A 66,225-nucleotide genomic window follows, 5' to 3' on the forward strand; every position below is an offset into this window, starting at 1 on the left:
ACATAAACTCTTTTTTTTATTATGGAACAGATGTAAGGAGATCATGTAAGAATACAAGGGGAATATCTAGATGTACATATACTATAGTATTCATTGAAAATAAATAAAGGTATCACGTAAGATGATAAGGGGATCACGTAGATGACAAGGGGATTCATGTAGATGTACATTTAATATAGTTTTAATTGAACAGAAAGAAATAAGGGGCTCACTTACGATGACCAGGAGATCATATAGATGTACATACTCTTTTTCATTTGGAACAGCTATGAGGGTATTTCGTAAAATGACAAGGGATCATGTAGATGTACATATGCTATAGTATTCATTGAGAAAAGAAATAAGGGATCACGTAAGATGACAATGGTATCATCTAGATGTTACATATACTATAGTATTCATTGAACAGAAATAAGGGGATCACGTAAGGTGACAAGGGGATCATCTAGATGTACATATACTACCAGGAGATCATATAGATGTACATACTCTTTTTCATTATGGAACATATATGAGGGGATCGCGTAAAATGACAAGGGGATCATGTAGATGTACATATACTATAGACTTCATTGAACAGAAATAAAGGGATCACGTAAGATGACAATGGTATCATGTAGATGTACATATACTATAGTATTCATTGAACAGAAATAAGGGGATCACGTAAGGTGACAAGGGGATCATCTAGATGTACATATACTTTAGTATTCATTAAAAGAAAAAGGGGATCACGTAAAACAAGGGGATCACTACATGTAAGTACAAGGGATCATCATTTATGAGGGGATGTACATATACTATAGTATTTCATTGAACAGAAATAAGGGATCACGTAAGATACAAGGGTATCATCTAGATGTACATATACTATGGTATTCATTGAACAGAAATAAAGGGGATCACGTAAGATGACAAGGGATCATCTAGATGTACATATACTATAAGATTCATTGAACAGAAATAAGGGGATCACGTAAGATGACAATGGTATCATCTAGATGTACATATACTATAGTATTCATTGAACAGAAATAAGGGGATCACGTAAGGTGACAAGGGGATCATCTAGATGTACATATACTATAGTATTCATTGAAAAGAAATAAGGGGACCACTTATGATGACCAGCGGATCATATAGATGAACACATACTTTAGTTTTCATTAAACAGAAAGAAATAAGGAGATCAGATAAGACGACAAGGGGATCATCTATGTGTACATACTCTTTTTCATTCTGAAACAGATATGAGGGGATCGCGTAAAGTGACAAGGAGATCATGTAGATGTACATATTCTATTTTTTATTATGGAACAGATACATTTAATAAAGGGATCACGTTAGATGACAATGGTATCATCTAGATGTACATATACTATAGTATTCATTGAACAGAAATAAGGGGATCACGTAAGGTGACAAGGAGATCATCTAGATATATATATACTATAGTATTCATTGAAAAGAAATAAGGGGATCACGTAAGGTGACAAGGGGATCATCTAGATGTACATATACTATAGTATTCATTGAACAGAAATAAGGGGATCACGTAAGATGACAATGGTATCATCTAGATGTACATATACTATAGTATTCATTGAAGAGAAATGAGGGGATCACGTAAGGTGACAATGGGATCATCTATATGTACATATACTATAGTATTCATTGAAAAGAAATAAGGGGATCACGTAAGGTGACAAAGGAATCATCTACATATACATATACTATAGTATTCATTGAACAGAAATAAGGGGATCACGTAAGATGACAATAGTATCATCTAAATGTACATATACTATGGTATTCATTGAACAGAAATAAGGGGATCACGTAAGGTGACAAGGGGAGCATCTAGATGTACATATACTATAGTATTCATTGAAAAGAAATAAGGGGATCACGTAAGGTGACAAGGGGATCATCTACATGTACATATACTACAAGGAGATCATATAGATGTACATACTCTTTTTCATTTTGGAACAGCTATGAGGGTATCGCGTAAAATGACAAGGGGATCATGTAGATGTACATATACTATAGATTCATTGAACAGAAATAAAGGGATCACGTAAGATGACAATGGTATCATCTAGATGTACATATACTATAGTATTCATTGAACAGAAATAAGGGGATCACGTAAGGTGACAAGGGGATCATCTACATGTACATATACTACCAGGAGATCATATAGATGTACATACTCTTTTTCATTTTGGAACATATATGAGGGGATCGCATAAAATGACAAGGGGATCATGTAGATGTACATATACTATAGACTTCATTGAACAGAAATAAAGGGATCACGTAAGATGACAATGGTATCATCTAGATGTACATATACTATATTATTCATTGAAAAGAAATTAAGGGATCACGTAAGATGACAATGGTATCATCTAGATGTACATATACTATAGTATTCATTGAACAGAAATAAGGGGATCACGTAAGGTGACAAGGGGATCATCTAGATGTATATATACTATAGTATACATTGAAAAGAAATAAGGGGATCACGTAAGGTGACAAGGGGATCATCTAGATGTACATATACTATAGTATTCATTGAAAAGAAATAAGGGAATCACTTATGATGACCAGCGGATCATATAGATGAACACATACTTTAGTTTTCATTAAACAGAAAGAAATAAGGAGATCAGATAAGACGACCAGGGGATCATCTATGTGTACATACTCTTTTTCATTCTGGAACAGATATGAGGGGATCGCGTAAAATGACAAGGGGATCATGTAGATGTACATATTCTATTTTTTATTATGGAACAGATACATTTAATAAAGGGATCACGTTAGATGACAAGGGTATCATCTTGATGTACATATGCTATAGTATTCATTAAGTTTTATTGACTGATATAAGTCATATTTGGTATTTAGATTTATGCAATGAGCGTTCCTGTATTTGTGGTGTTAAGACACTAATGAAAATGATATTTTAACTGTCCTTGTACAGCCTCCATTTGTTGGTAAATGTGTGGTGCAAATATGCAGCTTTTGGGAGCATAATTTGCCCTCAATGATATTTTTTGAAACTCATGTTAGTAAGAAATTATATCAAACTCATGATTAATATGTTGTATTTTACTTGTTTCTTAGGTGAGTGTACCAGGGCAACATGATGCTCTTGTTTAATCAGTACTCTCCTTTAATTCATAAGTCACATAAACTACGCATCTTCAGGCAACACTTCCAAAGTGTAAAGAATTGTCAACATTAAAATCTCTAATCTTTTTGATAGTGTTATAACAATGCTACTGAAAATTTGTTTTATAGTGGTGTAAACATTACTGTTGACATACTTGATATTGCAATCGGTTGTCGACCTAGCCAGTTTGATAATTTTAGACATTTTACTTTAAATAATTCTAACCAGAGATATTCATACTCGTAACAACTGTAATAACAAATCTTATTCCAAAAGTAAATAAGACTAATGATTTTGATAAATGTCTTGTCGCTGTTAGGAATTTATTTAATCTTCTTAGATTTGAGTTTCTGCTATATGCGTATAACCATGTTTCGTTAAGTTTAATGCATAATAATTCTGGCGTTAACGTGAATCGTAACTGAATGAAACGATTAAGACTGCTGGAAATGATTAACGTTGAAGTAAATATAATAATTATTTTAATGTTAAATCATGACAGGACCAAAAAAGATAGATGTTGTATCTGTAAACGTCTTCTAAGAACTTATTTCATATCAATTAAGTGCATTATTTAATTAAATCTACCTAACAACCATCCGCATAAATCTGTAAAAATACAATTTTACAAAATTCAGCAGCTTAACATGTAGATGCACAGTAATAACGGAAATGAAGCCATGAACATTAATTCGATGAACAAGAAAAATTTTCATCAATATTTTGCTATTTCCTATATACTTATGCCTACAAGTCTCGCTGGTCCATTCATACAGGATCTCGCTACTTTATTTTCTTCATTTAATAGTTCTGGTTAGTTTGTTTCAATTACTCAAACGCAACGTACTTCCTCATTCAACTTCTTTCAAATTAGACCCCCAGTGGTCTCGAACTGATCTATTCAGACATTCTCCAAACATCTCAGTCAAAGCTTTTATGAATAATTGATATTGTCACAAATGCAAGGATTCGCCAAAACATTAAAATCAAGGTTCCTTTGAATAACTGCTATTGTTCTCTTAAACCAACATGACCAACATAGATGCTGACTTTGCCAAAACTTTTAAATAGTTTATATATTATCCTACTTTCTTCCATGCGTTACCAATAGATTGAAATACCATTTTATCAAAACAATTATTTTTATTAACGCTTTGTAATATTATCAATTACTGTAATAACTTACTTTTTCTTTCTCTTATTTTATCTTTTTCAAGTATTTGTTTAAACATCTGGCTAGTATTCTATACCATTCCTTTAATATTGTTCAAATCTTTTCAAGTTATTGTGTTCGGTTCATGTTGTTTTGTTTAATCATGAAGTTTTAAAAGCTATACAGAGTGAAACTAGCCGTGAGGAACATTTTTTTAATCCTGAAATGTTTAGAATACATGATTTTGTGAAAACTTTTTTTAACTATATGCTTTGTTTTTCATATTTTTCCAGATGGATTCAAATTGTTTTTCTCCTTGCTTCAAAAATTAGGTGACCTTAAAAAAGTAAATAGTTGAAACTTTATTATAAAATTACTTTAATTACTATTTCTGCCAAATTTGGGATATATCATTTCAAACAAAAGTTGAAAAGAATACTTTTTAAGTGATTTGGATTAAAAAAGGACCATCAACTATTACTTCATTCGCAGCCATAATTACAACCTTTACAACATTGGTACGACTTCTTATCAAACTTACTAAATTCTTTCTTTGAATTTACTTCAACTTTTGCTATTGTTGTTTCACAAGAAAATGGGAAACTGTATTAAGCATTTGTTATTTTTAGAACACCTTTTGATGTTGCCAACGGAAAATTATTTAGCATACAGGGCTTTCGGGAAATTTGTCAAAATATAACAGACAGTGTTTAATCACATGTGTGACATATTGTAAAATTTCGAGATAATTTTGTGAGATTTACGGCCTTAGTACTTTTTACATTCTGCTTGGATAAATTATGTCTATTTTTATACTTAACATGCTCATGTCTTTATGCTGAATAAATATTGAATTTGAAATGAAATGAATTGTTGCTAATGATTTACTTCTAAACTAATCTCAGTCTATTCCTTGTCAAGCCATTTGATTCCCTGTTACATGCTTGATCCTATAATACATGTATATGTTTGGTAGAATATTATCTGTTTTACATCTCTATTATCCCCTAGTCAATCCATTTGTTCCTCTATCATATGTCTGAAGGTATATTTTTTGTTGTACGTCTGTACAATACCCTAGTCCATCCATTTGATCCCCTCTGATTTGTTTGCCCTTAGTCATTCAATTTTACCCCCTCTGATATGTTTGAAAAGGCATTCTCTGTTGTACATCTATACCATACCGTAGTACATCAAGTGGACACCCTTTACACGTTGACTAGTATGTTCTCTTTTATATATCCATTTGATTCCCTTTTAAATGTTTGAAGGTAAATTCTGTGTTGTACATCTGTATGATCCCCTCGTCCATCCTTTTGATCCCCTCTTATATTTTATAGTATATTCTCCTTTGTACATCTGTCTGATCCCCTCGTCCATCCATTCGATCCCCTTTTATATTTTTGATAGTATATTCTCAGTTGTACATCTATTTGATCCCCAAGTACATCAATTTTTATCCTCTCTTGTATGCTTTATATAATGTTTTCTGTTGTAAATTCATATGATCCCCTACTCCATCTAATTGATCTCCTCTTAAATTTTTGATAGAATATTCTCCGTTGTACATCTGTATGATCTCCTTGTACACCCATTTGATTCCCTGTTATATGTTTGATAGTATGTTCTCTGTTGTACATCTATTTGATCCCTTAGTCCTTCCATTTGATCCCCTATCATTTGCTTGAAGGTATATTATCCTCATCTATATCACACTTGGTCTTACGTGATCCCCTGATATCTGTTCAATGAAAACTAAAGAATATGTACATCTAAATGGCCCACTGGTCATCTTACGTGATCCCCTTATATCTTTTCAATGAATAGTATAGTTTATGTACATCAAGATGTTTCCCTGGTCAACTTACGTGATCACCTTATATCTGTTCAATGAATACTATAGAATGTGTACATCTAGATGATCCCCTGGTCAGCTTCCATTATCCCCATATATTTGTTCCAACATATGAAAGAATATATGTACAGGTAAATGACCCCCTTGTCATCTTCCGTGATCCCTTTATTTCTATTCAATGGATACTATAGTACATGTAAATATAGTTGATCCCTTTGTCATCTTTTCGTGATCTCCATGTATCCGTTTAATAATTAGAAAGAGTATATGTACATCTTGATGACCCACTTGCCATATTACGTGATCTCCTTTTATCTGTTCAATGAATACTATAGAATGTGTACATCTAAATGATCCCCTGGTCCGATTACATGGTACTCACATATCTGTTCCATAATAAGAAACAATAAATGTACATGTAGATGATCCCCTGCTCATCTCACGTGATCCCTTTATTTCTGTTCAATGAAAACTATAGTATATGTACATATAGACGATCCCTTTGTCATCTTACGTGATCTCCTTAGATCTGTTCAATGAATACTATAGTATATGTAAATCTGAATGATCCCCTGGTCAGCTTACATGATCCCCATTTATCTGCTCTAAAATATGAAAGCATATCAGTACATCTAAATGACCCCCTGGTCATCTAATGTGATCCCTTTATTTCTGTTCAATGGATACTTTAGTAAATGTAAATATAGTTGATCACCTTGTCATATTTCGTGATCTCCATATATCCGTTCCATAAATAAAAAGAGTATATGTACATTTAGATGATCCTCTGGTCATCTTATGTGATCCCCTTTTATCTGTTCAATGAATGTTATAGAATATGCACATCTAGATGACCCCCTTGTCATCTTACGAGATCCCCTGATATATGTTCAATGAATCTTATAGTGCACATCTAGACGATTTCCTGGTCATCTTACGTGATCCCCTGATATCTGTTCAATGAATATTATACTGTATGCACATCTAGACGATCCCCTGGTCATCTTACGTGATCCCCTGAATTATTTATGTTCAATAAAAACTATAACATATGTAAAATTAGATGATCCCCTGGTCATCATACGTTTTCCCCTTATATCCCTTCCATAATAAGAAAGTAGACATGTATATCTAGACGATCCCCTTGTCATCTAACGTGATCGGTATCCCTTTATTTCTGTTCAATGAATATTATAGTATGTGCACATCTAGATGATCCCCTGGTCTGCTTACATAATACCCATATATCTGTTCCATAATAAGAAAGAATAAATGTACATGTAGATGATCCCCTGCTCATCTCACGTGATCCCTTTATTTCTGTTCAATGAATGCTATAGAATATGTAATATAGACGATCCCTTTGTCATCTTACGTGATCTCCTTAGATCTTTTTAATGAATACTATAGTATATGTAAATCTGAATGATCCCCTGGTCAGCTAAAATTATCTCCATTTATCTGCTCCAAAATATGAAAGCATATAAGTACATCTAAATGACCCCCTGGTCATCTAACGTGATCCCTTTAGTTCTGTTCAATGGATACTATAGTAAATTTTGATATAGTTTAACCCGTTGTCATCTTTCGTGATTTCTATATATCCGTTCCATAATTAGAAAGAGTATATGTACATGTAGATGATCCCCTGGTCATCTTATGTGATCCCCTTATATCTGTTCAATGATTCTTACAGTATATGCACATCTAGATGATCCCCTTGTCATCTTACAAGATCCCCTTATTTCTATTCAATGAAAATATAGCATATGTAAAATTAGATGATCCCCTGGTCATCTTACGTTATCCCCTTATATCCCTTCCATAATAAGAAAGAGTTCATGTACATTTAGATGATCCCCTTGACAGCTTACATGATAACCATATATGTGTTCCATAATAAGAAAGAATAAATGTACATGTAGATGATCCCCTGCTCATTTTCGTTATCCCTTTATTTCTGTTCAATGGATACTATAGTAAATGTAAATATAGTTGATCCCCTTGTCATCTTTCGTGATCTCCATATATCCTTTCCATAATTAGAAAGAGTAGATACATGTAGATAATCCCCTGGTCATCTTACGTGATCCCCTGATATCTGTTCAATGAATCTTATACTATATGCACATATAGACGATCCCCTGGTCATCTTACGTGATCCCCTTATTTCTGTTCTGGTCAGCTAAAATTATCCCCATTTATCTGCTCCAAAATATGAAAGCATATAAGTACATCTAAATGACCCCCTGGTCATTATAGGTGCTCCCTTAAATTCTGTTCAATGGATACTATAGTAAATTTTGATATAGTTGAACCCGTTGTCATCTTTCGTGATCTCCATATATCCATTCCATAATTAGAAAGAGTATATGTACATGTAGATGATCCCCTGGTCATCTTATGTGATCCCTTATATCTGTTCAATTATTCTTACAGTATATGCACATCTAGATGATCCCATTGTCATCTTACAAGATCCCCTTATTTCTATTCAATGAAACTATAGCATATGTAAAATTAGATGATCCCCTGGTCATCTTACGTTATCCCCTTATATCCCTTTCATAATAAGAAAGAGTTCATGTACATTTAGATGATCCCCTTGACAGCTTACATGGTAACCATATATGTGTTCCATAATAAGAAAGAATAAATGTACATGTAGATGATCCCCTGCTCATTTTCGTGACCCCTTTATTTCTGTTCAATGGATACTATAGTAAATGTAAATATAGTTGATCCCCTTGTCATCTTTCGTGATCTCCATATATCCTTTCCATCATTAGAAAGAGTAGATACATGTAGATAATCCCCTGGTCATCTTACGTGATCCCCTGATATCTGATCAATGATTCTTATACTATATGCACATTTAGACGATCCCCTGGTCATCTTACGTGATCCCCTTATATCTGTTCAATGAAAAGTACGGTATATGTACATTAAGATGATTCCCTGGTCAACTTACGTGATCACCTGATATCTGTTCAATGAAAACTATAGTTTATGTAAATCTAGATGACCCACTTGTTATATTACGTTATCTCCTTATATCTGTTCAATGAATACCAAAGTATGTGTACATATAGATGATCCCCTGGTCAGCTTACATGATACCCATATATCTGTTCCGTAATAAGAAAGAATAAATTTACATGTAGATGATACCCTTGTCATCTAACGTGATCGGTATCCTTTTATTTCTGTTCAATGAATATTATAGTATGTGCACATCTAGATGATCCCCTTATCTGCTTACATGATACCCATTTATCTGTTCCATAATAAGAAAGAATAAATGTACATGTAGATGATCCCCTGCTCATCTCACGTGATCACTTTATTTCTGTTCAATGAATGCTATAGTATATGTACATATAGACGATCCCTTTGTCATTTTACGTGATCCCTTTATTTCTATTCAATGGATACTATAGTAAATGTAAATATGGTTGATCCCCTTGTCATCTTTCGTGATCTCCATATATCCGTTCCATAATTAGAAAGAGTATATGTACATGTAGATGATCCCCTGGTCATCTTATGTGATCCCCTTATATCTGCTCAATGAATACTATAGTATATGTACATCTAAATGATCCCCTGGTCATCTTACGTGATCCCCTGATATCTGTTCAATGAATCTTATACTGTATGCACATCTAGACGATCCCCTGGTCATCTTACGTGATCCCCTTATTTCTGATCAATAAAAACTATAGCATATGTAAAATTAGATGATCCCCTGGTCATCTTACGTTATCCCTTTATATCCCTTCCATAATAAGAAAGAGGACGTGTATATCTAGATGATCGCCTGGTCACCTACGTGATCCAATGATATCAGTTCAATGAAAATTATTTTATGTGTACAAGTAGATGATCCCCTGGTCATCAAGTACGTGACCCGCTGATATCTGTTCAATGAAAAGTATAGTATATGTACATGGTCATCTTACGTGATCGCGTTGTATCTGTTCAATGAAAACTATATAGTATAAACTTGGTCCTCTTATAATGTGATTCCTAATATATTTTTCATATGAACAAAACTATACATTGTATGTATATTCAGATGATCCTTTAGTCATCTACCTTGATATCCTCACATAGGTTCATATGCTGATTAAATCATTTGGCATATGAATGAAAGCACCATTATTGCACGACTTAACACTTTAAAGCCTTTTTCCATTTTTATAAGACATTCGTGTATATTTATTAGGGGGATTAAGCATATGCACTTACATACAGTAACACTGATCATTTCCACAGATTTATAGTCTATTTTAATCATGATGATAACGCTTTATAAGAAATTCGTGCTTTATTTATAGGCGGGGCTAAATATGCAAAGTGTACGCTTACTCGATCCCTTTTTCCGTTTACCAATATACCGTGACGAATAGCGATTAAAGGGAGACAACACTGAAAAGGACAGTACGGATGTCCGGTTAGACGGACATTTTTTTCCGTCAAATAATGTGTCTTTTTTCTTATACCATTTCTAAAGACACATAGAACCATTTTATACCTATTACAAATTGGGGTTATGTGGCTAGGCACATAAATCCAGAAAGTCACATAAAGCTGTCCTGTACTAGCATGTAGACACATAAACAGGAATTGTAAGAGCGGACGCCCGGACGGACGGACGCCGGACGAAAAGCGATCACAAAAGCTCACCCTGTCACTTTGTGACAGGTGAGCTAAAAAACAACAAAAAAATAGATAAAGAAATGAATTTTACCTGTACTCATCATATTTCCTTTCATAAGATATAGATATAAGGCCTTCTTCAGCAGAGATGTCATGCATCTTTCTCCATGCAGGCCCTGTAACCAGGTTATCCACAAGTTTTCCCCAGCCTTTAATATATGTATCAGTAACAACTGGTTAGTTGATTAGTAATACTGAAGTTAACCTTGCTTATTCAACAAAATTGAAATTTGTAATATTGTTAAATTCTCTAAACTGTAATACTATGTTATTTGAAAGGGTATTGAAAATCTAACTACTAATAGTAAAGTGAAAAAAATTATAATGAAATCAATTTATCTGGTAAAAGGTAAAGATAGCCTAGGTATAAATCTTTGAAGAATAATCTATGTTCTGCATTGAAGTCTGTTTTAAAATACTTCATGTAAAAACAGACATTTAACTTTTAAATTTTCTTTCAAATCAAACATTTGAAAAGAATACATTGTATAAGTTCATAACAATGTGCTTAAATTTATTTCGAACAAAAACTCATTTTATCATAAAAATATTCAAATGAGCTGTTCCTGTACGAAAATTCTGAGCCAATTCTGTACAGACTCTGTACCAACTCTGGTTGTTATAGAGGCAGATTTTCATTTTTCTGTACAGAGTTGACACCGACACAGAATTGGACACAGAATCGGCCTAAGAAATATGTGATTTTCTGTGCAGAATAAAACAGAATCAAAAATTTTTCTGTACAGAAAAATTTTCACACAGATATTTTGCTCTTAGTTATTTTTAAAAGACAGATTTTCAATACTTAGAAAAAAAATTGAGGCAGAATTTACATAGACACACAGAATTTTAACACTTAGATAAATCTTGAGACAGAATTTACTTTTCTAGCCAGAATTTCACTCTGAGTTAATCTCAGAGTAGTAGATAGATATTCTGTAATATCAGGTGTAACCCCCATGTAACCCCTGTTGGTCAATTCAAATCTCTCAGACTGCCACACGAGGTTTTATTACACAAAGTGTCTTCACATTGGCAAAGATTAAAACATTGGCAAAGATTAATATGTTTTGTTTAGTTTATTTTTCTAATGATAAGTAAACAAGTTAGTTGTTGTGAAGAGCAATCATGTAGAGACTTGAAAATCTCAGATTTAGGGGCCAAAGAGGAATTATGATGGAATTATAATCAAAACCAGAGGTAAGATTTTGCTATGTTTTCTTTGAATTTTTCTTTGAATTATTTGGTTATACCTTCCACTGTAAATAAAAGAAATTATTTATACATCTTTTAATAGTCTATGAATTATCTATATTAGTTAAATTTACTCTGATTTGAGACAGACCACTATGGTCTAATGAGTATAAAATTAATGCACTGAGGTCAAAGCTGGGCCAGTGAAATTATTAGTTCATAAATTGCTTTTTGATCAGTTGATAGCTCAAGATCTATTTTTTTTTTAATTTCTTGCTCTATTATGCAATAAATAGTTTAGCTTTTGGTTTTGCTATTCTATAATTCAATTCATTTAGTTTAAATTAATCAATTCAAAACTCCCGGAAATTGTGTAGAATGTATGACCAGCAACGGTTGCTATGGTCAGTGCTTATCAGCAATTCTATTTTTAGAATATTGGCCACTTGTAAATCTCTCCTATTTTAAGTTATGTTGCAATTTACATGACTGTGTAGATTTGTAACACAAGCTTTCAGGTCAGGGATGATATATGTAACCAGTTTTGCTAGTCAGTGACTTTGATGTTACTGGGTGCAAATAAACTTAGGTTAATAGGGATACAATTGTAACTGTTTTATATACACATTGAAATTTTTTACAAATTTTGCATATCATTTAATAATAGAATGAACATAATTCAAATTCCTTTTTTTTACTCTAGATTATGTCAGGATGTGTGTGTGGTGCAAAGACAGAGACAAGCCAATTCCTGATGACAGCGCCCTCAACAAGGCTATTACTCATTGGATAGACCTCTCAGGAAAGAAATGAATAAAAATTGTTAATTAAAATTAATAAATAAGAAATGTTCAAAAGGAAAATTGATTTTGTTTTTAGCCAAAAAAACGAAAATCTGTACAGAATATTTTCTGTACAGAATTTTTTCTGTGCAGAATTCCCTTTCAGATATTTCCTATGGACAGGGTTAATTCTGTACAGAATATGAAGAAGCCCAGATTTTTTTTCTGCCCAGATTTTTTTTTCTGCCCAGATTTTTTTTTCTGCCCAGATTTTTTTCTGCCCAGAAAATAATCGGCTTAATTTAAATATTTCAGAAAAAATCTGTACAGATTTCGTTCTTTATCCTTATTGCTAAAATCTATTAATAGAATTCTGGTTCAACTTTGTTTCATTTGACCAGATTTTTTTCTGTACAGACTCTGTACAGAGTTTTCTAAATAAAGTCTGTACAGATTCTGTCTGCATTCTGCCCAGACTTTTTCGTACAGGTTACTTTCTTACACTTAATTTCTGCATCAGACATCCTTAAATAAATAAATAATCTGTAAGATGCCATGCATTTATAAGACCATCAAGAAAATAAGGATAGAAAATTGGTACCTGTGAACTTTTCAACATACGGCTGTTCCTTTTCACATTGTAAACTGAGATTGTACATCTCCGTGGCAACTCTCTCACCAAATCTAACTAAATCTGGTTCTATATCTATCAATACCTACAAACAATGTGATGAAACAACGTCAAAATCTAGACAAGTGGAATTCTCTTAAACAAAAGCTTCTGTGGCTTTTGCTAAAATTTTATTTTAGTAGTACTAGGGTAGTATTTAAGTCAAATTTTCAAGGTCCTGTAGTGACTATGTATATTTTATAATGAAAGAGCAGATTTCTTACATGAAGTGTAACAATGCATTCCTATTTATATTTGATACAATGATTTTGATTAGATTCATTTTCCTAAAAAAGCTAAAATTACAATGAATCTTACAAATGTCTATTACGCAATATGCTGGGTCAAATCAGAGACATATACAATGTATGTAGATAACAGAGATAGGCAACTTCCTAGCCAGTTAAGATATCATGTGTGTTTGTTAAACTTAAAAATGTAAAAATTAAAACTCAACCGGATATGAATATCAGTAAATGAAGAATATTCTGAAAGCTTGTACATTTGTCTATGGCTGTAGGTAAAAACATTAACAAAATTATACCTCATTTCTTGAAGGGAACTACTTATTAACTTTTGTTACAAAACTATGCATATGATGAAAAACTTGTTCAGTGGGTATGTTCTGCTAGGTTATTTCAAGTAAAATCCTAGAAAGTGTTACCAATATTTTAACATGCAGCAGTAGATAAAAGATTTAACATTCAAATGGTGTATACTATATAAGGCTCAAATCTACATCCATTCAGTTTTAATTGCTGCAACATGTCTAACTTTTTACTTTTTGATAGGCATGAGTGATATTTCAATGAAGAATATAGGAGCTGCTTATCTCTGTTATCTATATCTCTGTTCTAGCAAAATATTTCTCATTTCAAAAATGTTAAGACATGAGATTTAAGATTTACAAACATACCTTTTGTGGCACATATCTCTTTAAATAGGACTGGAGTAAAGCATCTTCAAGGTACTGGTTTCCAAGTACAGGTGCCTCTTGCACAAAGGTTCCTAGCCTTGCTCTTGCAAATGGGAAATCAAACTCTCTAACAGCCCCTTCAAATGATGAAGCCTGCGTGTGCTGGTCTCTGGAAAAGCCATTATGAATTGTCCTACTATGATGGGCTATAAGTGCCAGTGGATTTGAGGTCTGATGCAGAGTGAATAATTTCCTAACACAAGCTTGTTTGATTCTGCTTACAATCATTTTGCTGTCACTATAATGATCTTGTCATTTACTCATAGTATTCAAAACTTGGCTGAAAGAAAAAAATCAGAGTTAGTTGCTAATTAAATTCTATACACATGTAAGTCTACAATAGACAATAGGTGGCGCGATAGCTCAGTTGGTTAGACCACTGATTATCACTCCTGAGGTCCCGGGTTCGATCCTGGGTTAAAACCTTGGGATTTTTCAAAGACACTTTCAGTGTTTCCCACCTAACTAGAGGTGAACTGGTAAGAAATCCAGGTAATCCTCGCATGTATCAGTGCTATACACTGGGCATGTAAAAGAACCAAGGGGTCTATTCAATAAGAGCTAGGGACTGGTTCCCGGATTCCCTTGTATCTCTTAGCTGTCTCTTAAAAATGTATACAATGTATACCTGCTTAGAGTGATCGTAAACGATTTTAAAGCAGTATGATGTAGAACTGATGTAGAACTAGACAATTATTGGCCTTTTTGGAAAAACATGCATAGTGGACCCTGGAAGATGTTAAAATTATATTAGCATACTTGCTTAGAAGGGACTGCTGCTCCCCATCCACCCAAAACCACTGCTTTTAAGTTTTTAACATATTTCTTTCTAGCAGTACAAAAAAATCAGAATAACACCTACTTACAGAATAAAAGCAAAGTTATGGAAGCGTATTCACCCTTGTTTTAGGGTCCAATATACTAGATTCTATCCAACCTGTTTTAATACTATGAAAAACAACATTCATTACTCAGTTCTGATACAGGTAAACAATAAACAGTACTTCAAGGCTGAACACCAAGTCAAGCCAGAACAACAGCATTTATATTAGAATGGTCCACATTACAAGATTTACTAAGAGTGATATTAAAAAACTAGATACTTAAACATAAAGGAAAGGTATGGTAATTATATTCAAAAAGATAACTGACATTAAAATAAAATGGATATCATTCATTAAAAATAAGTTATCTCTTTATCATTTATATTGTCACAGCTTGAATGCTATGATATCCTCTGTGCTTCTTCAGTGAAAGTCAAGTCAGTTTCACAACTTTCTTTGATAAATCGGATTAAAAAGCAGTGACTCTACCTTTATAAACATCAAAGATTGACAGATTCTTTTGGACAAACGGCTAGTCACCTGTTTGACGTTTATCGGAAAATGCGGATTTGATCCATGTAGAAATTAGAGTGGTTGGACCAATGCTCGGTGCATACCAATGCTCGGCGTAAAAAAAATTTTTTTACAATATCTGAAAATGTCTCGAGTTATCTCCGATTTAGGTCACTGGTGCTTTTATTTACATCTTTCACCATTTTATCCTGGTGTGGTTCACTGCTGGTAAAGTCACGTGACAATGCTAATAGCAGACGAACAACCGTATGTAATCCCCAACATATAAATTATTAAAATCTTTTAACACTAGAGTTCTGGGGCTGTAAAATTAAAACTAAAAGTTGGGTACTTGTAAATGTATGAACCTAATTTGGTTGTTACAATTTATTCAATATGTTTTCTTCATAAGATAAAAAAGAGATTTTATTCGAAAAACAATCCTGCATAATGTAGAATTGTACACCGAGCTATGGTACAATTTCACGCAAACCACTCTTGTTTATCCGGACTATCTATAGCTCCAGCCATGCACGTCATTATGTGATTAGCGAATTTTACACAATGGCTATTTAAAACAATATCATTGGTCTTGAAAATGGACATATAACATTGAGGGTTTGTTGACGTTGATTTGAATTTGCCATATCATATAGTATTTTTACGCCGAGCGTTGGTCCACCCACTCTAGCTTCAAATCCGCGGTTACGTCTAAATATTTGGACTAGCGTAAGATGTAACCTATCAAATGAGATTAGGTGTCAAAAATATGTTTACCTCGTGTGTGGTTTATCTAATCGTGTACTTTATTCAATCATATAATGACAAATTAATCACACGAGATTATTTTAAAAACAAAAATGGGACTCCAGTGCAAATGGCGTTTTAAATAATAAGGGAAGTAACTGCGATGAAGGAAATACCGGGATCCGGGATCGTATTAAATATTCGTCGTCCGGTTAGCTCAATCGGGTCAGATCGATACGCCCTTATAAACCCTTTATCAAAATATTTTAATATTTAAACACGAATGGGACATCTGTTACAACGATAAAACTGGTTTTCAAACAATTTCTACATATATATAGATCTACCACCAAGTCTCAATTTATTGAGCTAATTAAGTCACCTTGATGTGGGGTCTTTCAAACAGAATATTTGAAAGACCCTGGCTAAGTCACACAGCACACTCAAACTGGCAATTTAGTGGCCGCGTTAGATCCCCTTGCAGGTTCGGAGGAAAGTATTACATTTCTTGACGGGACAAGACCAGAATGTAAACTTCCGACATTTTGTATCCATCCATGCATGTATCCATCCTTTCATTTATTCTTCTACCATTTCACTGAGACATACGTCGTTATGGCACATGCAGATTCGCAAAGCATTTAAAAATGAAATAAGATAAATAAATACAGAAAAGAAAAAAAAATGAAATAAAGTAACAACACCAGAGACTGGTCTCATTTAACAGTAAGCCTAGATATGGTTGCACTGGATAGATGGAATTTTAAGGGCACCACTCGAGTTGACTGGATGGTTTTCGATTCAATATCATGAAACCCTATATGGAATTAATTAAGGAATCAAACTTACAAAAACAGTCTGAAGTTGTTGTAAATAACCTACAACTTAACAGTAGGGTTTTAAACATATTAAATCAAATATGACATATGAAAAAAATAGATAAAAAAATAAATAGAATAAACACGCACAATGAAAGCTGATTCAAATAGGACTGGTAAGAGAAACGAGACGGTTGACATTTCCATGACTCTAAAATTGATCGCTGAGAATCTTGTGCACAGAGACGAATATGAATATTGATCCAGCCTTCACAGTATATAGCTGTGATAAATAACGCTTTTATTTAAGGTACGTGTTGTAAAATATAAGTAGATAAACATAAGTCCCTAGATTTGATCGATCGCTTAAAAAAGGCCCATTATGTCTCAGAAATGCTTTTATTTTTATTTCTCAAAAGCTTTTTAAGTTTGGTGTACATTCATATCCAAATAATCCTCACTCGTTGGCCAATTATCTGAACCATCTTTTTCATTTGTTGCATTTTTGTCAATAAGTACATTTACAGTGAATTAGTATTATATATGGAAGAAAAAATAACACTTTGTTTACATTTTGCTACCTTTGGTGACAAAGTATTCCACAATTATCACTACCTTCTTCAGATAGCGAGCATTTATATCTTTTTCTAAAACCATTATTTAAACATTATAAAATTCATATTTTCCCTTTCTAAAGAAGTAAAAATTTACTTGTTTCTGAGGCATAATGTACTACGTACATGCCTTAATTGGTTACCTGGTTAAATAATCAAACTACTGCGAAAAAGACTATCAGAATTGTTTTTTTTTTATTCTCATTGGACTAAACTGAGCGTTGTTTAAAGCGTTTATATGTTCCTATAACTATTCGTCTATACCATGGTCACGATTCATTGGTTGCAGATAGATATTTTTAAATGCTCAAAAGTATGCCGATATGCCAATAAATCTACACTGTTATTTCATAATTTTATTTTTATATTGACGTTGCCCTACTCTGATGAACCTACATACGTGTTCAAATTTTCTAGTCAATCGGAACGGGATTTTTTTTAGTGACGTCATATCCATCAAGATGATTAAAGCATCTTCCACATACGCAATCTGCAAAGAGGAGATAATGTTAATGTCCTTCACAGAATTATAATAAGCTGGCATTTATGAAATTTAACTCAGAGTATTAATTTTTGTTGAATAAGATATTTCATACCCAGAAGATGATTTTCATAATGTTGTGTGGAAAAGATGTGGAATATGGAATATTGAAATATTCTTGCAGCCACCGTGATCCGGTTAGACGTGAAAAATTAAATCTTTAATAGTCTTTGTCGGGTTCAAAACTGTATGTACATAATATAAAATTACAAACCACACAATCACATTCATGAATGTAATTATTTTTAAAATATCTATTAAATTTAATGTCCATTTAAGAATTTATCATTGTCAGTAAGTTCAACAAACTGATAACAAAATATACTTGAGCATACATCTTATCTTTATTGGAGCTTCTTCAAAAACGCCAGAATGGTTCTCTTGACTTTTTCCGATATTGAAATAATTTTAACACAACTGAACAATATGCAATGTATGTCAGGAGTAAAATGTCACGGCAGACTAGAGCTATTGAACTGGAATGTAAAAACGTTTGTATCAAGTTTCATTAGCATACGAGTGCGTTCAGGGTATGACACTATTTGTATTTATAAATAGAATTTAAAGATGACTTAAGAAACATGTAACATTCATATGTTAGTAATAAAAAAGGCGATACAATCATGTCAATGGACGTTATAAAATTGTTATTTGGTTTTACTCTTTATCTATCAGGAATACATTTGGCTGCAGGTAAAAACTACATGTACATGTACTACAATTACGGTGTTTAAAAATGAAATTAAAGCTTAGATTTTAGATTACAGGATCTTCATATTTTTGTTTATTCTTATAAACTAACATTTATGATAATGTACAATACATGGATTGGCCTTATTTTCCATTACCTTGACATTTACCCGGCATTTCGTGAAGCGAATGTTAAAAAGTTTGATGTAATGTAATGCATAATGATATAATTTTTATACAAAAGTAACAAAACCCCAACATATTCTGAAAAAGTACTTATTTTGGTTTTAATATGAAATGAAGTAACTATTATAAAACATTAAAACATGATTAAAGAGAGTGAGAAAAAAGGACTTTTAATGATTTCCATTAAGTTTTCTTTGTGTTTTGCAGTACGACAGGCTGCGAGGCCTATCGTTATGTTGATATAATGTGAATTTGCATAAAATAATCATGCTAGAAATGGATTGTACTCTCATATATCATAAAAGACTTCTTGTATCAGGTGTAATCATATGCCATAAAATTTTAACGTTGTTTATTTGTTAATAATAAGCAGTGTCCTACTTTCCATGCGAGGTCAATAACCTAGCTATAAAAAAGGTATTTTTAGTTATTACAATACGAATGTGACTGAGCATAAAACTGCATTACTTAAGTTACTTAAATTAATTCATTGGAAGTCAAACATCGGATAACGAAATCGGCTTTCTAATTTTCAGATTTTCTTTGTTCTTTTCTGCTTCAACTATTTCCACATATTGCGCACATCAAATGATTTTTTACCTTCCTTTATTGTCAAACATATAAGTTTGTATATATGCTTTATACCATTTAATATGTGATGAAACTGTTTGATCATTTGGTAATTGCCTTGCTGGCATCATCATGTTCGGGTTTGACACACTGAAGTAGATCTATCATTAAATGACTAGCAGATTCTTTGTCTTTTGTCCCAAGTGAAATATAGAGGGTCGTAACTGTATTTTGTTTGTTTCCTTTCAAGTATTGTTCTTACAATGTACAAATGTATGTACAATTGTATGCAACAAATGATTTACCATTCTTATTATCCGCACATGGATTTTTAACCATTATAAGTACATATAACGTTATTACCGGAAATCCACATACCGAAAAAAAATCTGGTGAACCATATAAAAATCAGAATTGAAAACATTTTACCAAAATATCTTGTGCCAGATGTATTATTTTTCAAAAGACTTGTAGCACATTTATCTGACAGACATTCTTCTTTTAAAAATCTGTCAGTATATATATAGTTAGTTTGGCTCTAAACAGATGTTTCCCATATCTAACAGGAGCTGACGGAGAATGTAGTGCTTTCTGTGTACAGCCGGAAACGGGGCTCTCATGTGATAATATCACGGGTGACTGTTTACAAGGATGTCAGCCAGGATATGCCGGTTCTAAATGTAACATACAGTGTTGTTCCAACTGCAACGATTGTGTTCTAAATCAAGGAAGGTAACTGTAGTTCTTTTTGTTTTAATTATTGCATTTTTTAATATATACCCCCCCCCCGGGTAATGTTATTACGTATTGTTCGTTTTTAATGCAGGGGGAAGTAATTGTATTTACGTATTGTTATACTTAATATATTTGCTTTAAATCAGAGGGAGATAATTATTATTCCGTATTGTTATACTAAATATATTTGCTTAAAATTAAGGGGGTGTGGGGGGGGGGTTCAGTTTAGTCCTACCATATTAAATAATAAATACTTGTTTAAATGCCTATATGGCTTTATTGTAAATCAGGAAAAGTAAATTTTGTGATTTTAGAACTGTTAATTCAATATTATCATATGTGTGACTTTATATCAATATACATGTATAGTTATACATATAGTCATATATATAGTGCATGGAAATAACTTTTACCCCAATACGTACTTGAAATGATTGTGACTTTTCTACTTTTGTAAATTAATCAGTCTAGTTAATATATTGACCAATTTATTTTTGTAAATGCTTACTATATAACTGAAATTCTGCATTCTTGCAGTAAACGTAACAATGTCATAATGCAATGATACTGCAGACTCTGAAAATATTTTTACTATCTACATTGGTAAACTATGCGAGCTATTTTCGCGATAACATTAAATCTGTTATAAACCATATGTTACCAAACGTTTATTGCTATGAATATGTGACATATATCCGCATATAAAAGCCTTATAAATCACAGCTGTTTATTAATTTCCAAAATTGGGAGTTTTCTTTTTTCTGGAGTTAAAAGTAAAAAAAACGATATATAATTAAGTTTTTATGATATTTTCTTTTCTATTTAAATACAAAATAAACTACTTTGATTTAAAAACTGCGCCGATTAAACTGGAAACGTTCAAATATGCTCATTTTTGCGCTGTCAAGATTAGCTGAATTAGTGATATATTTCAAAAAATTGTCTATTATAATGACGACTGACCAATAATTGATCGTGAAAAATGTTGAAGATAATAATTATATAAAACCTACCAATTTCATCAAAAAGACTGCTCTACTCTTTAAAAAAATCATAAATACCGAACAATTCTGAACAATATAGATAGACATCCCGTGGGTCACATGGATCATTAATTATGTTTGAATGATTTAACACAATTACGAAAAAAATATAATGATGTTTTGACTTTTACCAGTATATTCACCATTTTCATTTTGGTGGACATAATGTCATTTCAACAGATATTTTATATTGATAAATAAGTGATTTGATATTGGCCCTGTTATTTGTCCGAGGACAGTCGTATTGGCACAAGGCCGAAGGCCCCGGGCCAAAACAACTGACCCGAGGACAAATAACAGGGCCAATATCAGATCACTTATTTATTGACAATTTAATTAAATAACTACATGTACTTATAATATTTCACATTTACCCTTGGATATTTCTTCTTATTTTAATTCTAACATATTTTAATTATAACAAAGAACATTTTGTTTCATTTATGCAACCTATCGGCGTCTACACATAGACCGAGTTAAAACAAAATGTGACTGCCATTTCCAAGTTTCTTGCAGAAATCTATATCATTTTTGGCCCTGCTTTATAAGCCAATCAAATTATTTCAAATGCGGGTTTATATCTATATCACTTTTCGACCCGAGGCCGAAAAAGTGATATAGATATTGGCACTGTTTTAGGGAAGGCCATCGTGTTATTGAACGTGGCAGGTGCTTTTTTATAGGACTAATAACGTATAGTTATTTGATAAATGTATTTATAAACACTTCACAGAATGATAGCACTTACTTTCACAACGAAAATGTAGAAATTTGATTCCTGAAAAGCAGATGAATCAGGAATTTAGGTACACCCCTACACAACAACAATCCAGGCGATGATTTTCGGATCGGACGATTGATTTTGATTCATGCACAGGCACCGGACGGTCATTGTTTTGTCGTACGGCGATCGCGCAGCATGATCTTTTTGTTGTTGCCTAAAATGTATCTGTGAATATTTTTTTGATTAAACATGAACATTATGGTCCAGCAAGAACGTCTACGCGTATTAGTATTAAGGAAAAGGCAAACTACAATTGTTGCATTTTTTGCTTGGTCTTCATCTCGTCTCTATCAACTGCCTTCTTTGCTGGCATATTGACCACTGCATGGATGATTTTTATAAGAATGTCATTAAATAAATTAACAGCTGCCTCTTCTCTAAATTAGAAAAGGAAATTGCATACAAAATCAAGGTACCTCTTTACTATGGGATCATTAGGTCTGTTTTTTGTTTGTTTTTGTTTTTTTTTTAAATATTTTAGGTTTTTATGTAGTTCTGGCTTCCAAAACTTTAAAAGCCGCTATTTAACATTTTTGTTTTTCATCTGATGCGGCATGTCATAGTATATAAACGGGTACGCTGAAGACCTTAAGCTAGTTTTTATGTGGAATGGTCTTTTCGTTAGGACACCTTGAAGTTATATTCTAGGTTTGTACAATGAAACTGGTAAACTATTTAAATCATGCGTCTTTACCTCTATGATCAGCCACAACTTAATCATGGTTTGATAGTTTACCCCCCCCCCCCCCCCCCCCCCCACCCCTCATGGCACCCACCAATTCCCACCCAAACGAAAGCTAATACAATTTTATGCTATGATCATTCATATTTTACGCAAAGATTGAAGTAAATGACAAATGGCATATTATGAATGTATGTCATTTTAATATTTGTATGTCTAGTTTACGGAAATGACGGAATAGCTAGGTAGTGTACAAACAAAGAAAATGATATTTAGAAAAAAGAGAATTATTAAATGTGTATGCATTTAAACAGTTTACCATTCATTAAAATGGGCCACATATATCTCAGTGAAAACAGTCGAAGAAATATTATTTTATTAGTACATGTAGTTAAAAGGCATTATGTATAATTCGAGTGAATATGAAATATATCTCACACGGAAGTGAAAAATATCCATATTTTCATTTCTCAGTGAGACAAACATTTTTTATTTGTTTTGTTCTGGAATATGAAACTTAGTTTGGATAAGAAATACAACCATTGTGTGTTGTTTTTTATTACAGCGTGACAGCTATAGTTTGTAATGGATGTGCCAATGATTATTACCTAACTGACGGAGATTGTAAACCATGTAGCGAAAGCTGCGCCAGAAATGACAGTTCCTCTACTTCAGTCTGCAGACAGTCGGACGGACGATGCGAGTTTGGTTGTGTGGCGGGCTACTATGGTGACAAATGTATGAGTCAGTGCAGTGCTACATGTAAGGGGAACACGTGCAATTCTGACGGTAAGGAAATGTGAATGCATATTAAGACTGTGAAAAAATAATAGTATCCTTAAACTTGGTAATCACGTTCTGCTTGCAGACGTATTTTTTAAATTAGTAAAATAATTAGAAGTCATTAGAATTTATTATGATATACCAGTATGTCATAATAACTTTCCATTTTTCTTTTGTTAATATATTATTTGCATATATTGCATTTGAAACAAAATGTGAATCTGCACTTTATAAATAGTATTATCCTTTTGACCAATTATTTTCACAGGGTCGTGTGCAAATGGCTGCGTTCTATCAGTATTGACGGGGCCTCAATGTCTGGACTCGTGTAGTGAAGGCTGTGTTAAACGAGAGTGTGATCAGACTGGTTCGTGTCTCGAGAGTTGTACTCCAACTTACTGGAACACAGACTGCCAGGACGCGTGCAGCCCGAACTGTCATAGACCAAAAGATCTTGACACTAGGGTTTGTAATTTGACCACTGGGTTCTGTCTACACGGATGTGCTAACAATACCTACTGGGATACCAACTGTACTGCAGAATGCAGTAATAACTGCGCAGACCGGAAATGCGATTATTTGACTGGCGATTGTTCAGACGGCTGTGTAGATGAATATGAAGGACCAAAATGTTCTGAAAGAAGTAAGATACTGTTGAGATTTATGATGATTATATATGATTAAACTATCATAAAAGAACATAGAATTTGTGCATAAACAAAATTTCTAAAAGTACTTATAAATTTGTATATCACGACCTAAGGGGAGTAACTTCAGGTAATAATATATTATGTCCCTTATCGTTATAAGCCTTTGATAGAGTAAAGAAAATCTTTGGACAGTCGAAATAATTCAAGCATTTGCATACATGGAATCGAACTTTGTTTAAATCACTTAACTAAACAGGACAAGTTATTATCAATTATAGTAACATCGGATTAAAAACTAAGATTGCTATGTACAATAAAGCTTCATTTAAAACACCAACTTTACGCGATGCAGGTCAAAAACTTGATGTAAGATGTAATTAAGAACACGAATATTACATATATACACCCTACGTGAAGTGGACAGTTAAGCGTGAACTTTAAGAGACATTTGTAAACGTCAAAACACTAACCTAATAAGACATACAAGTGGAAACACTACTTATAAGTGGCATTCAAGTAAATACACTACCTTCGTGTGATGGACACGTTGACACACTGACAATAACGTATAAGTGGTATCCCCGTAAATACACTGACTTTATGTGACGTACACGTTGCAACACGGACTTTAACTGGTATCCACGTAAATACACTGACTTTATGTGACGTACACGGAAAAAAATGGACTATAAGTGGCATCCACGTAATACACTGACTGTATATGACCTACACGTTGAAACACGGACTATAAGTGGCATCCAAGTAAATACACTACCTTCGTGTGATGGACATGTTGACACACTGACTATAACGTATAAGTGGCATCCCCGTAAATACACTGACTTTATGTGACCTACACGTTGAAACACGGACTATAAGTGGCATCCAAGTAAATACACTGACTTTATGTGACGTGCACGGTGACACACCGACTATAAGTGGCATCCACGTAAATAATCTGACTTTATGTGACGTACACGCTGAAACAGGGACTTTAAGTGCCATCCCTGTAAATAATCTGACTTTATGTGACGTACACGTGACACATTGACTTTAAGTGGCATCCACGTAAATGCACTGACTTTATGGAACGTACACGTTGAGTCACGGACTATAAATGGCATCCACGTAAATACACTGACTTTAAGTGACGTACACGGTGAAACACGGACTTTAAGTGGCATCCACGTAAATGCACTGACTTTATATGACGTACACGTTGAGTCACGGACTATAAGTGGCATCCACGTAAATACACTGACTTTAAGTGACGTACACGGTGAAACACGGACTTTTAAGTGGCATCCACGTAAATGCACTGACTTTATTGACGTACACGTTGAGTTCACGGACTATAAGTGGCATCCACGTAAAATGAACTGACTTTATATGACCTACACGTTGAAACACGGGCTTTTAAGTGACATCCCTGTAAATACACTGACTTTATGTGACGTACACGGTGACACACCGACTATAAGTGGCATCCACGTAAATGCACTGACTATATGACGTACACGTTGAGACACCGACTATAAGTGGCATTCCACGTTTAAGTGACGTGTACGGTGAAAACACGAACTATAAGTGGCATCCACGTAAATGCACTGACTTTATGTTACGTGCACGATGAAACATGGCCTTAAGTGACGCTGAGAGTTATTAGTCACGTAATCATTAAACTCTCTAGACTTTAATGACGTCGAATACATGGACTGACTTTAAATAACGTAGTCATAGAACCACCTGAAGCAACAATGACATTTAATTGGAGGTAATCATGACTATGAGTGACCTAGACTTTAATTGATGGCGTTAATTAAACTGACTTAAAATGACATGGATATTTAAATGTTTGGAAAACTTTGACGTGACGTAGATTTTTTAGCCCCTAATATAAATTTAAATGGCAAAAGTTTTAAAAATCTGACAAATTCATAGACGTAAAAAAATCCCTAAATGACGTAGCGTTGAGCCCCCTTTTAAATGCCTGAGGAAATCCCCTTAAGAAATCGTTCTATGTTGACTTTGAAAAGGGCTACTATCCCCAATTGATTGTTTGACTTTTTTGATTTTTCTTGCGCGTAAATAAACAATACTAGCCCGAAACAGCCCAAAAATTTTGCCCTGGTTAATCGGGTTTTCATTTTTAACTTGATCTTTTTACATTTAACATAAATTTACCCATTAAATTAAAAATGGCTATTTTGTTAGTACATTTAATTAAAAAAAGGGACAAAGACTTTAATTTTTAATCTATGTTTATGTCAAAATGTAGACTTATGTCAACAGGTAAAAACGCATATGTTATTCAAGTAACTGTAGACGAATTAATTTGGTTATACATGATGTCATCACCGTTTATATACATATACATGTATTACATAAACCCAAAATCGTCGTCTATAATTGATAATTCTCAGATAATAATAAAGGAAGAGAAACATGTGTTGAATTATTTATATAAATAAATTCATGTATATTATATTTTTTCAGTAAAGGCAGACCCTGATATAAAACCTATAGCGATTGGAGCCGGCGTCGGAGCGTTCGTTGTCATCGTCATCATAATTGTTATAGTTGTCGTCTGCTGGAGAAGAAAACGTAACAAATTTTAGTTGAAATTTGGATGGCAAATATATCATCGACTAAAACTGAACTTTTCTTATTCAGGGACACTTCTCTATGTTTAGAAAAAAAATAGCTGTGTGTCATTTGAATCATATTAACATTTTATGTCTGACTTTATGATGACGTCATGAACGTTTAATAACGCCATGAGGAGATGTGAATTATTCATTTGTGTGTTAGCTATATATTCATTTGTGTAGGTTGGTTAGTTTGATATGAATTGTATAACGTCAAATCTCATACCACAAGTGACAGAGCCATTCAAATAACAAAATGGCTGAAGTCGGTTAAGTTGTTGTTAATACGCGCAGCTTTATAAAACTTGATTAGAAAAGTAATTAAAAATAGGGTTACGTGCACCGGTAATTGAAGAATTTAGTGGGGACTTAAGTTGATCATTTTGCAGTGATGGTGGTCGCCGTAGTTTACCCTCCGGATCACCACAGGGAACCACATTACATTTACCAGAGCACAGTTCAGCCAACGCATCATTCCTGGGTAAACTTTCTAGCCGTTTACAAGTACTATTTTCCTTCGCTTTCGCAAGGAGCTGATAACTTATTTCTGTACTTGCCAACGCATATAGGTGCGGTGCAAAATGACCGTAGAATCACAACAACGACCTGCGCTGTGACCGAACCTCCTATTCCAGTCTAATACTCTACATTTGAGCTAACCGGACGGCTTTTAAGTTTGGTCGTTAAACGACTTTGTTTCATTTATAAGTGGTTGGTTTATTTACTTACGCTGCATCTGCGCCTGTATTGTATTCTAATTATAATATATAATTATATATATATTAAAGGTAATGTAATGATGTTAAATGTAATTGTTTTTTTATTTAAAAAATTTTCTTTTACGACCCTTTAAAGATAATTTAGGATTTGTTTTTCAACAAACGAATTTTTGGTCTTTTATTTTACAAACAATGCTTTTTAAAAAGTTCTGGGTACAGGTTTTAAACGGTGTTGGTAGTCAGGTAGTTCAAAGCAACTATTTCTCTCATTTTTAGTTTTATCTGTTATAGGTTGGAACAAACAAAAAGTAGACAAAATTTAAAAACAAATCATATTTACTGGAAACAGTAATATTAAAATACTGTAATAAAAGAAAACCCAAAAAAGGCATTTTTGTTAAAAATTTTTTCGGTTATTACTCGCTACTTAAAATAAAGGAAAATTTTTTCATAAGTTCAGATGTGCTTGAAACAAAAATTTTCTCCACCCATATTGAATATTTTTTCACTCAACAAAAAAAAGTGTTTTTTATTTATATTAAATAAAATAAAGCGTTTTAATTATCCGATTTTTAATGTGGTTTACAAAAACTACAAATTGAGGAAACCCTTTTTCCGTTCCCTCAGCGGGAATTTTGGGGTTTTTGCCCCTGGATAAAACCGTATACATTTTTTAAATTTTTTAATTTATGTATTAACCTTTTGTTTTGAATAATTTAGATATTGTTAAATTTCTATTTTAAATTTTTCGTTACCCCGGGTTTCTTTTTTCCTTTTTCCCCCGAAAAACGGTTTTTCACCTTCAAAATAAGCGTCTAACGGCCGTACCGAAATTTCAAACTAACAAAGTTTTATCGTTTCACAAGACTGCCGGGGCGATGTCTCTGAATCCCATGTGACAAAAGACGTCATTCCACTTCCGTCGTCGCAAACCCCATAGATACCAACGGGTTTTCCCGCAAACAAAAAATTTCCGTTTTCATCTATAGTAACCCCCCATATTTTTGGAGGGGTTCCCCTTTTGCGATCAAAAAAAACCCCCACCTTAATGTTCGTAAAACCCCTTTTTTAAAAAAAAGAAAAAAATATGGCTTCTTTCTGACTGGCAAAATTTGCTTTCCTAGGGAAAATTTTTTTTCCTGGTTTTTTTTTTTTAAACCTCCCTTTTCATTTTTTACCCGTTAAATTTTGTATTTGACCCAGCAACGAAAAATTTTTTCTTTTTTCCAATCTCTAGGGCGTCCCCTTCGACTTCAATGCATCTGCTCTGCTTAATTACTTCATTCACAGATTAAACGTAAATTTTGTTGTTCTTTTCCTCCGTTCCGAGTAGCTACACCTCACGGCTATCTCTGATCCTGACATGGCTACAATATCCCAAGGGGAGTAATCAAGTTTAATCACGACACTACAGTTCTCTCAGGACCGACAACTTTAACAGTACTGTTTGTTTCATCGGCGATAACCAGCCTATCTTTGTTTAAAAGGAATGAACCAGAGATGGTGCAAACAGACGTGTCACACGGTGCCCTCACATTTATTTCAGCAATTTTTGCAAGTCTTGGTTCTACTTTTTTTCGTTTTTTAAATCTCGGCAGGACGTATTGTAGATTTAACATTGATGGACCCTAAACTATCAAGTGCTTGAACAAGGTCTGTGTTTCGGTATGAAATTGAGAGAAAATTTACTTTTCCGTCAACGATTTCTTCGAGAATATCTTCATACCTGTTCTTTAGAACCTTAACTGTATTGACTGCTATGAACGACTTCTTCTCATTTTTTCCCTTTTGTATCACTTTCATTTTCTGAAAACCATCTTTAAGGTTGTCTACAGCCGTTTCGCAAACACTTAGCCTTTGCTTTATTACCTTAACTTCGTCACCGGGTTAATTCGTCTTTCTTCATTATCATTGACATCTCTAACTTGTCAAGCATCTTGTCTACGCTTTGTCGAAACTTTTTCACTTTTCTCTCCAACTCTTTTCCCTGAGTGTCTACCATTCTAAGAGACTCTCTTTCTTCATTCCTTGTTGCTTCAAATTTCGACACTAGCGTCTCTAGAACCTTCATCGTATCTGTGACTTCACTGTCTATATTGCTTCCTGCGACTGCTTCACCAAGAGGTAGAATGTTTTCACATGTGCCATGTTTCAAAGCTACGCAATCTCTACAACACAAAGAACCGTGTGTCTGACAGTAACTTTCTAATTCTAGTCTATGTTCTTCACATCGATTCATTATAGATTTGTCCACTAACCCCACTTCAATAAATTTATTTTTACTTTATTTCTTGATTATAAACATGAAGAATAATTTCAGAGATATTATACTTGTGTACGTCACATTGGTTTAATGATATATAAACACCCATTGTCTAGGTTCCTTAGTGAATCACAACGTTTTCCTTTTTCTAAAACAATTGTTATAATTTCTTGTTTCTTTTCCATACCCAATTCCTACAGAGTGACAAGAAACTAGCATTTAAATAAATAAATGGTGTTTAATTTGTCAAAATAACATTTTATTACAGCAATTCCAACGTTAACTACTGAACTATTATGTATACAGGTATCGTTTAGCTTTATAGCGGGTCTTAAACAAATAGTCTTTGATTTAAAGTCGACTTAAATCGTATAATGTAATCAACTTGTCCATCGCGATTTGGCAAAACCTATACACCGTTAAACAAAATTTAGTGTAATTTATTTTGTATGTATTTGTTTACATTCAAGTTGAACCATTGTGGATTTAGATTAAAAATCTGATGCATTCAATGGTTCAAGCAAGTTATTGTTATTACCCATGCATGAAAAGTTTGTGTAATAAATAACGAATAACAAATTAATAAAATAATTATATATCACATCTTTACAGAAAAAATAGACATTTTAAAGCACAATCTAAAAAATGAAGGGGACGTGACTTTTAGCTGTCTTTAAGTTGTTTTGTTTTTATATTTTGCTTCCTGAAACAAAGTGATTTTTCATCAAATAAATGAAACTTATTTCAAGTCTCAACTAGAACTAGAAAGAAAACGTTTTTGTTTTCGTAAATGCAAAAACTCAAGTAGAAATTAACCAATATTTTACCGCAATGCATCTGTTTAAATGTGTCTCGGCAAACATCTGTTGTCTGTTATTTTGTCCTCATAAACATTACTTGTCAAGTACTAACCATCACTTCATATGTTCTTAAACAACATCTTTAAATGACGGAAATTTTTCAAAACACAAGGAAAATACTCAAACGTTTTATTATGATTGTATGAGAATCCGCTTAAATAAATGTCCGTAAAATCTTATTACCCGTGAAAAAATATAATATTTATAAAGTTTCTCAAGTTTGTACCACGAATGATACTTAGACATTTTACCACATCCTTGAATCTATTTCAGAACATTTCAATATGGCGATGAAATTAATGCTCGTGTTTCAAATTTTTTCTATTATAGTATATAACATTTACTACATTTAGCATTGACAACTATTTCACGATGACCATATTTAACATTTCAACTTTAATACAGGTATGCTACTTTGTACCATGCATTTTCTTAACGGAAATACATATGATAATTATAATATCATAAATAATACAATCATTTGATTTGCCCAGTATTTGTTTAATCCTCAGTTATTGATATAATTCATCCAAAGTTACTGAATGTATTTACAATTATGTACATGTACTATATCATCAAATAAGAGATGACAGATTTGTAATTATATAGGTTTTCTTTGTTATTGTATTTTGACTTTTTGTTCTTCAAATAAAAAAGCGAAATTTATTTAACTTAAAATATAATTATTAAATTTAGACAACTAAAAAATAATAAAACAAACATATTCAAAATTACTTTTTAAACGGGTTTAATATTTTGTTGTGATACTCCAATCGTATTTGATTAAAGTTCCGATAGCTATTTTATTTTTAAAAAAAATACCATAGGACAACGTTCAAAAGTTAATTCGAAAATTGGAGGGTCTTTTAATTATTTTGCTTTAAACCCTCATGCATATTTTTATGACGCCCTCTTAAAAATTTTTGGGGTCTATAAAACAGTGGGGGACATGCCCAAATTCTTTAAAAAGTTGCGACAAAAACCAAAAACCCAAAAAAATTATAAAATAATAATAATACAAATCACGGCGTTCAATATGACGGAGCAAGGTGCTTTGATTCAATTTTACGTGAAGATGAACACAAAATCCCCTGCAGCGACAATAACGATGTTTACTAATAAGGGTGGGCAAGGCGATGGTACCAGTTACCAGTTTATTCAGACGACAGAAAGTCACTAGAGGTTGATCAATACTGGAAATAGAAGGTAGAAAATCACTAATTCGGAAATGATTAGCTACGTCAGGGACATTATTAACGAAGACCGACAACTTTCTTTCGCTGAGATGTGTGACCATAAATATGGGATCTATAGTACGAAACAGTGATTATTTGTATGAAATGTATTTTCATTGCATACTGTCGCCCAATGTCAAGACACGTCGCGTGAGTTTTTTTCCAGGAATTTCTTCGACAAGGCTACGTGTTTCTGAAAGTATCGTTACATTGGATGAAAAATTGTTGTTTTATTTATCCGGAGAGCAAACAATATATTTTTTTCTAGTGAAAGAAATCATCATCACTGAAGTGGAACGTTATGAAGTCTGCGAAGAAGAATATCTTTGTATTCTTTATGGATATGGACGGCATTATACTCAGCCACGCAGTACCGGAAGGACAGAAGTGACGGAAGCAAATTATTCAAAGGTTTGTTATTTAATTTATGTAACTGTTTTTTTCCTATAAATAAAGTGTACCGTCGAACGCCTCTTCCGCCCGATAATCATTAACATCAATAATTTAGTTCATTTGGACGTATGTTGCTTTTAATATTATTACATATACATACTGTTTTACAATAACACCTTTTGTATGTGAAAAGATTTAATTAATGTATATCATGTGATATAGCAATAACAAAATTACATAACAAAATTATATAAACAATCTCCGATGGTACAAACGAGATATATACTGAATTATCATCAATATTATAATTATATGAACGTAAAGGTTAACTTGAGAAAACTTCTGATTACATGATACTCAAGAAAGTGTTTTAAAGCGCCATTACATTAATGTCGGTTGGTGATAAGTCTGTCAGATTAGTTAGGCTTTGTTGGCCCACAAACGTAACAAATAATATTTGCAACAGATTTATTCGTACAGAATAAGTGTACTAAAGTACAGATGCATAGATGTTTAACATACCTCAAATGTTTTAGTTAAGCAAAATAGTTTGATTATTAAAGGCATATAAAAATGAATGCACAGAATGTGAAAATTATTGTGAATTTTGCATCAGAACGGTACTTTAAAGGCCCTTTATTTCCAACAAATGGTATCATTTTTATTTCTAAAAGAATATTTAAAGTTTCTTGTTACTGTTTTAAAAACAAAAACAACATGAAAATAAAATAAAAAAAATACTCATTGCCATATGCAAAAAAAAATATCCTTTGGTGATTTTGTTATGTTGGCAGTTTGTATAAATATAGTAAATAAGTACTTTGTATGGAAACAAAGTGATTTCTCGGAAGCATTAATCATAATAAAATTACAAGAGAATTGCAGACTCGGTTTGATTGAGTCTGTACATCAGGGATAGATGAATAGGTGCCACATCCCTCACATCCCCTAGCACCGGCTTGAGCGGTACACAATTCTCAAAACCTAATAGTGCTGCCGATAGACCAGTCAAAATACTAATTTCATTACATTTTGCTACCTTTTACAACCCACAATTAATTCTATTTCTTCATTTCTAAAACATCTAACATGCTTTTAATCCAGTATCAAATCAATTAAAATTAAACACATGTTTGACATGAACATGAACAAAAAATAATGATTTCTGAGGCATAATGTGCCTTTAAATGACCTATGTCATAATTTCTTGATAATTTGTTAGTTTTTGACTGCACATGCTTTGTTTAGAAAATGTCAAATTTTCTAAAAATGTTGTTTTGTGTAACTTTAGCAATCTCATTAAAATCATATCCTAACTGTCGCTTCACTACCCTACGCTCGTAGCGAAGAGTAACGGAGCAAAAACGATGATCTGATTTTAATGAGATTGTAACTTTAGGAACTTGAGATATTGGCATGGAATACATGTATATGGTTGGCCAGAGGGCATCTTAGTAATCTTAGATTGGATTTTAATATAAATGAAATATTCAAGTATGTAATTACGGTAGATGTTTTTACTGAAAAGTACACAGTAAAATCAACGAAACGTTTATGATGGGAAATAATCAGCACATACATGTATAATGGACAGATTGGCTTTTATTTATTACATATCATCAAACATTTAATATTCTACAGACATCACCATTCATTATTTTTTTTCTATGAACAGTATGTTATGTATACTAGGGCACTTAAATAAATACATGTACATACATTCATACACAATAATACCAAACAATAGAATCCGGAAAAGGCCCATCGGATGCAATGAAAGTACCAATATTATAATATTGAAGAAATTCATAATAAGACCGTTGAAACTTCGTCAAGCAGGAACGTAGCTTCCTTATACCATTTCCAGGAAAATTAAATGACAAATCTCATTTCATACTTTCCTGTGTTTTATTGTAATATATCGGATGGTTATATAGAGGATATTTGTTTGTTTGTGTGTAAGATGAAATTTTATTTCATCGAGTGGGCTTTAAAAACAGTATTCTCACGAGTGGCGTAGCCACGAGTGAGAATACTGTTTTTAAAGTTCACGAGATGAAATAAAATTACATCTTACACAACAAACAAACAAATTTTCTTTTTATTTTATGCTAAAAAACAAGTTTAAACGAAATTTCCATAATATTAACATAAATATTAAAATCTGTTTCCCCATTGAGAGCCCCATTTCGTGCGAATTTCTCATTAAAAACAAGAAGTCTTGAGCGGAAAAATAAGTCCGACAATCAACATTAAATGACAGTGATATTATTTATTTTGTTTAAAAAATATGAATGATCGCTTGTTTTAATAATAAAAACAAACAATTCGTGAAGGAGAAAAGTCCAACCATCCATCCATATTTCTGTTACCTACTGCGAATTTATATTAGACCTGGCTTTGTTAAATGTAAGCGGCAGGCATTTTTTAAAGTTGTGTATTTCACGGGAGGAAAATAATTTGTGTTTGATTCAGAGGGATATCATTTGGAATTGTTAGTCATACACCCTTTTAAAAGAAAGAAAACATATTTGGGGATTGAAACAGACAAAAATTAAGTGTTGACAGATGTGAAAACATGAAAAAAGCAGCTATGAAAATGGAAGACTTGGAACTTGCTCGGAACGCTGGGTTGGTTTACTTGTTCTACGAGCTGTAGCTGTCATTGCTTTTCAATTTTTCATAAAGCATACGGCAGTTATTACTCGTAGGATACTTTAATATGCCCAAATGTCATCAAGAGCAGTTTGCATGTGGAAGGAATGTATTTTTCAGACTGTAAAAATGAAACAAAAAATTTAGAGACGAAATTTGGTGATTGGAATTTGAATGAATAGAAGTAAGTTTTCTTCTTTTTATTACTTTTTACGTTTAAGGTATTTATCAATTTCAGCTTTCCTTTTTCTTTAAACAGCCTGACATTGTCTGAATTGTCAGCAAAAATAAAATTAAGGTACCACATGGGGAAAATCTTAAAAAAGTAGTTTCGTCATTGAAAAAAGTGAAATTATATTTTGATAATTTTCACTGTGAAATTACCAAATATAATTTTCACGGATAAATCAGTAATCCACTGAAAAGCATAAAATAAATTCTGATAAACCACTAGTGAAATTTATAAAATATAATTTTCACTGTAGCCGGACTATACAGTTTCTGAATACAGTACGGATGAAAAAAAATCGTAGGCCTAACTAAATGTAATAACAGGCAGAAAAAATGCCGTCGTACGTAAATTTTGCTTCTTTAGGAAAAAGAAAGTCGATGTTATCATACATCATGTAACAAAATTAGAGAAATTAAACACAACTACATTTCAAAATTGATGATGTGACGTCATGATGTGATGACGTCACAAAGGAGAATGCGCGACGATACGCGGCAAAAGCAGTAAAGTAATACTTAAAATCACTTAAAAAGCATGAAATAAACAGAAAATTTATTTCTTTTACATATTAGATTGAAATATATTTCATTCGTGAACACCAGCTATTCTATTTTCACGAGTTGCTACGCCACTCGTGAAAATATTGCATCTGGTGTTCACTCAGTGAACAAAACAAACAAATATCCTCTATATTCATCTGTATACTTGCAATGTATCACAATTACCTGAACATGTTTATTATCCTAAATATTCGCCAAAACGAATCCGAAAATAATTATTTTAGGGGGCATGCCCCAGTTCCAACTTAAATGAAACCAACACATATATTCGAACCATCTAAGCCTATGTCGTCTGGTGTATTACAAGTATTTTTACTTATTGTATAAATTTTATAAATAAGAAGGAGGCATTAGTATTAAAACACACATAATCAATTAAAATAAAACGATTACTACCGAAAGCTTAGTTCTGCATATATGAGTGAGGACATAAGATGTAAAAATAAAGACATATAGTTGACATATATAACATATAAATTATTAATAAATAGAAATAATCAACGAGCTAAAATGGGGATTGGAAAACCAAAGGTCCTTCTTGTAATGAAGAGTCTGATTGTTGCAAAGTATTCGCGCAAACAAAGTAAATCTAGTAGTTACAATTCCTTTAGAATGAAAATGACGACGATATCCATAAGTTTTAATAATATTTTAATTATGAATTCTTCAGACGTGTGATGGCAACTTATTCAAGTTGTACAACTTTTCTCGATGCATGTTGACGGTTTTTCAACATCTGCATTATCTGCAGATCCTTAACGTATGCTTTTATTGGTCGAAACTTTTTTTGACTTATAATGGCATCTAATCTACTTTGTCGTAAGTTGTACAACTGTTCTCTATGCATGCGGAAGAGTGTTCAATATTTACTGATTTTTTAAATTTTAATTCATTTTAAGTGTCATTGTCCTCCGTCATAGTGTTGTAAATCCCACCCGTTTATTCCTTTATATGTTTACTTGAATGTGCTTCAAAATGATCATAGTCGTCATTATCATGTTCTTGTATTATTTCTGTATGAACGCCATATCCATTTGCATCATTTCAGGTAAAAGTAATGTCTCTCACTTGTTTTTTGCTCACACTTGCGTTCACCCTATCATATTTCTGATTCTACAGCTTCACTCGTCGGCACGTCGTCGCTAGGCAACGCATATTCTGATTCCGAATGAGTGGATTTATTGCTGTGTGCGATATTTACATTTTCAGCAGATCGACGAAACTGAGTGTTGGCGGAAGTTGTTTCCTGAATATCTTTAGATCTTGTTTCAGCCTCACATGTACATCAATGTTTTTTTATTTTCTCGCGAAATATTAAACAAATTATAATAAAAAGTGTAAAAACAATAATTAAAACAATGATTATTGCTATGTAGTCACGATTATCAGATATACCCGGGCTCGAGGTGCTGTGTATGTTGTCATTGGTATTTTCTGAGGACAATATTGGCGTCGTGTCACTGGTTTTGTATGACGCTTGCTTCTCATTATTGGAAACATCATCTTCACAGATGTAGTCCTTATCAGAGGAACATTCTGCAGGTTCGAACACTAAAGTGTTGTTGACATTTATTATTGACAGACAAATAGTATTTCTATTTACACCATCCTTATCCAAAATATCATTTAGCTTGAAAGTTCGAAACAGGCCTGTCCAAAATGTTATATTTCCCATTGACTTATGGTTTATTCGGTGTCTTAGATCCCTATGTAATAAGCCTGGAAGATTTGATACATAATTTTTACAGCTTTTAAAGGATGATATCCACGTAGAGGGTCCTAAATAATAACAAAAGTGTCGGCTATCAAAGTACCATAAATGATTATCACTACAGTTTGCATTGAATTGACCACCAGCGGTATTAGTACACATGAATCCAGTTTCTTTTGAGTTGCATGATCCAGTAACGTAACCTTCTTCTTTCCCATCAGCCTGATAATAAACACATTGACCGATTCTTTTATTTGAAGACGGCTTCCAAGCGAAATGATCAATGGCAATGTCTTCATATACATCTATTTTGCTTGAAAAAGCCTTTCTATGACTAACATTTGGTGAAAACAAAACTTGTTTACATTCAGAGTCGCTTGTCAGTTCTAAACGATGATATAAATCGTTATGTGAAATACAATAACATAAGTTATCTGTTATACCGATGAAATTAGTATATGCTTTTGAACATTTCTGTAAACATTCATAAATGTCATAGTTTGATAGACTGACCTTTTGCAAGCCTGTTTTTGCACTGCCAAAGCATCCGTACCATTTTACAAATTTATCTGGAAATATAACATTCCCAGATATCCACGCTGATTGGATTTTCTGTAAAGATTTGTTTTGATCCCAACGGCGTCCCGAGGAATTCATAAAGTGTTTATATGACGCTAATCCATTACGCTCCTTACATTTATTTTCGGCGGTAGAGTAATTTTCTGATTGACTTCCACAAATGAAAACCATCATATAAACACACATATAACTATGTATTGATGTTTTACTACCCATGTTGTCCGGTTAAATACTCGTGTGTCCTTTGATTATTACTGCCATGTTTCTCCTACCAGTTCGAAATGATCTTATCTTTAACACTTTATATAAAGTTAAACTTACCACTGTGAGTTTTACACAACTTTCATAAGGAATTAAATCTAGCAGGAAACTTATATGCTGTCCTTACAATGTATGTCACCAAATCTAATTTAGATGATATATAGATTCTTTTTTAATGTCACATAATAAATTATATACTCTGTTCGTTATTGCGTTATTGAAAAGTACAGCAGTCTCTGTTTCTTCGAAATGCTTAAGTTATGCATGTAATGGTATGCATTAAATTTGATATAACTTTTGCATGCTGTATTTTTCCTTTTTAAAAAATCAATATATGGGCATTTAAATAATGCAGCATGTATCTGATCGACTATAATTATAATTTACAGAATGAAAATTAATCACTTTGCCTGCTTTTAAAGATTATATATACTCGTTGTATTGAATATTAGATAATGTTTATATCTTCCTTGTCGCGAAAAACGACAATATGACACATTTATTAAAGCACGCCTTGAAGTGTTTTACCACACGGTTTTTTTGATACAATGCTGTTACAATTAAGGAAACAATTAAAGGCTGCTTTAAACTTATTTTCCTGAGATAATGACTTTCGTAAAACAATAAGCATTTTCTACAAATGGCTTAGCCATTCAAATGTCAAAATGGCTAAAATCAGTACAGTTAATGTAAATACCATGGACTAGAAGACATTAATTTAAATATATGTTTATGTCAAAAATGTAGATGTTATGTACAACAGGTACTTACGCATATGTTATTCAAGTAACTGTAGACGAATTAATTTGGTTATATGATGTCATCACCGTTCCGTAAACCCAAATCGTTGTCTTTAATTGAAAATTCTCAGATAATAATAAAGGAAGAGAAACATGTGTTAAATTGTTTATATAAACATACTCATGTATATAATATATTTTTCAGTAAAGGCAGACCCAGATATAAAACCTATAGCGATCGGAGCCGGCGTCGGAGCGTTCGTTGTCATCGTCATCATAATTGTTATAGTTGTCGTCTGCTGGAGAAGAAAACGTAACAAATTTTAGTTGAAATTTGGATGGCAAATATATCATCGACTAAAACTGAACTTTTCTTATTCAGGGACACTTCTCTATGTTTAGAAAAAAATAGCTGTGTGTCATTTGAATCATATTAACATTTTATGTCTGACTTTATGATGACGTCATGAACGTTTAATAACGCCATGAGGAGATGTGAATTATTCATTTGTGTGTTAGCTATATATTCATTTGTGTAGGTTGGTTAGTTTGATATGAATTGTATAACGTCAAATCTCATACCACAAGTGACAGAGCCATTCAAATAACAAAATGGCTGAAGTCGGTTAAGTTGTTGTTAATTCCGCAGCTTTATAAAACCTGATTAGAAAAGTAATTAAAAATAGGGTTACGTGCACCGGTAATTGAAGAATTTAGTGGGGACTTAAGTTGATCATTTGCAGTGATGGTGGTCGCCGTAGTTTACCCTCCGGATCACCACAGGGAACCACATTACATTTACCAGAGCACAGTTCAGCCAACGCATCATTCCTGGGTAAACTTTCTAGCCGTTTACAAGTACTATTTTCCTTCGCTTTCGCAAGGAGCTGATAACTTATTTCTGTACTTGCCAACGCATATAGGTGCGGTGCGAATGACCGTAGAATCACAACAAACGACCTGCGCTGTGACTCGAACCTCCTATTCACAGTCTAATACTCTACTATTTGAGCTAACCGGACGGCTTTTAAGTTGGTCGTTAAACGACTTTGTTTCATTTATAAGTGGTTTTTACTTACGCTGCATCTGCGCCTGTATTGTATTCTAATTATAAATATATAATTATATATATATTAAAGGTACATGTAATGATGTATAAATGTAATTGTTTATTTTATATTAAAATTTTCTTTTACGATTAAAGATAATTTAGGATTTGTTTTTCAACAAACGAATTTTTGGTCTTTTATTTTACAAACAATGCTTTTTAAAAAAGTTCTGGTACAGGTTTAAACGGTGTTGGTAGTCAGGTAGTTCAAAGCAACTATTTCTCTCATTTTTAGTTTTATCTGTTATAGGTTGGAACAAACAAAAAGTAGACAAAATTAAAAACAAATCATATTTAAGGAAACAGTAATATTAAAAATACTGTAATGAAAAAGAAAACCAAAAGGCATTTGTTAATTTGATTTAGGTTATTACTCGCTACTTAACAATAAAGGAAAATTATCTCATAAGTGTACAGATGTCAGCTTGAAACAATTAAAGTATGTTCGTATACAATTTCTCCCCACCCATACTTGATAATACTTTCACACTTAACAACAAAACATGTGTTTATTTGATCATATTAAATAAAAATAAATGCGTTTTAATAATTATCCTTTAGATTCAGTTGTTATTGATGTTTTCGACAAGGAAACATACAATTGTAGGAAACCCTTTCTCTCGTGCAATACTAGACGAGGAATATTTGGTTTTGATGCACGTGGCATAAAACACGCGTACATATTGTTTTAAATTGTTATGTTAATTTATGTATCTATCACTTTGTTTTGAAATAAGTCTCTAGATATTGTAATTTCTGATAAATATAATTTTTCTGTGTATCAGTGTTATCTTTTTATCCTGTTTATCCCTGACATCATTATCAGGATATGACACATTCTTAGATATAAGCGTAAACTAACGCCTTATCCGAATTACAAGACGTAACCACAAACGTTTTATCGTGTTCACAATAGACTAACGCCTGAGGGTCGATGTCGTCTGAATCCCACGTGACAAATGACGTCATTCCACTTCCGTCGTCAGCAACCCGATAGATACCATACGGCTTTCCTGCACACACAAACACTTCTCCATTATCATCTATAGTAATCCCGCCATATTCGGAGGTGTTCCCTTTAGCATGATCAAAAACAACCGCACCTTCAAAAGTGATTGCAGTAATCCCTTTACTAAAATCAGATATAAATATGGTCTTTCTTTCTGAAGCAATGGCAATGTACTGCGGTTCTTTAAGAATATTTTTCCGTGGTTTGATTGTTTTTAACACGCTGCCGTCCTTTTCATTCATAACCAGAATTAAAATTTTGTCATTACTAGACACAGCAACGAATAATTTCGGATCTTTATACGCAATAGCTCTAGGGCGTCCGTCGACTTCAATGCATCTGCTTTGCTTAATTTCTTCATTCACAGATAGAATGTATATTTTGTTGTTCTTTTCCTCCGTCTCCGAGTAGCTACACCTCACAGCTATCTCTGATCCTGACATGGCTACAATATCCCAAGGGGAGTAATCAAGTTTAATCCACGACACTACAGTTCTTTCAGGACCGACAACTTTAACAGTACTGTTTGTTTCATCGGCGATAACCAGCCTGTCTTTGCTGAAAGGAATGCAACCAGAGATGGTGCAAACAGACGTGTCACACGGTGCCCTCACATTTATTTCAGCAATTTTTGCAAGTCTTGGTTCAACTTTATCTACGTCTTTTGAAATCTCGGCAGGACGTATCGTAGATTTAACATTGATGGACCCTAAACTATCAAGTGCTTGAACAAGGTCTGTGTTCGGTATGAAATTAAGAGAAAATTTACCTTTTCCGTCAACGATTTCTTCGAGAATATCTTCATACCTGTTCTTTAGAACCTTAACTGTATTGACTGCTATGAACGACTTCTTCTCATTTTTCCCTTTCTGTATCACTTTCATTTTCTGCAAACCATCTTTAAGGTTGTCTACAGCCGTTTCGCAAACACTTAGCCTTTGCTTTATTACCTTAACTTCGTCACCGGTTAATTCATCTTTCTTCATTATCATTGACATCTCTAACTTGTCAAGCATTTTGTCTACGCTTTGTCGAAACTTTTTCACTTTTCTCTCCAACTCTTTTCCCTGAGTGTCTACCATCCTAAGAGACTCTCTTTCTTCATTCCTTGTCGCTTCAAATTTCGACACTAGCGTCTCTAGAACCTTCATCGTATCTGTGACTTCACTGTCTATATTGCTACCTGCGACTGCTTCACCAAGAGGTAGAATGTTTTCACATGTGCCATGTTTCAAAGCTACGCAATCTCTACAACACAAAGAACCATGTGCCTGACAGAAACTTTCTAATTCTAGTCTATGTTCTTCACAGCGATTCATTCTAGATTTGTACAATAACCCCACTTCAATTATTTTTTTCCTCTTTATTTCTTGTTTATAAACATGGTTAATAATTTCAGAGGTATTATATTTGTGTCACATCGGTTTAATGATATAAACACACATTGTCTTTGTCCCTTGATGTATAAATATTTCCTTAATCACAGCGTGTTCCTATTTCTAATACAATTCCTATAATTTCTTGTTTCTTTTCCATACCCAATTCCTACAGCGTGACAAGAGACTAGCATTTAAATATATAAATGGTGTTTAATTTGTCAAAATAACATTTTATTACAGCAATTCCAACGTTAACTACTGAACTATTATGTACACAGGTATCGTTTAGCTTTATAGCGGGTCTTAAACAAATAGTCTTTGATTTAAAAGTCGACTTAAATCGTATAATGTAATCAACTTGTCCATCGCGATTTGACAAAACCTATACACCGTTAAACAAAATTTAGTGTAATTTATTTTGAATGTATTTGTTTACATTCAAGTTGAACCATTGTGGATTTAGATTAAAAATCTGATGCATTCAATGGTTCAAGCAAGTTATTGTTATTACCCATGCATGAAAAGTTTGTGTAATAAATAACGAATAACAAATTAATAAAATAATTATATATCACATCTTTACAGAAAAAATAGACATTTTAAAGTCACAATTTAAAGATGAAGGGGACGTGACTTTTAGCTGTCTTTAAGTTGTTTTGTTTTTATATTTTGCTTCCTGAAACAAAGTGATTTTTCATCAAATAAATGAAACTTATTTCAAGTCTGAACTAGTGAGAAAACGTTTTTGTTTTCGTAAATGCAAAAACTCAAGTAGAAATTAACCAATATTTTACCGCAATGCATCTGTTTAAATGTGTCTCGGCAAACATCTGTGTCTGTTTTTTTTGTCCTCAAAAACTTTATTTGTCAAGTACAAAACCTCACTTCATATTTTTCTTAAAAAAAAATTTTTAAAATGAGGGAAAAATTTTTTTCAAAAACAAAGGAAAATACTCAAACGTTTTATTATGATTGTATGAGAATCCGCTTAAATAAATGTCCGTAAAATCTTATTACCCGTGAAAAAATATAATATTTATAAAGTTTCTCAAGTTTGTACCAAGAATGTCACTTAGACATTTTACCACATCCTTGAATCTATTTTAGAACATTTCAATATGGCGATGAAATTAATGCTCGTGTTTCAAATTTTTTCTATTATAGTATATAACATTTACTACATTTAGCATTGACAACAGTTACTATTTCACGATGACCATATTTAACATTTTCAACTTTAATACAGGTATGCTACTTTGTACCATGCATTTTCTTAACGGAAATACATATGATAATTATAATTATCATAAATAATACAATCATTTGATTTGCCCAGTATTTGTTTAATCCTCAGTTATTGATATAATTCATCCAACGTTACTGAATTTATTTACAATTATGTACATGTACTATATCATCAAGTAAAGAGATGACAGATTTTGTAAGTATATAGGTTTTCTTTGTTATTGTAACCTTACATCATTTACATTATTGTACTTTAGTACTACCAACACAGGGAAGCGGGAATATTTCACGTACGTACGAAAGCACCGTTAGGGCCATTACAACTTCATAATTTCCCTAATACCATCAACGGGAATTCACAATTTTAAAAATCGTGAATTCCCGTTTTCAACATACGGAATTTAATTCACGATTTTAGCTTCATGAATTACCAATTTCAACTTCACGAATGCATGATTTCAACTTCATGAAGTTGAAATTGTGAATTCGTGAAGTTAAAATCGGGAATTCATGAAGATGAAATCGGGAATTCATAGTTGAAATGTCCCTAACGGTCTTTCGTATGTACGGAAACTATTCTGGTAACTTAGAGACTGTTGGTGGTTATTTATGAACCCGTTCGCGCTTGGAATGATAAAAGAAAGTGCTTCAAAGGTATTTTTTAAAAGCATGAATTTCGACCCTAAAGCAAACAAAACTTTAACTCACTCAAATGCCTTCTTCATTTTGTTCTTTTTCCTGCCACAAGTCAATGCTGTTTCAGAACATTCGGAAATATAAACTTTTACAGTGAATAATTTTAGGGAATTCCAACGACTGAAAGTGGTTTTCTCCTATTCTAAATAAAACAACAGACAAGCAATACGTAATCGATTTTAACTCTTTGTTCTTCAAGAAATAAAGCGAAACATGTATTAACTTAAACTGATAATCTATTTATCATTCATGACAACTAAAACATAATAAAACAAACACATAATATCAAACATTAACATATTTAATAAATGTTATGTTGTGAATACAATACCAAATTAGTATTTGCTAAGAAAATGTCCGACTATTTATGTATTTATTTATTTATTTATACAAATACTGATTGAATCATAGTTTGGGGTCCTTTCTGCTGAAAATGTGCTAGAGTTAAATCGTATACATATAAACATGCACAGTGCGTTAACTGGAATGCTTGTATCATAGTTTGGGGACCTTTCTGTTGATAAAGTGTCCTACATATACATTCACCGTGCGTTAACTGGAGTGCAGGTATAAGTTACCCGCACTGCAGAGCATGCCCATTGGTTGGCTAATTTTTGCTGGGGTTTACTTATTGTGACGGCCTAGAAAGTGAAAGCGACAAAAATATGATATTTAGATGCTCGTTCATTGGTTACTTTTCTCCGGGGTTTCATATTGTGACAACAGGGAACGTGTTTTTATGTCTGACTATGATACAAAAGAGAAATAACATCAAAACACTTGGCAATCTGATTAATACTGGGGGGGGGGGGGGGGCTACGCCCCCATCGTACAAATCAGATAGCCTCGTGTTTCGATGCTCTTTCTATTTCATGTATTAGTTACCCGTTCTCCAGAGCATGCCCATTGATTGGCTCATTTTTGCTGGTGTTTACTTATAGTGATGGCAGAGAAACGGAAAGCGACAGAAATATCATATTAAGATGCTCGTTCATTGGTAACTTTTTTCTGGGGTTTCATATTGTGACAACACGGAACGTGTTTTTATGTTTGACTGTGATAAAAAAAGAGAAATAACATCAAACATTCGGCAATCTGATTTGTACGAAGATTTATACTCGGGGGCTACGCCCCCTCGTACAAATCAGATAGCCTCGTGTTTTGATACTCTTTCTATCACTGAATCATCAATATATATGAACGTAAAAGTTACCTTGAGAATACTTCTAATTACATGATACTTAAGAAAGTGATTTAAAGTGCCATTACATTAATGTCGGTTGATGATAAATCTGTCAGATTAGTTTAGTAATAGAAAGAGCATCGAAACAAGAGGCTACCTGATTTGTACGAGGGGGCGTAGCAAAGATGGGCTTGCGATATTTGACATACCTCAATAGAAAAAAATCAAATGTCTTTGTTAAGCAATGTAGTTTGATTATCATAGGTATATAAAAATGATTGCACAGCTGAATGTGAATATTATTGTGAATTTGGAATCATTACGGTACTTGATTTGACCTAATTTGACAGTTTTTGACTGCACGTGCTTTGTTAAGAAACTGTCAATTTTTCCAAAAAATATTGTTTTTGTAACTTTAGGAACTTGAGATATTCGCACTTCATGAAATATTAAGTTTGATAGAGGGCATTTTATGTTTTGTTTTTGAGTAGATTACTGATAAATTCGCGAAAATTATATTTGATAATTTCACATTTACAATTTCACACTTTTCAGGGACGGGACTACTTTTAAAAGAATGTCCCCATGTGGAACCTCAATTTTATTTTTGGTTATAGTTCTGACATTGTCAGGGCTGTTTCGCGAAAAGCTAGGCTGAAATTAATAAATAACTTAAATTTCGAAAGTAATAAAAAGAAAAATTTTACTACAATTTATTATAATCAATTACAATCCGAATATTACACTGCCTTCCACATGCAAAAGGCTCTTGATGACATCTGGGCATATCTAAGTATCCTACGAGCAATAACTGCCTAATGCAATATGAAATCCAATGACAGTCACCAGCCCACAACCCAGCGTTTGTTCGTAAGACAGCCTTTCAACAACTACTTGTTTTCCAATTCATAATCGCTTTTTGAATGTTTACACATCTGTCAACACTTATTTATTGCCTGTAACAATCATCAAATACGTTTTCTTTCTAATAAATTTAATAGCGAGCTCGACGAGCTGGCCCGAAGGGCCTGCTCGCAAAGCGAGCTTTACGGTAACGCGAGTACCTGCTAAGTGATGGTTTTGAAAACTTTCGTCCGAAGTACCGAATTGGACACATCGCAACTTTTCGAATTTAAAGATAACGATAAAAACTGAGGAATTCTGACTGAAAACGGATGTGTAGACTGGTCACCCGCGCACGTCTATGGGAACCATAATTGGACAGGGAACCAGAATAACGGAAGCTGTGTATAAAATATCGAATGACAGTTTTAAAACGGAAAATGTAAAATGAAAATTGAAGGCGCCATTTTGTATGAAAAATCTGATAAATAAAAACAATTTTTTTGTCGAATTTTGTTGTGAAAACTATCTAGAATGAAAGAAAATGGTCTAACTAAGAAAATGAATCCGAACACCAATATCTTTTATTTAGTCGTAACGCTGTACAACGTACAACGTTTTTAAAACTCGTTATTCATTTAACGACAGAGGCGGAGCCATATTTAACACAGTACGTGTGACGACACACGCACTCGGGTACACGCACTCGTCACTGCATTTGAAATAAAAATGAGCGACCATTTCCATACTATTTGACGTTAAAAGTACATCGAGCTCGCTTTGAGGCTTTGCCTTTTTCATATTAGATGTATGACTAACAAATCTAAATTTAACAATCATCAAATACGTTTTCTTTCTAATAAATAGGTGTATGACTAACCAATCTAAATTTAATAATCATCAAATACGTTTTCTTTCTAATTAAAAGATGTATGACTAATAAATCTAAATGGAATCCCTCCGAATCAAACACCCGTGAAGCACACAACTTTTAAAAATGGTGGCTGCAACTTCCTCATTAAATAACGGAAATAAGGTCTACCAGAATTATTTGTTTTAATTATTAAAACAAGCAATCATCTATATTTTTTAATAAAATAAATGATGTCATCATCATTTTAGTTGGATTTTTTTAACTTATTTTTTAGCACAAAACTCCGTGTATTTATGAGAAATTCGTCTGAAATTGAGGGCTATCAATGGGGTAAACAGTTTTTGATATTCCATTGAATATTGAGGAAACTTCATTTTAAATATTTTTTAAGCATAAAATAAAAAGAATATTTGTTGTTTTTTTGTTGTAAGATGTTATTTTATTTCATCTGGTGAACTTTAAAAACAATATTTCACTCGTGGCTATGCCATTCGTGAGAATAATGTGTTTAAAGCTCACTCGATGAAAAAAAATTTCATCTTACACAAAAACAAACAAATATCCTCTATATCTTAATCATATTAGATTGGATCTTAATACAAATTATATATTCAAGTACTTATGTATTTAACTAAGTTAGATTTCTTTTACTGAAAATACATAAATTAAGGTCAACGAAACATTTTGAATGGAAAAATATTTTGTTCTAATAAAAAAGTCGACACAAATAATGAGTAGAATGGGTTTGATTGCATATGTCCTAAACAATTGATAGACAGCTGGCATTATAATCACCATTTGTATATACAAAATAATACCAATATATAAATAAATAAATAAAACACAATGAAATAAAAACATCAATATTATATGAAAATTGCAGACTTTTGCAATAAGACAGGTATAATCTCGTCGCACAGGGACGTAATTTCCTATGGCCGTGTAGGACGCGGCCTTTACTTTTCCAAGGAAAATGACAAATGCTTCATCTGTCTGTTTGCAAAGTCAAACAATTCCCTGAACATATTTATTAGACTTATTATATGCCAAAACTAACCAAAAAAAAATGAGCAAATAATTTTAGGGGGCATGCCACATATCCCGCTTAAATGTGGCCCAATCATATATTCAAATGTCGTGTGTTGTATTACAAGTTTTAATTCTTATTGTGTCAATAGTATAAGTAAGAAGAAGGCATTAGTATTAAAACACACATAATCAATTAAAATTAAACGATTACTGCCGAAAGCTTAATTCTGCATACGTGAGTGAGAACGTTAAATGTACAAATAATGACATATATATGACATATAACATATAAATCATTGATGAATGGAAACAATCAACGGGCTAAAATGAGGGATTGGAAAACCAAAGGTCCTTATTGTAATGAAGAGGCTAATAGTTGCAAAGTCTTCGCGCGAACAAAGTAAATCCGGTAGTTACAATTCATTTAGAATTTATAAAAAAAATTTAAAAATATGAATTCTTCAGACGTGTGATTGCAACTTATCCAAGTTGTACAACTTTTCTCGAGGCATATTGAGGGTTTTTCAACATCCACTGAATTCTTTAATTTCAATTCATAATAAGTCTCATTGTCCTCTGTCATGGTGTTGTAAAGTCCATCAGTTGGTGCCCTTAAATGTTACAATTACATGTTTCAAGATGGTCAAAGTCGTCATTGCCATGTTCTTGTATTATTCCTCTATAAAAGCCATATTAATCAATTTCCGGTAAAACCAATGACTGTCACTTGTTTCCTGCGAATACTTTTATTCAGCCTGTCATATTCTGACTCTGCAGCTTCACTCGATCGACGGCACTCTGTCGCTAGGCAACGCATAATCTGCTTCAGAAACAGTTAATTAATTGTTGTGTGATATTTGTATTATCTGCAGATCCTTAACGTATGCTATTATTGGCCGAAACTATATTTGACTTATAATGGCATCTAATCTAGCTTGTCGTAAGTTGTTCAACTTTTCTCTATTCATGCGGAAGATTGTTCAATATTTACCGATTTTTTAAATTTTAATTCATTATAAGTGTCATTGTCCTCCGTCATAGTGTTGTAAATCCCATCCGTTGATGCCTTTATATGTTTACTTGTATGTGCTTCAAGATGATCATAGTCGTCATTATCATTTTCTTGTATTATACCTGTATGAACGCCATATTCATTTGCGTCATTTCCGGTACAATTATTGTCTCTCACTTGTTTCCTGCTCACACTTGCATCCACCCTGTCATATTCTGACTCTACAGCTTCACTCGTCGGCACGTCGTCGCTAGGTGACGCATATTCTGATTCCGAATGAGTGGATCTATTGCTGTGTGCAATATTTATATTGTCAGGAGATCCTAAACGAAACCCAGTACTCGCGGAAGTTGTTTCCTGAATCTCATTAGATCTTGTTTCAGCCTCGCATATACATAAATGTGTTTTTATTTTCTTACGAAATATTAAACAAATTATAATAAAAAGTGTAAAAACTATAATTAAAACAACGATTATTATTATGTAGTGACGATTATCAGATATATCCGGACTCGAGGTGCTGTGTAAGTTGTCATTGGTATTTTTTGAGGACAAGAAGGGTGTCTTGAAGGTAGTTTTGTATGACGGTTGCTTCTCATTATTGGAAACATCATCTTCACAAATATAGTCGTTATCGGAGGAACATTCTGCAGGTTCGAACACTAGAGTGTTGTTGACATTTATTACTGACAGACATATAGTACTTTTCTTTACACTATCCTTATCCAAAATATCATTCAGCATGAAACTTCGAAACAAACCTGTCCAAAATGTTACATTTCCCATTGACCTCTGCTTTCCTGTTATTCGTTGTCTTAGATCACTATGTAATAAGCCTGGAAGATTTGATAAATATTGTCTACAGTGTTTGAAAGAAGATTTCCACGTCGATGGTCCTAAATAATAACAAAATTTCCGGTAATTCCAGTGGAATAAATAATTATCACTACAGTCTGCATTGAATTTACCACCAGCGGTATTAGTACACATGAATCCAGTTTCTTTTGAGCTGCATGATGCAGTAACGTAACCTTTTTCTTTCCCATCATCCTGATAATAAACACATTGACCGATCCTTTTATTTGAAGACGGCTTCCAAGTTAAACGATCAATAGCAATGATTTCATATACATCTATTTTGCTTGAAAAAGCCTTTCTATGACTAACATTTGGTGAAAACAAAACTTGTTTACATTCAGAGTCGTTTGTCAGTGTTAAACGATGACGAAAATCGTAATTCGAAATACAATAACATAAGTCATCTGTTATACCGATGAAATCAGCATTTGCTTTTGAACATTTCTGTAAACAGTCAAAAATGTCATTTAGAGGGTACTTACGCACACCCGTTTGTCCATTTCCATAGCATCCGAGCCATCGGACAAATTTATCTGGAAATGTAACATTTCCTGATATCCACGCTGGTTGAATTTTCTGTAAAGACTTATTTCGATCCCATTGAGGTCCCGAGAAATTCATAAAGTGTTTATATGACGCTAATCCATTACGGTCCTTACATTTATCTACGGCTGTAGAGTAGTTTACTGATTGACTTCCACAAATGAAAACCATCATATACACACACATGTAACTGTGCATTGATGTTTTGCCACACATGTTGTCAGGTTAAATACTCGTGTGTCCTATAATTATTACTCCCATGTTCCTCCTACCAGTTCGAAATGATAAATTTATCTTTAACACTATATAAAGTTAAACATACCACTTTGAGTTTTACACAACTTTCATAAGGAATCAAATCTAGCAGGAAACTTATATGCTGTCCTTACAATGTATGTATGTCACCAAATCTATTTTAAATGATATATAGATTCCTTTTTGATCTCATATAATATATACTCTGTTCGTTATTGAAAAGTAAAGCAGTCTCTGTTTCTTCGAATTGCTAAAATTATGCATGTAAATGGTATGCATTAAAATTAATATAACTTTTGCATGCTGTATTTTTCTTTTTAAAAAGTTCCATATATGGGCATTTAAATAATGCAGCATGTATCTTATTGACTATAATTCTAACTTATAGAATGAAAATACTAAAAGTAATGAATTACTTTGCCCTGCCTTTAATGATAATTTATGTATATCCGTTGTATTGAATTATTTTCGTTTTATATTAGATAATGTTTATATCTTCCTTGTCGCGAAAAACGACAATATGACACATTTATTAAAGCACGCCTTGAAGTGTTTTACCACTTAATTTGATACAATGTTGTTACAATTAAGGATACAATTAAAGGATGCTTTAAACTGATTTTCCTGAGATAATGACTTTCAGAAAAAAATAAGCATTTCTGCGTAGTATAAATGTTTTACAATGAAAAAAGATTTTTACAAAATAGTTATTAGAATGACATGTTTTCACGATGATTGTACTTTCGACTTTTCACCATCTTGGTTGCGTTGTTTCGTTATTTCGATATTTTACCATCGTATTTTCGACATTTCACCATCGTGACGTTTCATTTTTTCATCATCATGGTTTCGACTTTTCACCATTGTACTTTCGACATTTCATCATGATGGTTTTAGCTTTTCATTATCGTCGTTTCGACTTTTCACTTAGATATTTTTTATTTTCATTATCGATGTTGTCGGCATTATCGTCTGCAGCACAATCATCATCATCATTTTTATTACATGTAATATTGTATTATTTATGATAATGATTGTTGATACGGTTGTCATCATTATCATAATTATCATTAATATTATCATAATTTGTTTTCTTGATATGAAATTTATGTATGCATAAGTATAAATTTTTCACGTTATAGTCGTAATTGAACGATCAGTATTTAGGCATTTAACTTTCAATAAGCTAACACTCTACGCGGTTTGTATAGTTCAATACCCCATTTATGTCACATCCGGTAAGAAAAGTAACTCTTCCTCAATTGAAGGGTCTATATTCTCTATAATCATTGTTATCATTATTGCAGTTATGATCATCATTCGTATTATAATTGGCATGTCGATGCAGATCGCGATGATGATGATTGTGATTAAAATTGATAGACTTACGTTTGCTGTTGCTATTATTATTGCTATTTTGACCATCATAATTGTTGTTAGCTATTATATTACTATACCCATCTATTATCATTATTATCATCACAATTTTTTCTTGCTAATGAAACATAAACATTTCATACTACTCACTATATATATCACTTAGATTCTATTGTTATTATTTTTTATATTATTACTATTTCATAATATTATTATAATCATCACTTATTTTCAAATACTTTTATTATAATAATGATAATAATAATCATAATCATAATCATCATAATCATAATAATCATAATCATAATCATAATCATAATCATAATAAACATAATCATAATACATTAAGTAATAATGATTACTATAATATTTATTATGCTTGTTGTCATTACCAATAACAAAATTGACAGAAAACGTCATATCAATTTTGGCGTAATTTCTATTGTTTTACGTCAACAAAGTAATTTCCTGTAAATAACTTAGTGTTGTAAGAAAAGAAAATTAATATGTGATTCATAAAATAAACATTCTAACACACTTCACTTTATGTCCCTATCAAACAAATAGAACAGTCAAGAGCATTATTATACGCTATACATGTAAAGCATAAAACACGAATGATTACACGTCATATGACGTCAGTTATGGCGTCAATACAACAAATGACGATGGGAAAATTACTCCTACGCCAAATGTAGTTCGGCATATTTTATCAAATTATATCTTTTTATTAGCATGACAGAATGAAAAAAGATATTATTTTTTTGTTACATTATAATATAATAATTCAAAAGTTTTGTAATTATATTCTTGTGCATTTAAATCCTGCACTTTAATACAACAATACATTCAAAATTGATATCCGGACTGAACACGTTTTGAAACAGATATTTTATTAGACTATATAAATATTATTTATTACGTATCGTAAAGAAAGAGATTTAAAGCGCCATTACATTGATATAGTTTGATAATATGTCAAGCAGATTATTTTTGCTCATAAGACAACAATTGTAACAAATTAAATTTGTTACAGATTTATTCATATAGGATAACTATATTGTAAAAAATATATTAGCGGGCGCTATTGAATTGGACGAAGTTATGGTGATGGATTATAGTCAATATTCTTTCACTTTATAATGTTATCAGGAAAATAATTAAAGATCATAAATAGGGGATTTGTAGAAACAAAGGTTCTAATAGACTAGTACTGTTCTTATTGGTTTTAAGGTCTTCACGCGAACAAATAAATCCAATAGTAACAATTCACTCAGAATGAAAATGACGACGATAGCCATAACGTTTTATAAAATTTCAAAAAGATAAATTCTTCAAACTTGTAATGGCTTCTAATCCAATTTGTCGCAAGTTGAATAACTTTTCTCGATGCATGATGAAGGTTTTTCAACATTTACTGAATTCTTTAATTTTAATTCATTATAAGTGTCACTGTCCTCCGTCATAGTGTTGTAAATCCCATCCGTTGATGCCTTTATATGTTTACTTGTATGTGCTTCAAGATGATCATAGTCGTCATTATCATGTTCTTGTATTATTCCTGTATGGACGCCATATGCATTTGTATCATTTCCGGATGTAACAATGTCTCTCACTTGTTTCCTGCACACACTTGTATTCACCCTATCATATTTCTGACTCTACAGCTTCACTCGTCGGCACTTCCTCGCTAGACAACGCATATTCTGTTTCCGGATGAGTTGATTTATTGCTGTGTGCGATATTTACATTGTCAGGAGATCTTAAACGAAACACAGTGTTGGCGGAAGTTGTTTCCTGAATATCTTTTGATCTTGTTTCAGCCTCGCATCTACATAAATGTTTCTTGATTTTCTTACGAAATAATAAACAAAATATAATAAAAAGTGTGAAAACAATAATTAAAACAATGATAATTGCTAAATAGTCACGGTAATCAGATACTTCCGGCTTCGGGGTACTGTATGTTTTTTGCGTGGACATGAATGGCGTATCGTCAGTTGTTTTGTATGACGTTCGCTTCTCATTATTGGAAACATCATCTTCACAGATATATTCTTTATCAGACGAACATTCAACGGGATCAAATACTACAGTATTGTTGATATTCATTATTGATAGACAAATAGAACTTTCATTTAAAACTTTCTTATCCTGAAATTCATCTAAAGCGAAACTTCGAAACAAACCTGTCCAAAATGATAAAACTTTGTCCAATTCCTTTAGTGTTCTTTTTAAGTTAGGATATATAAAGCCTTGAAGATTTGTAGAATATTGTCTACAGTATTTATAAGAAGATATCCACGTTGATGGCTGTGAATAATAACAAAAACTGAGACCAGCGTTGTGTATCAAAGGAATACCACTACAGTTGGCTTTGAACGTATTACCATAATCGCTATTAGTACAAACAAATCCAGTTTCTTTTGAGAAGCATGAATTGGTAGCGTATCCTTCTTCTACACCATCATTCTGATAATAAACACACTGACCAATACTCTTATTGTTAGACGGCTTCCAATTTAATTTTATACGAATAATCTTATAAACGTCTATTTTCGTTATCTTTAATTTGCTCAAAAATGGCTCTGCAAGACTAAAATTCGGTGAGAAAAGCTGTTGTTTACATTCAAAAGTGTTTGTTAATGTTAACCGAAATTTATACAAATCGTCATTCGATATACAATAACATTCATTATTCACTACACCGATGAAAGGCAATGGCAGTGGCGAACATTTCTGGAAACACTTATAAATGTCATTGCTATGTATATTGTGTGTACGCACTCCATCTTTATGCTTTTCATAGCATCCGTGATATCTAATATATCCATTTGAAAATGTAACATTCCCTGATATCCACACTGATTGCTCTTTGCGTAAAAATTTGTTTCCATCCCAACGACGTCGCGAGGAATTCATAAAGTGTTTATATGACGCTAATCCATTACGGTCCTTACATTTATCTACGGCGGTAGAGTAGTTTACTGATTGACTTCCACAAATGAAAACCGTCATAAACACACAAATATAACAGTGCATTGATGTTTTGCTACCCATGCTGTCCCGGTTTTACTTTTGCATCATATGAACCACCATTTCGGAATGATAAATTTATCTCAATCGTATTTATAAAAGTTACGCATATCACTTCGAGTTGTATATAGCTATTATAAGGATGTAAACTAGCAGTAAATTTGCAAGCTGTCCTTACAATGTACGTGATCAAGTCTATCTAAAATGATATATAGATTCCTGTTTAATATTATATAGTTTTTAAAGCTCATTCGAGAACTAAAACTCTGGTCGTTGTTTCAAAGAGAAGCAGTATCTGTTTCTTCGATTACAAGTTTATCGGTGAAATGCTGAAGTTATCCATATCAATGGTATGCATCAAAGTAAAGTTAATATTCTTTTTGCATGATGTATTTTTGAGTTGAAATTGCCTTATATGGGTATTTAAATAATGCAGCATGTATCTTATTGACTATAATTCTAACTTATAGAATGAAAATACCAAGAGTAAAGGTCTGTTAATAAAGATAAACTAATTTTAGTATATTACACTTTATATCTGTGAACTGGAAGAAACAGTTGATTTTTCGGAATAACAAAGGGCTTGAGTGCCTATCATCTGTTTTAACCGATAAACGTCATATTTAATATCTATCATTTTACAACGAAATCGTTGAATAGGAAAGTGATTCAAAATTTTTATCTCTAATATTTTGACAATATCTCCTTCGTTAATGAGAATGTAATATCACAGGAAGCGGGATATGAGAAATGAATCACTTTGCCCTGTCTTATTATTTTCGTTTTATATTAGATAATGTTCATATCTTCCTTGTCGCGAAAAACGACAATATGACAAATGTATCAAAGCACGCCTTGAAGTGTTTTACCACTTTATTTGATACAATGTTGTTACAATTAAGGATACAATTAAAGAATGCTTTACAATTATTTTCCTGAGATAATGACTTTCGTAAAACAATAGGCATTTTCTGCGTAGTATAAATGTTTTACAATGAAAAAATTTTTTTACAAAATAGTTATTAGAATGACAAGTTTTCACTTGTTTGTACTTTCGACTTTTCACCATATTGGTTGCTTTATTTCGATTTTTTACCATCATATTTTCGACATTTAACAATTGTGACATTTCATTTCTTCATTTTCATGGTTTCGACTTTTCGACATTTCATCGTGATGGTTTTTAGCTTTTCATTATCGTGGTTTCGACTTTTCATTAGTAATTAGTATAATCGTTGTTACTATATTAAGATATTTTTTATTTTCATCATCGTCTGCAGCACAATCATCATCGTCTGCATCACAATCATCATCGTCAGTGTCAATCATCATTTTTATTACATGTAATATTGTATTATTTATGATAATGATTGTTGATACGGTTGTAATCATTATCATAATTATCATTAATATTATAATAATTTGTTTTCTTGATATAAAATTTATGTATGCATAAGTATAAATTTTATATGTTATAGTCGTAATTGAACGATCAGTATTTAGGCATTTAACTTTCAATAAGCTAACTTTTGTTTGTATGTTTGTATAGTTCAATACCCCATTTATGTCACATCCGGTAAGGAAAGTAACTCTCCCTCAATGAAAGAGTCTATATTCTCTATAATCATTGTTATCATTGCAGTTATGATCATCATTCGTATTATAATTGGCGTGTCGATGCAGATCGTGATGATGATGATGATTGTGATTAAAATTGATAGAATTACGTTTGCTGTTGCTATTATTATTGCTATTTTGACCATCATAATTGTTGTTAGCTATTATATTACTATACCCATCTATTATCATTATTAGCATCACTATTTTTTCTAGCTAATGAAACATAAATATTTCATACTACTCACTATATATCACTTAGATTCTATTGTTATTATTATTTTATATTATTACTATTTCATAATATTATTATAATCATCACTTATTATCAAATACTTTTATTACAGTAACTATTATATCGTTATAACTTTTGCTGATGTAATAATTATCATTAATAAAAAAACCTTTTACTTCTATTATCATTACAATGATGATGGTAATGGTTGTTGTTTTAACAATAATAATGATTATAATAATAATAATAATAATCATAATGATAATAATAACAAAAATAATAACAATAATAATAATGACAATTATAATAATAAAAATTATAATAATAATATTAATGATAATAATAATCATAATCATAATCTTAATAATCATCATCATGATAATCATAATCATAATAATCATAATCATAATACATTAAGTAATAATGATATTTATTATACTTGTTGTCATTATCAAAATTAACAGAAAACGTCATATCAATTTTGACGTAATTTCTATTGTTGACGTCAACAAAGTAATTTCCTGTAAATAGCTTAGTGTTGTAAGAAAAGAAAATTAATATGTGATTCATATAAAAATATTCTAAGACACTTCACTTTATGTCCCTATCAAATAAATAGATCAGCCAAGAACATTATTATACGCTATACATGTATAGCATAAAACACGAATGCTTACACGTCATATGACGTCAGTTATGGCGTCAATAAAACAAATGACGATGGGAAAATTACTCCTACGCCAAATGTAGTTCGACATATTTTTTTCAAATTATATAGAGGATATTTGTTTGTTTGTGTGTAAGATGAAATTTTATTTCATCGAGTGGGCTTTAAAAACAGTATTCTCACGAGTGGCGTAGCCACGAGTGAGAATACTGTTTTTAAAGTTCACGAGATGAAATAAAATTACATCTTACACAACAAACAGACAAATTTTCTTTTTATTTTATGCTTAAAAACAAGTTAAAACGAAATTTCCATAATTTTAACGTTAATATTAAAATCTGTTTCCCCCATTGAGAGCCCCATTTAGACGGAATTTCTCATTAAAAACAAGAAGTCTTGAGCTGAAAAATAAGTCCGCCAATCAAGGTTAAATGACGGTGATATTTATTCATTTTATTAAAAAAATATGAATGATCACTTGTTTTAATAATAAAAACAAACAATTCTTGTAGGAGAAAACCTACCATCCATCCAGATTTCTGTTACTTACTGCGAATTTATATTAGACCTGGCTTTGTAAAATGTAAGCGGCAGCCATTTTTTAAAATTGTGTATTTCATGGGAGGAAAATAATTGTGTAAGATTCAGAGGGATATAATTTGGATTTGTTAGTCATACACCTTTTTAAAAGAAAGAAAACTTATTTGAGGATTGTAACAGACAAAAAATAAGTGTTGACAGAAGTGAAAACATTCAGAAAGGGAGATAGGAAAATGGAAAACTTGGAAGCTTGCTAAGGAACGCTGGGTTGTTTTACTTATTCTACGAGTGAAAGCTGTCAATGCTTTTCAATTTTTCATAAAGCATACGGCAGTTATTGCTCGTAGGATACTTTAATATGCCCAAATGTCATCAAGAGCAGTTTTGCATGGGGAAGGAATGTAATCAATGTTTCAGACTGCAAAAACGAAACAAAACAATTTAGAGACGAAATTTGGTGATTAGAATTTGAATGAATAGAAGTAAGTTTTCTCTCTTTATTACTTTTGACATTTAAGTTATTTATCTATTTCAGCTTTGCTATTTCTTTTAACAGCCTGACATTGTCAGAATTGTCAGTAAAAATAAAATTGAGGTACCACATGGGGAAAATCATAAAAAAGTAGTTTCGTCATTGAAAAAAGTGAAATTATATTTTGATAATTTTCACTGTGAAATTATCCAATATAATTTTCTCGGATAAATCAGTAATCCACTGAAAAGAATAAAATAAATCTTATTATTAGCATGACAGAATGAAAATAGATATTATTTTTTCTTACATTATAATATAATAATTCAAATGTTTTGTAATTATATTCTTGTGCATTTAAACCCTAACCGTGCACTTTAATACAACAATACATTCAAAATTGATATCCGGACTGAACACGTTTTGAAACAGATATTTAATTAATTAGACTATATAAAAATTATTTATTACGTATCCGACTAAAGAAAAAAAATTAAAGCGCCATTTCATTGATATAGTTTGATAATACATGTATGTCTAGCAGGTTATTTTTGTTTTGACGAACAACAATTGTAACAAATTAAATTTGTTACAGATTTACTCATATAGGATAGCTATATTGTAAAAAATGTATTGACGGGCGCTATTGAATTGGACAAAGTTTTAGTGATTGATTATAGTCAATATTCTTTCACTTTATAATGTTATCAGGAAAATAATTAAAGATCATAAATAGGGGATTTGTAGAAACAAAGGTGGTTTTAAGGTCTTCACGCGAACAAAATAAATCCAATAGTAACAATTCACTCAGAATGAAAATGACGACGATAGCCATAACGTTTTACAAAATTTCAAAAAAGATAAATTCTTCAAACTTGTAATGGCTTCTTATCCAACTTGTCATAAGTTGAATAATTTTTCACAATGCATGTTGAAGATTTTTCAACATTTCAACATTTACTGAATTCTTTAATTTTAATTCATAAAGAGCCATTGTCCTCGTCATAGTGTTGTAAATTCCATCAGATGATGGCTTTATATGTTTACGCATAATCTGCTTCAGAAACTGTTGATTATTTGTTGTGTGATTTTTATATTATCTGCGGCTATTATTGGTCGAAACTACTTTTTGACTTATAATGGCATCTAATCTAGCTGGTCGTAAGTTGAACAACTTTTCTCTTTGTATGCGGAAGCTTGTTCAATATTTACCGATTCTTTTAATTTCAATTCATTATAAGTGTCACTGTCCTCCGTCATAGTATTGTAAATCCCATCAGTTGCTGTCTTTATATATTTACTTGTATGTGCTTCAAGATGATCATAGTCGTCATTATCATGTTCTTTTATTATTCCTGTATGAACGCCATATGCGTTTGCATCATTTCCAAAAGTAACAATGTCTCCCACTTGTTTCCTGCTCACACTTGTATTCACCCTGTCATACTCTGACTCTATAGCTTCATTCATTGGCACGTCGTCGCTCGCTAACGCATAATCTGCTTCAGAATTAGTTGATTTGTTACTATGTGCGATACTTATATTATCTGCAGATCCTAAACGTACACCATTATTGGTGGAAGCTGTTTCATGAATATCTTTTGATATTGTGTCAATCTGATATGTACATACAAATTGTTTGATATTTTTCCTGAATATTATACAAATTAAAATCAAAAGCGCAAAAGCAATAGTTAAAACAACGATTATTGCTAAATAATCACGGTAATCAGATAGTTCTGGGTTCGGGGTTCTATGTATGTTTCCATTAGTATTTTTTGAGGACAAGAATGGCGTTTTGTCAGTTGTTTTGTATGACGTTTGCATCTCATTATTGGACACATCATTTTCACAAATATATTCCTTATCAGACGAACATTCAACGGGATCAAACACTAGAGTGTTGTTGATATTCAATACTGATAGACAAATAGAATTTTCATTTAAAAGTTTCTTATCCTGAAATTCATTTAAAGTGAAACTTCGAAACCAACCTGTCCAAAATGCTACATTTCCTTTTGACTTCTGCTTTATTTTTTCTCTTAGATTACCCTGTACTAAGCCTGGGAGATTTGATGAATACCGTCTACAGTGTTTGAATGATGATTTCCACGTAGAAGGCTTTGAATCATAACAAAATCTTTGGGTATAAAAGTAGAATAAATGATCATCACTGCAGTTTGCATCGGATTTACCATCAGCATCATCAGTACACATGAATCCAGTTTCTTTTGAGTTGCATGATCCAGTAACGTAACCTTCTTCTATTCCATCATACATATAATATACACATTGGCCAATATTCTTATTTGAAGACGGCGTCCAAGTTAAACGATCATGATCTATGGTAATGAATTCATATACATCTATTTTTGCTTTCTGCAATATGTCGGAAGCTTCTTCTTTGCCATGACTACCACTTAGTAAGAAGAGTTTTTGTTTACATTCAGGATCGTTTTTCGAAGTAAACAGGTTTTTATTAAAATTATCATTCGAAATACAATAACATAGGCTATCTGCTATACCTATGTAATTAAATGATGTTTTAGAACATTGCTCTAAACACTCATTAATGCCATTGCTTGGTAGACTGTGATTATACAATCCTGGTTTTGTATCAAAGCATCCGTACCATCTGACAAAGCTATCTGGAAATGTAACATTTCCGGATATCCACGCTGATTGCCCTTTACTCAAAGACTTGTTTACATCCCAACCGCCTCGCGAGGAATTCATAAAGTGTTGATAAGACGCTAATCCTTTGCGTTCCTTACATTTATCTACGGCGGTAGAGTAATTTACTGATTGATTTCCACAAATGAAAACCGTCATAAAGACACATATGTAGCTGTGCATCAATGTTTTGTAATCCATGTTGTCCGGTTTTACTTTTGCGTCCTATAATTATTACTTCAATGTTCACTCAAGATTGGGTATAGTCTATCCTGCACACTTTATATAAATGCTGCTACGATAAGGATGTAAAATTAAAACTCTAGTCTTTATTAGAAACTGAAGTGGTTTCTTTTTCCTTAATTCCAACCGTCTCCGGAAAATGCTGGCGTGACACACGTAAATAATATGTATTTATATAATGTTTATTTATTTTTTGCATGATATTTTTTTTTTGAAAATGTCATATAGCCTTAAGTTATAGGTGCGCGTAGACGAAAGAAGAAAAAGAAAAAAAATATTATAGTGACTTGCGATACATGTATATAGTACAAACAAATATAAAACAAATACAAAACAAATAAATCGCCCGGATAAGTCACTGTTTATAGAAAAAACGTCATTTATATAAATATAGACACTCGAGTTGATTTAACGTCTAAAGAATAGGTATATATCAATGGTTTTAACATATTTAAAACATTACACCTACCTAAATTTATCATTATATTGTATATAGTTTGATTATTGATTGAATGTCACGATTAGTTTCCCTGAAAATCCTGTGACTTCGAATACGTAAAACATATAATTACACTTCTGTATTTCTATAAATGATATTTCGTCTATGTAAATAAGCTTTCACTAAGTAGTTTGCAATCTTTCTCACGTGATTTGAGGACAAGAAGATTAATTTGTCATCTACACTCAAATCCATAAAAACATTATCATTTAACATGCGCGTATTAAGATTTGCAGCATGAATGTAAGTGGTAATTATACTTACTTACAAAATTAGAATATTAAAAGTAATGCTCTTTTAATAAATGTGAACTACATGAATATCTTTTTTCGGCAAGAAACAGTTGATGTTTCTCATTTAAAAGAATTACAAAAGGCTTGTGCTTATATCAAAGGAATCAACTGATGGAACTCATGCATAGAATAAGTTGAGATTCCGAAGACTTATCTCGTATGATTCAAAAAATATGAAAAACAAGATCAACAAGGAAAGGCGGCGTTCAAGTTGATTAAATTGCGTTACCTGAGAATGCGGTACCAATTTGTCTAGACCTAAATTGAAATGCAACTGTCACCAGCTTCTTAGCTTCCGACCAAATGTTAGTGACCGTTTGTAATTATAATAATATGGGACTCAAGAGATAACTTAAATATATAGAAGAAATTTGTTTAGTTCAGTGTAAGATCGAAATATATTTGATCTTACACTAAACTAAACAAATTGTCTTTTTATTATATGCAAAAAAAAGCGTTTTAAAGAGACATTAAACCTAATACTGAATGAAAAGCGCGCCAAATAATAATATAACGTGACGTCATTTACGACGTCACGTTATTAGGTTGGTACCCAGTTATGTGCACGCTGGTATTTCACTGAAACAACGTAAGGGGCTTAAATTCAAAGCAGTGAAATTATCAAAGTGGTAATTTCACTGTTTGAAACAGTGAAATTACCAGTTTTATATCACTGATATATTTCTATAAACCACCGAAAAGCATGAAATAATAAGTTATAAAATGGGATCATCAAATAATTAAATACAGTAATCACATCTAAAAATATAACAAAATAACAATCTAGAAACATGAAATATAGGATATTTGACAGATGACAGATTTCAAAATATAAACAACGAACATTATACATACAGGTGTAGTGGCCCGTTACTGACACAATTGATTTAGTTATTATTCTTAGAAATATATAAAATATATTTTAAGATTTACATATTAAAAATATGAATAGAAATTATCAAAAAAATCTTATTCTCGTTCATGAATTTATATTAATTGATATATTTAGATTACTTAATGCATATAATGTTTGAGAAATGTTTAACTTAAAAGTGAATTGCGATTGACGAGAGCAATCACGTGTGGACACAGATCCAAGATAAGTTCAAAGGTAGATTATCGGGGGAAAGAACGCAATACCAGTCGGGCGATATTTACATAAAAAACAACCATTATGTATAGTTTAAAACTAACAACACCCTAAGGCACATCCGTTATACTAAATTATTTCATTATATATTTAACATTGTTTATATCTTGCTTGTCACAAATAACGGCAAAGATATACTTGATAAATTGCAAGAACAGCATAGCTCTCCTGCTAGTTTTCACTATTGTGGCGAGTTTAAAAACAAAAAAGGTCATGACCGAGTCCCAAATCGAAAAGTTGCGCATTCGATCGATCTATGCAATTCAATGAACAAATTTATTTAATCAAACCAAACGACAAAATGCATTGGACATATCACAGTACCATACTTTGATTGAAACAAATTAAAATAGAGGAATTGGTTGAATTGTTGTATACAACAATTATTGTTAGTTTAAAACTAACAACACCCTAAGACACATCCTTTATACTAAATTATTTCATTTGTTTATATCTTGCTCGTAACAAATAAAGGCAAAGATATACTTGATAAATTGCAAGAACAGCATAGCTCTCCTGCCAGTTTTCACTATTTTGGCGAGTTTAAAAACGAAAAAGGTCATGACCGAGTCCCAAATCTAAAAGTTGCGCATTCGATCGATCTATGCAATTCAAGGAACAAATTTATTGAAACAAAACAAACGACAAAATGCAATGGACATATCACATTACCATACTTTTGATTAAAACAAATTAAAGTAGAAGAATTGGTTGAATTGTTGGATACAACAATGGTTAGAATGTCTACCTATTGATACTAGTAGGTGTCTGAACATGAGCAACTAAATGTCAATTTATATCATTGTCGCTCATGAACTTTGGTTTGCGGGCATTTTAGTACATGTATGTCACAAAAGCACTAAAAAAGGCGAGAAAATAAACGCCAAATGCAAATTTGTTTAAGTTATAAAAATTATCTCTTAAATAGGGAAGAAAACCATTCACAAAACTTATCCGGACAGTAAATAGTAATAGTAAACTATTTTTATGTAACTAATTGACCCCAGGGGCAGACAGGGAAAACAGTCTGAAGAAAGGATAACTTAATAATTATTTGCAAAGCAATTTCCAGGGTTACGATTTTTAGAACTATGGCAAGGATCAACAAGGTGGTGATATATCAATATATCTAAGCTCTGTGCATTGTAGTATTTTTACAAAAGAAAACTGATATGTATTTCCTATATGATTCTGCTAATAATGGCCCCCATGCGTGGGCTAATATTGACCTGACATGGCAACACATTTGTAGAAGTCCACAAGATAATGTTATGATAAATTTCTAAGGTATCAGCATTGTAGTTTCATATACATGAAGTACGTTTCCTACTTATGTCTATGTAAACGAAGTGATCTCCGGGCGTGGCCCCAAGGAAGTCAAACTTGAATTATACAATCATCTGAATACTGTAAATATTTCTGCCAAATAGTTTTAATTACCTTTTTTACAGGTTCATAACATACATAACAGACACAATTTTTTTTAATTCATACATAATGACTAAAGGTGACTTAACCTTGACCTGGGGAAGCCTGAGCTAAAACTACTATTCTGTACATCGTTTTATAATTATATTATATTATCTTTATGTTAGCCAATATGTCTGACAAGTTGTTCTTAATGTCCCTCATTCGGTCAAAAAAGTACAAGACGGACACGACATTGCTAACAGATGCACGGATGGATGACAGTGTGAATAACGCCGATATTTTTTTCTGGAGTATAACGTATGTGAGTGTATGTGTCATGTGTATAGCGTAACAATATGATTGTTTTATTCTGTTCATTTCTGAACTAGACCTTTTTGACATGA

General features: G+C 32.3%; 3 protein-coding genes across 4 annotated transcripts; 1 reads left to right on the plus strand and 2 right to left on the minus strand.

Annotated features, from left to right (window-relative positions):
• Positions 1-10,944: 10,944 nt before the first annotated feature.
• On the minus strand, positions 10,945-16,805 carry LOC132752422 (acyl-CoA dehydrogenase family member 11-like). The gene is made up of 4 exons (XM_060742744.1): positions 16,654-16,805; positions 14,480-14,819; positions 13,495-13,609; positions 10,945-11,066 (listed from the first exon to the last, which is right to left on the minus strand). The coding sequence occupies exons 2-4, from the start codon at positions 14,765-14,767 to the stop codon at positions 10,945-10,947; spliced, it is 525 nt and encodes a 174-aa protein (XP_060598727.1). The 5' UTR covers positions 14,768-14,819; positions 16,654-16,805.
• A 2,308-nt stretch (positions 16,806-19,113) lies between these two features.
• LOC132752423 (multiple epidermal growth factor-like domains protein 11) lies at positions 19,114-41,464 on the plus strand. 2 transcript variants are annotated; one of them, XM_060742746.1, is made up of 5 exons: positions 19,114-19,289; positions 20,609-20,774; positions 23,852-24,075; positions 24,338-24,712; positions 39,781-41,464. In XM_060742746.1, the coding sequence occupies exons 1-5, from the start codon at positions 19,220-19,222 to the stop codon at positions 39,900-39,902; spliced, it is 957 nt and encodes a 318-aa protein (XP_060598729.1). In that variant the 5' UTR covers positions 19,114-19,219; the 3' UTR covers positions 39,903-41,464. The 2 variants fall into 2 exon arrangements, with proteins under 2 accessions (XP_060598729.1, XP_060598728.1); XM_060742745.1 differs by lacking the exon at positions 39,781-41,464 and adding an exon at positions 27,216-27,685.
• A 59-nt stretch (positions 41,465-41,523) lies between these two features.
• LOC132752432 (uncharacterized) lies at positions 41,524-43,011 on the minus strand. Its single transcript, XM_060742756.1, has one exon. The coding sequence runs from the start codon at positions 43,009-43,011 to the stop codon at positions 41,524-41,526; it is 1,488 nt and encodes a 495-aa protein (XP_060598739.1).
• Positions 43,012-66,225: the final 23,214 nt, after the last annotated feature.

This window comes from Ruditapes philippinarum, unplaced genomic scaffold (assembly GCF_026571515.1).
Source record: "Ruditapes philippinarum isolate M1 unplaced genomic scaffold, ASM2657151v2 ctg2022_1_1_1_1, whole genome shotgun sequence".
Lineage (NCBI taxonomy): Eukaryota > Metazoa > Mollusca > Bivalvia > Venerida > Veneridae > Ruditapes > Ruditapes philippinarum.

What these genes read in the sequence shown, in the direction of transcription:
- LOC132752423 (XM_060742746.1), top strand. Translation starts at nt 19,220, where the DNA reads ATGTCAATGGACGTTATAAAATTGTTATTTGGTTTTACTCTTTATCTA. An exon ending in AGGAATACATTTGGCTGCAG is followed by an intron (nt 19,290 to 20,608) that starts GTAAAAACTACA and finishes CATATCTAACAG; the next exon opens with GAGCTGACGGAGAATGTAGT. An exon ending in GAACACGTGCAATTCTGACG is followed by an intron (nt 24,076 to 24,337) that starts GTAAGGAAATGT and finishes TTATTTTCACAG; the next exon opens with GGTCGTGTGCAAATGGCTGC.
- LOC132752432 (XM_060742756.1), bottom strand. Translation starts at nt 43,011, where the DNA reads ATGAATCGCTGTGAAGAACATAGACTAGAATTAGAAAGTTTCTGTCAG.
- LOC132752422 (XM_060742744.1), bottom strand. Translation starts at nt 14,767, where the DNA reads ATGATTGTAAGCAGAATCAAACAAGCTTGTGTTAGGAAATTATTCACT. An exon ending in AGAGATATGTGCCACAAAAG is followed by an intron (nt 13,610 to 14,479) that starts GTATGTTTGTAA and finishes CATTGTTTGTAG; the next exon opens with GTATTGATAGATATAGAACC. An exon ending in GTATGTTGAAAAGTTCACAG is followed by an intron (nt 11,067 to 13,494) that starts GTACCAATTTTC and finishes CATATATTAAAG; the next exon opens with GCTGGGGAAAACTTGTGGAT.